This window comes from Abrus precatorius, unplaced genomic scaffold (assembly GCF_003935025.1).
Source record: "Abrus precatorius isolate BTA unplaced genomic scaffold, Abrus_2018 Scaffold9, whole genome shotgun sequence".
Classification (NCBI taxonomy): Eukaryota; Viridiplantae; Streptophyta; class Magnoliopsida; order Fabales; family Fabaceae; genus Abrus; species Abrus precatorius.
The window spans coordinates 27,598,301-27,652,695 of NW_020874439.1; the positions used below are offsets into that span (position 1 = coordinate 27,598,301).

The window sequence follows — 54,395 nt, forward strand, 5'->3', positions numbered from 1 at the left end:
TTTTAAAAATTTAATTTAGATAGTTCAAAATAAAATATTAAATCTAATACAATTCAAAGCGATTACTTACATTTTGAATTGGATAAATTCAAATTTTTAATTTATTAACTTTAAGGTTAGCAAATATTAAATGAAATATCAAATATACAATATAGATAATAAAAATTATTCAAAATATTAAATATCTCATCACAATTCACATGTTCTAAATTATAAACAGATACATCATTTTAATAAATTAATAAAAAATATAATATTATTATGATAGTAAGATATATTTAATTTTAATAAATGTTTATTTATATAAATATAAATTATCCTATAATTTTGTAAACAAATTTTTAATTCACTAGTGCAAAAATGGCATTCTACGACAAGAATCTACATCAGTTAACAAAAAACTGATGCAAAAAAAAAGGCGGTGGTATTTTTAAAATTTTAACGAACATTTCTACATCAGTTTGGTCGAAACCGATGTTAAATATTTTTACTACATCGATTACAATTTACAACTAATGTTAAATGCTTTTACTACATCATTTTAAATTTACAACTGATGTTATATGTTTTTTACATCGGTTGTTACATATAACCGATGTAGAAGAGTGTTTTAAACTTCACTTTGCTGCTAATGAACAATCATTTTTTACGTGTCCAATACACACAACACATCAGTTTTTATTTTTTTTCCTCTCGCACAAGGTACAGAAGTTTGTTTTACAACTCAAACTTCCTTCTGCGTCATTCAAGGTACGTAAATCGCTTTCAAATTTGATTTTATATGTTTCAACCTCATGTACGCATTTTTCTCACACAAGTTTCATGTTTGGGGTTTATTATTTTTCTCTCGTACAACCTCAATCTCATTTTTGTGAAAATTCTACATTTGAAGTAAGTGTTTTTACCATTAATTTTTTTAGGAAGATTACTTCGAACGTTGTCATTCATTAATTTCTTTGCCAAAAAAGAACAATTCCAAACATGAACAAAAAGAATGATGGTTAAGGTTAAAATGGCCTCGAAAAGAGGCTATCAAAACTAGGTAAGGGAAGAATATTAAAGTGACGGCAAGGAACTTGTGTGTATGGATCCTCTTTCTTTTTTTTTACTTTTTCTATGCAGTGTCCACACATGCACGCTACATATCTCGTATTAATATATTATTAACAATTATAGTGTAAGTATTTAGAATGTGTCTGCTGTCAAGTTGAAAAAGTTCACAAGCTTTTACTCTAAAAAAGATTAATGTATTATGAGAATAATACGCACATCCAATCAAAACATAACATAAGACATCGCTTTATAATAGTTGCGTCAGACAAAAATAACATCTGAATTCACTTTAAAGGACACCTCTTAATGTGTCTTTGTTTCTTTGGGGTTCATAACTTGATTTGTTCCTTTGTTTAACCACTCTTCAATTGTTAATTCTTTATGTAGCTATGGATCGCAGTTGGATAAATTGTAGACGTACAAATGAGGAGTATGAGAATGGGGTTGAACAATTTTTACAATTTGTGCAAAGAAATGTGCCTAATAATACCGGAAGATTTTATTGTCCTTGTGTGAAGTGTTTAAATTTAAGGCAATTGAGTGTTAAAGATATAAGAAAACATGTGCTCTGTGATGGATTTTGCAAGATTTATACAACATGTATATGGCACGGTGAATTAAGAAATATGCCAAACTTGTCCCAAACAATTGAGGTTGATGTAGAAACAAACGATCGATTGGAAGATATGATACGTGATATTGGGGAAGAGTCTTTTCAGAGACAACATGTTTCTGAGAATATATGTGAAGATAATAATAAGCCTTTGTATCTAGGGTGTCCCAATTTCACATGATTGTCAGGAGTGTTAAAATTAATTAACTTGAAAGCAAGACATGGGTGGACTAACAAAATTTTTACTGAATTGCTTGAATTATTGAAAGAGATGCTTCCAGAAGGTAATACCCTTCCACATCGTTATTATGATACAAAGAAGATATTGTGTCCAATGGGTATGGAGTATAAGAAGATACACGTCTGTCTGAATGATTGCATTTTGTATAGAAAAGAGTATGTAGGGTTGCATAAGTGCCCTTTATGTGGGATTTTACGCTACAAAGCAAAGGACTTTGATGAAAATTGTGATGTGAGAACAAAAGGACCACCTGCCAAGGTTTTATGGTACCTTCCAATAATTCCTAGGTTGAAGCAATTATATGGTACCTTCCAATAATTCCTAGGTTGAAGCGATTATTTGCTAGTCCGAAGGATGCAAAGAACATTATATGGCATTCAAATGAAAGAGTACGTGATGAAAAGTTGCGTCATCTAACTGATTCTTTGCAATGGAAGAAAATTGATCAATTGTTTCCAAAGTTTGGTAATGAGCCAAGAAACCTTAGGTCTGGACTTGCTAAAGATGGAATGAATCCTTATGATAACTTAAGTAGTATACATAGTTCATGGCCCGTTTTATTGGTAATTTACAATTTTTCTCCTCGATTGTGCATGAAACGCAAACATATTATGTTGTCTATGATGATTTCTGGACCAAAACAGCCAGGAAATGACATTGACATCTATCTGAAGCCCTTGATTAAAGACTTGAAAATATTGTGGGAAGGTGTTGAGGTATTTGATGCTTACAGCCAATAATACTTTAATTTGCATGCTATGGTCTTTTATACCATTAATGACTTTCCAACATATGGAAATTTAAGTGGATATTGTGTTAAAGGCCACACAGCATGCCTAATTTGTATGGAAGACACTTATTATCAATAACTGAAACATGTAAAGAAAATAGTGTACAAGGGACATCGGAGATTTCTGAATCCAAATCACCCATATTAGAGACTAAAAAAGGTTTTTAATGGATGTCAGGAGACTAAAAAAGGCTTTTAATGGACATTGTTGTTGTGTTTGGAAAGAACCAAAAGTAAAGCTCAAATAAAGGAGTTTGGAAGAAAAAATCTATATTATTTAATCTTCCATATTGGTGATCCTTGATGTAAGATACAATATCAATGTTATGCATGTTGAAAAAAATGTGTGTGATAGCCTAATCGGAACACTCCTTAATATAAAAGGAAAGATGAAAGACAATTTGAACTTTCGCTTAAATTTACTTGAGATGGGTATACGAGAGAAATTAACACCATGGTCGGTTGGTAAGAGGACATATTTACCACCAGCTTGTCATACTCTGTCCAAAAAAGAAAAAAAAAAGCCTATATCATTGTTTACAAGCAATAAAAGTGCCACAAGGTTTTTCTTCAAATATCAAAAGATTTATGTCAATGAAAGAGCTCAAGTTAGTTGGGTTGAAGTCTCACGATTTTCATGTGTTGATGCAATATTTTTTACCAGTTGCCATTAGTGATATATTGCCCAAAAAGGTGAGAGACACCATAACACAATTGTATTTATTGTTTCATAAAATATGTACTAAAGTCATTGAAGTTGAAAAGTTAGATGAACTAGAATCTGAAGCTGATTTGATACTGTGTAAATTGGAGATGTATTTTCCTCCATTATTTTTTGACATCATGGTGCATTTAATTGTTCATCTTGTGAGAGAGATTAGGTTATGTGGCCCTATTTATTTAAGGTGGATGTATCCAATTGAACGATACATGAAAATAGTAAAAGGATACGTAAAGAATCTCTGACTTCCAGAAGCATCAATATTTGAAAGATACATTTCAGAAGAAGCCATTGAGTTTTGTATAAAGTATTTGTCAGAAATAAGACTTATAGGGCTTCCTCATTATTGACATAATTCACAGTCAACAGGAAAGAGTACACGAGGTTTAAATGTGAAAAGCATTTGTGCAGCAAAAGTGTTGCAAGCACATTTATATATTTTGAATAACATTGATGAAGCTCTACCTTATTTATCTTCCTACAAGAAAATATTGAAGGAAAATAACCCTCGGATGAACGAAATATCGTTGTTGAATGAGTACAATAATACTTTCTTGAAATGGTTTGAAAGTGTTATTTTTAAGGATGATGCCGCATCTGAAACTTTAAAGTGGCTTGCGCATGCTCTAAATTTTGATGTGATATGTTGGAGTGGATATGATATTAATAATTTTTGCTTTTATACTAAGTGTCAAGATAGCAAAAGTGTAGTACAAAATATTGGTGTTATGATAGATGCTGAGTCACTTCACTTCTCCAGTTCAAAAGATAAATCTCCTGTTGTGGCTTCCCTTTCTTATTTTGGGGGTGATTGAAGATATTTGAGAGATTGATTACAATAAATTTCGAGTATCTGTTTTCAAATGTAATTGGGTTGATAATAATAGTGATGTTATGATTGATGAGCTTGGATTTACAATAGTGAACCTAAACTTATTGGCTTATAAGGATGAACCTTTTATCATGGCAAGTCAAGCTAGGCAAGATTTTTACGTTACTGATCCTGCTAAAAGCAATTGGTCAATAGTGCTTAAAAGCAAACCTATTTCTGAGAAAGATAAGCTTTAACTTTCTGATGATAAACCATTTGATGATTTATCTTTCTCCTTAAATTGTCCTACTTCAATTGAAGACAATGAAGTAGATGACGTATATGCCACAAGACATGATCATGAAGAAGGGATATGGAAAAATAACTAAAAAAGATAATATAGAAGTTAGTTGAATAACTTTTACATTCATATTTGTACTTATATTTTAATGTGTTTTTCTAACTATTTTACTCTTACGTAAGTGAGATATGTATGATTCAGGTGCACCAAAGAAGGGTAGACGTGCAACACGACTAAGAGATTTAATTCTTAGTCGTACTGGAGAGCAAAAGATACCTATTGAGTTTGACAAATAGAACAAAGTTCAAGAGCTATGTTGCACTACTTGCACGTAGTAAAATGAGCATTTTGATGAAAGATTAGGATCAAGTGGAGATGCGTGTGAAGGACCAAATATGGCAAAGCATAATGATAAAAGTCATGGTTATTGCAATCATTTTTAACTGATTCATTTTGTGTATTTATTGTGAACTGATACATTGTGATGCTTCCACTATAGCTAACTTATGATGTTCCTAACACTGAATATCTTAAGATGAAGTGATTGTCGTTTGCGGGAGAATGTTAGAGGGCATTCAAAACACACTTGACTTCTAAGTTTGTGTTTGGAAGCCATAAAGATGTGTCTCCTTGTCAAGAATATTCTTTCATTGAGGATGACACATGGAAGAAGTTTGTGAAAACCCAACTCGAATATGGTTTTCAGGTTAGTGTAATACGTGAAATATTTTTTTTCTGATGCTTACTTCATTGACCAATATGCTTAAATGTGTTTTTGTCCTATATTTATAGGAGGAAAGGAAGAAAGCTCAGGCAATTCAAGCAAAGAATTGCCACCCGTATAGGTTGTCATGTGGGAGTTATGAGTTACTTCAGAAGAAGATAATGGAAGAGAAAGTCAAAAATACCCAAGCTTCTCAAACAGACCCCTCTGTGGTTGTCTCTCCTTCATCACCACCTTCACGTTACGAAAAATGGAAGAGAGCACGACAAATGGTATTAGGACAGTATATTTCTGATCAAAGTCGTATAGTGGCTGAAAAAATTATGAGTATTAAATCCTTTACCTTTTACACTTAATCTCATTTTGTTCAAAAAAGTCTATCCTTAATTAATAAATCAATATTTTTTCTTTCGTAGGATTCTTTAGTAGAGCATAGTTCACAGGGCACCTTCACATTTGTTTGACGTGAAGACATATTGTTTGTTGCTATTGGTTCATCAGAACACCCCAGTCGTGTTCGTACTGTTGGATGGGTTGTGGGCATTCGTCAGTACTTTGGCGCAAACAATACCAAAAAGAAAGGAGTACTCATAGGTGACGAAATGGAGGCAATCAGGGAGGAGATCAGACAGCAAGTGAGAGTTAAGATTAGGCAAGAACTTGCCTCTTTAGGTATTTCTCAAGATAAGACAAATCCCTACACCTTTTCTTAAGTCTCTCGTCTTGAGGACTGTGTTAGCATAAAGGGTAGTTGTGCCCCAGTGGACCTCAATGACGATGATGCCCCGGTCGATCAATGCAAATTATTTGTGGAAGGTTCTCTGTGACTAGTGGCATATGGAACAGTGCACAACCTAGGTCCAACCATACACAATCATAAAATAGATGATGGTACGCTAAGAGTAGTGGTTGAACGGGTTGAAGTTGCTAATACACCTATCCCATTGCCAACTGAGGAGGTTAGGACAGTGGGGGAAGCCCCTAATCATTTCATTCTATAGCCTAGACACCTCATGCAATTTTCTTCTGATGAGGTATACTTCATTTCATTTATTCTCTACATAATTATTATTTGAAAATTTGCCTATGTACCTAATTATTAGCAACATTGGTAATTGTATAAGATATTGTTGAAAATGCAAAGGCCCCTATTCCTGAAAAAAAAAAAAAATAGGAGCACGAACTTGACGTGCTTCAACGTTTATGCCTAATGGCAATGAAGCTAGGGAAAGAACCTTTGTAGTTGGACTTTGATGCTGCAATAGGGAGAAATGGTTCTTCAATACCGTTGTACCTCACACAAAAGGACATCATAGAGGTTGCAATGAATGAGGAGATGCTTTGCATTTCAGTTATTCAAGCATGGTTAATGTAAGTTCATTCTTGTTACTTTTTTAGGATTTGTTAATGTGTACTATATTCAATGACTAGTATTTATTTTTACTGTATCATATTGTAGTTATCTACATGAACATGCACTTACAAAGGGTGTGGATCATTTATTTGGGTTCCTTGACCCTCTTCAAATTCAGAGCTTGGGAAACAAGCCTGAATCTATTCAGTCATATATTCAAAAGAGGTTGTGTGAAGGAAAGAAACATTGCTACCTTGCACCCTTCCATTATGGGTATGTAATTGCAAATTAGTCTTGTTATATAATTAGCTTTATAGTTGCTAATGTGGTGAATTTGGTTTATAGGCAACATTGGCAATTGTTTATACTCTGTCCAAAAAGTAACAAAGTCATTTTCCTATGTTCATTATGGAATAAGCCCAAAAAAGAAATGAAGGCCATAATTGATTTGTAAGTCATCTTCACATGTATTCAATTTGTTTAACTTATTTACATTAGCATAAACATTTACCTAACTCACTCCTTTATGGTAATGTTCATTATCATTAGATCTATGGAAGCATGTAACCTGTTGGAGAGCATGTGAATAAAAGAAGCCTATATGAATATGTCCACGTGTATGTTCACTTTACAATTTTTTTTTTTATTTTCTTCATTTCTTTTTCTTATTTGATATTAAATATTTTTTATTCTTCTAGTCACACAAACAAAAATGGAGTTGGGAGTGTGAGTATTATGTCATGAGGCATATGCTAACTATCATCACAGCCAGCATTACAGAATCTTGAACTTTGATAAGTATGATATAATTGAATATAAGACCATCGAATATTTGTTTGTTTATAATTACAAAGTTAATGCTTATTTGTTATTTGATTTTGTAGATTCTGATCCAATACCTGAAGAAGAAATTAAAGATATCAAAACACGTTGGGCACATTTCATTCTAGATATTAGTTCTATTTCTTTGTAACCTTTCAATGATTGATTAAGACAATATGTATTGATTTATATATATACGTATTCATTTTTTATATATTGAATTGTGGATGTTCTCAAACGAAAATAATGTGATATTTTTATGTATTTCAGGTTGGGTAGAGATGCATTAATTAAAATGTATATTTCAAAATAAATGAATATTTTTTACATCGATTGTGACTCTAACTGATGTAGAAAGTTATTTCCACATCGGTCGTGACCATAACCTACGCAATAAATACACTTTCTGCATCGGTTATGGTTACAACCGACGTAGTAAATACACTTTCTACGTCGATTATGATCACAACCGATATAAACATAAAACATATTCTACATCGGTTATTCTGAAAAGGTGATGTAGAAGGTGTATTTACTGCATCGATTTTATGTATAACCAATGTAAAATATATATTTTTTACATCGGTTGTTAACCGATGTAAAATATCATCACTTACTACATCGACTATATCTACGTCGGCGTAATAACTAATGTAAAAAATTCTTTTTAACTGATGTTAAAAGCTATTTCTGTACTACTGATTATAAAATATAATTAAGAAAATAAATTTATATAAATGAATTAATAAAATAATTTCATAAACATTTATTTATGAATTTTTAATAAATAATTTAATTTTTAAATTATATTTTATTATTATAATCTTACTATATTTTAAAAATTATATATATTTATTAAGTAAATATTTTTAAATTAATGCATTTATTATTTTTATTTGAATATAGATACATTATTGATGTATTTTTTCTGTTGGCATTCATTAATTATAGATCTATTTTTTAAATAAATCAATAATTCATTATAAAGTTTTTAGTTAAAGTATTTTAACATTTCTAAAAAGTACAAACACACGATCATGTATAAGTTCAATGAAACGTGTAGTAATATAAAATTTCAATTGAATAAATTGTTACACTCTTCAGCGAAGCATTTTTAAATACAATGAATTCCTTAATAGATAAATTAAATGTTAAAATTAGTGTACTCTTAATATATTTTTGTTTAAAGTTATTTTCTATAATTTAAACTTTTACACATAACAAGTCAATAAACTTGATGTATTTCCCTTAAATAATTTACTTCCACAATTTTCAGCTCAAATTTGAAAGTTTAATTATTTATTAAATATATATAATTAAATATTCATTATTTATAAAATTATATTGATTTTTTCTTTAATTTCATTTTATTAAAAATTAACAATGTTTGTTATACTATACGAAAGATTAATTACTACCAGAATGAAGGATAATCAAATGCATTATTTCATATAATTAAGAGGACTCACACATAAATCTTAATTAGATTGATCAACTCTGTGAGATTGAGCAGAGACCAAGAATGGACTTAATTTATTGTTATATCCATTAAAAGATAAAAACAAAGTCAGCATTTTTTAAAGATGGTATGATACTGTTAAACAACCATAAGAGCCATACATATAATCGAATGCCAAAGGAACTGTCAATTGACTAATTGAAGGGTCTCATTATTAAAAAAGGAACTTATTATGCTATAGATATTTAAATAAACTTTCATATCAAATCAAGCTATATTGAACTGACCAGTTTTAACCTTAAAAAGCAAGTCAAATTCATTTAAAAAGAGATAAAACTTAACCTAATTCATTTAAGAAAAAATAAACACAAAATATTTTGTTAGGAAGCTTCTTGAAGTTCAAAATCGGTATAATCTAGCACGATCATTCAGCTTGCTTCTTGATGTTCAACTGGTAATCTTTGTTTTGGTCTAACCATTGACAAATGAAAAGCAACTAAAGGAGAGGCCATATTCCATTAAGATAGCACCTCTTGCACGACCAAGTCGTTCACTTCACATTACAACGTTTGGCCTGATGCATCTTTGATCAGTTTAAAATATCAATTCTCACATTTTTAAATAATTTTGATGAATATTTCAATTGAATATTTTATTTATAATGTTTTAAAATAGTTATATCAAAATTAATTACATTTCTCTTCTAGTTAAAAAGAAAAAAAAAGGCTTTACCCATTATTGTAGCAATAACTTCTCTGTTATTCCTACAATATTAGTATACTGTATTATATATATATATATGTGTATGTCTGTTTTGACAATGACAAACCATATTATCAAATTAAATAATTTTGAATTAAATTTTACACAATAAAAATAAAATTAATAGGATATAAATATGAATTAAAATAAGAAGAAAATTAATAAAAAGTGAAAATAAAATAAAAATAAAAAATGATGACACAATCGCAAAATTGATAAGCTAAAGAATAATTATCACAAAAGTCTTGACCTCTTGATAAAATCAAAGAAAATCGGCTCACTTTATAACTTAGAGTCACACACTTTCACAAGAGTGTTCAATCTCAAATTGTATTCAAAACTGATTAGAAGTGTATCTACAAGAGCTTATATATGCATAATACTTTTAAATAAATACTAACGCAAACCCTAATGGTCTTCTTGTACTAACAAATTTAAATTTAAATAAAATAACAAGATTTTATCCTAAATAAAAACTCAAAATAAGTAATGACTAATATTAAAATAAATAAATTAAACATAACATTTAAATTTTAATAAAACTTATTAGAGTCCAAATTCTCTAAACATATGTAATTGACCATCTTAAACTTTTCTAACTCTAAATTGAGCTCTTTTTTAAATAAGACAACAACAATATTTTTTAAGTCTCTGTTTATTCTCTTTGTCATTATCTTTGTCATTAGTTCTTGAAGTCCTTCCAATAATTTCAAGTCTTTGTCTTCAATAGACCTTCCTTAACTCTCATCAATATGGATGATAATATTTTATTTTTGTTATACAAAAGTTATATCATCAAAACTTAAACCTAATCACTATTTTTTTTTTCAACAGCCACCAAATTAATTATTAATATATCGCTGTGGCAGCATTTTTTTTTTGTGAGAATGCTACGCAACATCTCCATGTTGTCGCCAAAGCGCAAATAAGTGTTCAATGTTAAAATGATTGGGCTGAAGCCTAATATCGCCACTCATCACAAGCTACTGAAGATGCCCCAAGTCCCAGACATTTAACCCAATGAAGGTAGCTTCTTCTTTATTATTGGTCATGAGGTAGCTTCTTTACTTGATCGAGTAATCCCACATTTTTGGACCAGAAAAGTTAAAACAATCCCACATTAGGTTAGAATTTGAAAACTTGAAGCACACCATATATGGGCCGCTAGTCTTGACCATGGACCGGTAGTGCCACTGCTTTTGGACCTTCTCAGGGGTTCAACCACTAATTCTTCAATCACTAATTGTTTATAAACTTACAAAAGTACGTATCTATTTACTGTTAATTTTTTTTATATTGATTATGTTTACAGAATACTTTAATTTACACAAATGATGGATAGATTGATTTTCTTACTTTGACATATTTCTTCACTTTACAGAAATTAAATAAAAGAATATATCTAAATTAAAACCGAAATAAAAGGTACTAACGAAAACTAAATTGACGAAAGAATTTAGAATGGCAATAAATATAACTATTGGAAACATAGTTTGACATCGAAGAAAAGGAATAAAATCTTGACCAAAAGTGGGTAGAGATAAAATAGCTAACAGATCAGAAACTTAATTGCATGACAACAAAGTTAAATTGAAAATAAGATTAAACGGAATAGAATGGTGATGACAAGATAGTTTGATTGGAGTCGAGTGTTTCACTTTGGATTAGAAGAATTAATAAATAATAAAATAATATAAATGAAGGTAAACAACAAAACACGTACTGAAATATTTACACTAATATTTGATTTTTTTGTTAAAAAAAATCTATTCTAACAAAGCCAAATACAATAAAATAAATTGTTAAAAAAAAGACACTATTTTTATCCTCAGTTGACAAATTTGTCCCTCCACAATCTACGGACGTTGTTGGCTTCTTTTCACTTAAGGGTCTTATTGGCTAATTTATCAACTTGTACTTACATTAATTAATTATATATTGTAATAATAATAATAAAACTACTTCTAAAGCCACCTCTTTATCTTTATTCATTCCCCCATCAGCAACAATTCTTTTCATAGCCCCTGCATGTCAGCAACACTTTTACAAAACTTCTTTGTATAATACTGCAATTTGGCCATTTATTTTAAAAGAATTATAACAATATACTTTTTATTATTTAACAAATTTTATATATGTGTATCAGTCAATAAAGAAAATTTTCAAATTATTTAATAATGTATATCAACATCATTTTATAAATAATAAAAAATATTTTAAAAAATATATTAAAAAATTCCTAACATTTATCATACTAATGATAAGATCTATATTAATGAATGTGTGTAGACATTGAAGTCGAAGACAACCAAATTTTTTGTCAATTGAAAAATCCACCTCCCCTGACTTTTACCTGTAGTTCAAGTTGTTTTGTAAATATTTGAACGCTGTTAACATTTATTTAATATAAGGTATTATTATTATTATTTATCATATTACATTTAATGAGAATATGTAACGCTTACCAATTCAAGTGTCAAAAATAGTTTAAGAGTGGAAGAAAATGCTGAGTCGTTCCTAATTTATAACGAAAATGATTATTTGAAATCATCCAAATGGGTTTTTAACAAGTAGAGAAAAGAGAGACTGAAAAAAAAAGGTGAAAAATGTAATGTATGATGTAATAAATAAATAATATATTAAGAAAAATATGCATAAAAATATAATAGAATTATTTATGTTACATGTGTGTTTGAGTGAATATTTATAAATTTAAATTTAAATAAACTTGATTTGACATAATTAATTTGTTTAAAAATAATTTTAAAGTGATATAATTTATATGTTTAAAAACTTGAGTTTTTAAAATAATTTTATAATAAAACATTGCATCATTTTTTAATTTAGCACAAAAGTTATAATTGTCTATATTATTTTAAACGTAAATTTAAGATTAAAATTAAATACGTTATAAAATCACTAAACATGTTATGAAATTTAGGTCCCAATTAGATTTTTAAATTTAAATTGAAGAGATAAATGCAAAAGCAGTGAATAGATATGTGAACATTGATTTTGTGGATGATTTACTAATACTAAGACTTGCGAAATCTGGAGTACACGTGGATACAATCGAATGACGTATTAATTAGGGAAGAGGAAATAAAAAGATGTGACATTAAGGTCTTGATGAAGTTAATTACTACCTTTGCTAAATGCGGCTATGCAGTGTGTCATGCGTATCACGATCATCTACACGAACTACTTTATATGTACCACAGAAATTTACATTTCCAATTAGGGAGTTGTCATATTGTCGTTGTCATTCTCTATAACTAAATACTTTTTGTTTTCCATTGGCTTATTCTCTAAAACGTCAACAAATGGAACCCAACCAAGCGCCACCATTTTCTAGTACGAACCAAATCACACTACTCAGTTATCCCGCGAGATCCCCACGGTTTCACTTTTATGACACACTCTCTTGCTCTTGTTAATACCTCTTTCCCCTTAAACCATAATAGTCCCCACCTTTCTTCATCTATATATATATACAAACAAGAATAGAAACAATTAATCTCATCTTAAATCCACTATTCTTACACCAAACAATTTCATTATGTCTTATACATGGATATAGTACTATAAATATAGTTGACCCTTTTACTCCCACAATTACCAACAAGTAAACAAGTAAAACTAGAAGAAGAAGTAGTAGTAGTAGTAGTAGACGACCCACCTAACCCCGCCTCTTTTGCCTACCACATCCTATTCCTTTCACATTAGCCCACGTGCCAAAAGCCTTGTTCTTCTCACAAATAGCACCACCAGCATGGCCTCATCATCTTCAAATTCAAAGAGGCACCTTGTGTACCATGGAATTCGATGCCGTGGAGGAAAATGGGTAACTGAAATCCGTGAGCCACGTAAGACAAGCCGCATATGGCTTGGCACATTTCTCACGCCGGAGATGGCCGCTGCCGCCTACGACGTGGCGGCGTTGGCCTTGAAAGGCGAGGAAGCTGTTCCCAACTTCCCTGAATCGGTTAGTAGGTATCCAATACCCGCATCCAAATCCCCTGCGGACATCCGCACTGCAGCTATTGCTGCAGCGGAGCTCATGAAGCCTGAAGCCAACCACAACTACAACGCGTCAACAACTAATAATGCAGTAGTTCAGCATGACAACAGTGGTTGTGTTGATGATAACGTTGGTCCTTTGTCTGAAACTGAGTTTCTGGATGAAGAAGCCTTATTCTCGATGCCAAGTTTGTTGGTGGACATGGCTGAGGGAATGTTGCTATCCCCTCCCAGAATGAGCCCTCCACCGTCGCAAAACTCGCCGGAATGTTCTGCTGGAGAAACTTTGTGGAACTTTTGATTTTGATCCATCTATATATAAATTGCTATACTGGGATAGGAAAATGTGGCTCACATCAAGTTTCGTAATGAGGGCAAGCTTTGAAAGTTTATGGTATATCATAATGTAAATTAAATTGAGAATGACGTTTAAAACTAAGATAGGATTAGCTAGCTACTTCAATCTGAGTTTGAGACCATTTAGTGTATCCAATGTTTTAAACTGCGGTCCACAAAATCCACGATATTAAGGTTTTTGTTATCGCATAATAACCATAATTGTGGCTATATTAGTTGCATTTTTCCGCAATTATCTGTAGAATTAAGGTCATGGAAGTCTCAGAAATTGCGATAGCAATTTAGAACCTCGATAATATGTTTCTATTCTACTACATACGTGTATTTGGAATTTTGGATGCTTTTTTCAGTTCGTCTCCTACTGCACTGGTTGCATTCGTGTCAGATTTTTTTATGTATATTTTTCTGTTCTTTTTTCTGATCAGTCTCTTTTTCTTTCTTTTGTTTTGCCTTTTTTTTATTGAGATCGTTTGTGTCAAAATTTCCGTTTTCCTTTTTGCCTCTTCTTTTAGTAGAACACGCATGATTTTTGTGCTGTTCAAGAGTACCAAAACTAGCAGAAAGAGGGAGACAAAAAGTGGCAGCTTGAGATTTGTTAATTAAACACTAGATGATACCAATGGTCATGCATAAATAATTAACAAGACTCTATCGCCACGCAAAAGTTAGAAAGCGCGTAGTTTGTGTGCTTCAATGGAATGATTTCTGTCACAAGTGCAATGTGTATCAGGAAATGCCGACTCTGTACCAAACATAAAATTTATTTTATTAGCACACTACTATTTGCGCTCCATTTTTATACTAATGATCAGCATGCAAAATGAATGATTATCGTGTATTCTATGCAGAAATCTTATTCAGTACGAAGAGATTCGTATGAAAATTGGGGAAAGTGTTGCAAGTCAGAAGCTGATTAGCCAATCTGCATTCTTTGTTTCGTTATGTGATAATTTGATTGGCCAAGTTTGAATTGGTCAAATTTCATGAGGAATGCTTCATATAGGATTTCTCGATCTTAATTATACTATGGTTGAAAATATTAATCTATTATCAATTAGATATATATCCATTGATCGTTAATATTCCTGATCACAAGATAATACATTTAATTACTGGTAAGTATTTGCTTCCTTATCAACAGCAAAATATATCAGCAGATAAAATTATTTCTTAGGTTTAATATTTTAAATAAACTATAAGGGGAACTCCCATTTATATCATTAATTTCACAATGTAATTTGTTGAGATAGACAAAAACAGTTTATTTTGATAAATTATCCTAATAAATTTATTAAAATAAGTTGAAAATAACTTATCAGAATAATAAAATATTTAAAAATTCTTTTAAAACCAGACCCTATATTCTACTTAATCTAGCTGACTAGCTATAAGCATTGTTTGACCCAGTTAAATAAGACTAACACGCCGGCCAGTCAAAAATTTGAAGGTAACTCTAATCAACTACCGGACGTTTATGAAGTCCATCAAATCAACTGCAACATAGGAACATTTCCATATCACAGGACAAATTTCAGTGTATACAGATCACGCCCGTAATTTTACTTGTCTCCTTTAATTTTCCTTTATAAGAGGACGCTTCTTTTAAATTTCTTTTTATTTTTTCAAGGAAATTAAAGGTTAAGTAAGTGGAGAAGTATTAAATAGCTATGTTATTTACACATTGGTTTTATTATGCTTTTTCAGAGATAGTAAAATAATATATATTAATTAATATGTTTTTCCTATTTTTTTATTCTTACCTACATTGGTATTACATAAGGGTGTAAAACGGCGTATTTCATTTTTCTGATCTATTTTTGCATTTCCTGCTGTTTTCGTTTCAGTAAACGCAATTGATTTGCTGGGAAAAAAACAAGAGAGAGATCGGATAGAACGGCATTTTAAACAATAATAATTTATGTACTAGACAAGTAAAAATTGTGTCCATAGCTCATAAAAGAATAAAAGACTAATAACCCTTGTAATTTTTTTTCCCAACAACTCTGAGTGGGGTGAAAGTTAACAGAAAAAATGCATAGTTGTTGCACTTTATTTTATTTTACAATACGTTGTATTTGTACAAGATATATATATATATATATATATAAAGAAATCAATATTATTGAGAAAAATAAAAGATTAATGTTATAAAAGTTATATAAATTTATTGTATAAATAATGTAACTTCACTTTTTGGTTAAAAATAAGAAAAACAAATACTAATACTTTTTTTTCCTCTTACACGCATGCAAAAGGGAATGAGGGCAGGGGCTTGTCATCTTCCGACAGAATATCTCTCAAAATTCCCAGACGGACTTTGAAGCTTAAGATTAGCACATTGGGCCTACATGACATTATTTCATTTATTATTACCTGAATATTCTTCATTGGAGAGGAAAAAAAGATAGTGTGTAAAGATATATATTTTTTGAATTTGTCTAAATTATCTTACAGAGATAAATAATACTATTTATAATCGACTAATAAAGATAAAATATTGTATTAAAGATTACATAATTTTTAATAGATAATACTTTATTAATTTGTCTGAGACAAAATTATTTATTTCATAAAATAACTTAACCAAACTATATTTTTTTTAATTATTATCATCCTGTAAAATAGGAGGGGTATTAAAAAAAAACAGCAGGCAAATAACATTGATGATAAAAATATGTGCTATCATGTTTTGCTTCTAGCAATTAAGTAGGCCAATGATAGATTACTGTATAAATTTAATGTCTTTTATTTAGGCACACACTAGTTAAGTATATATATATATATATACAAGTATGACACTTTGATACACTAGTAAATATAACGTTTAATATTTAAAAATAAGGTGTTAATATATTATCAACTTAATTAGTAAACTTTCACTGCCATCCATCACTTAATACACTAGTAAATATAAAGTTCACCAAACAGGCCCTTAACATAATACAGCTGAGTCCCGAAGTGCAATGACATAGGAGTTAATTAGGACCGGCATCAGCTGAATGTGCAGAAGTTTCGATGCCATTTTATAGGGCAAAAAAGCTGATAAACAAAACAAAATTAAAGTACTCAGCAGTTCAACAATGAATGACATGAATTTTGAGTATGCTAGTGTGGAAGGTTAGGGGCCTTTACTTACTCATTTGGCACCTTCATGTAGGTGAGAATGAAAATAGCAAGAACGTAACGAATCAACAACCTTTATAGTTTAAAGCTTGGACATGATGCTGCAGCCTACTGATACTAATACCTTCTTTTTTCTCTCAATCTTTTATCAAATTATCTTAAGAAATTAATTGATTTTTTTGAACAAAGTAAAAATTATAAATAGCGATAATTGTTTGTTTTAAAGTTGAGAAATCAATTTTCACACTTTATAAGAAAAATAAATAATTTAAATTAATTTATACATTTATCTTAACTTCATTTCAATAACTCAATCAATTTTATTAGAATCAATTATGTTCAACTCTAAACCACTTGCCGCTGAATTATTGCCTCTAAGAGTATTTAAGGTAGAGGACCAACAATCACGTGGAAGCTCCTGTGACAGGTTTACCATAGTAGGGAATGCCAAGCGTTTCACCACTGCGCTAACTTTTTTTGCTTTACAAAACTATAACATTTATTTAATATTAAAATTGTTTTACATTTTATACACACTTGTTTTTTCTTTTGACATTATCTTCCTGCTTCTCTTTTGTTTTTTAATTGTGCATAACATGAAGTACAAATATAATATTTTCACGCTTCTTTTAGAGCATAAAAAAAATCAAAATATATTATTGAAACAAGATATGCTATTTTTCCAAAAATTTGAAATAATTATTATATCTTTTTTTCATGTTTCACAGTCAGTTCATAATTTATTCTGCACTTCTCTTTTTCTTTTTTTTTTAAATTTCTAGACCATATATATATATATATATATATATATATATATTTCTGGATGAAATTTTATTCGAATTAAATATAATTATATTAACATAACTAGATTTATGTAATTCAAACTGAAAACTGAAACATTTTTTATCGTTGATTCACGAGCTATTGTGTTAATTAAATAATTAAAATTAGAATTTTTCAAAAAAATATTATCAATATAAGTCGCTTATAATTTTTAAATATATTTTAATTGATAAAAAAAAAAAAAAAGCTTTGCTTTCAATTTTTTTAACAAGACCCTTTCTCTCTGGTGCAACTACTTCCAAGCCTATAATCTCAATGATTTAATTTAATAAGAACAAAAATGTAAGTTCAACTAGAGTTTCCTTTAACATCAATTAATCCAATGTTGATTGGATTAACAGTGATGAGATGGAAGAGGAAGAAGGAAAAGATTGAAAGCAGTAGGAGAAAGTGGGCGATGAAAGAAAAGGTGCGGTATGTGGAGTAACTTTATTCATCGAAAAAAGGGGGGGAATGGGACCACGTAGACATAACACATGCACATACGCTGGTTGGATTTTTGTCTGTGTAATGAAATCAATATAGAGATTGTGGTGCGACATGCAAACTTTGAAAGAAGAAACCAAACATTTTGACTACAGTGGCGACACAAATGGCCGACATCTTTCCTACGGACCCCATTCTCCTCCTTCTTCCTCGCTCCTCTCTCACCGGTTGGTCACCTCTCTCTTTCTCTCTTTGCTTTTTCTCCTGCAATCATCTTTTCAATTCCAACTATGGACTATGCATATCTTGCTAATTATGTATCAAACTATCCATATTTCGGCTAAACCACCGTTTTCCTTTCCCTTTTTTAAAAATCTAAGGTACGAACCGATTTGAAATCACCTAATTAAATTATTAATTTTTTAGCACTATTTTTTGACACATTTAAAAAATTACCTACCAAACAAGACCGAATCTAGCTCGTTCGTTGTGAACTAAATTAATGTATGTCAGAAAGTGTAGATTTGAACGTTGAAACACGATCCATACACGACCGTACCGACTGCTCCCTCTCTCTCTCTCTTTTCATGCTCATTATATATATAATTGACATTATAGTGTATGTGCTATTTATATAGTTATGTAAAAAAAATTAACAATCCACTTTTACTCTCCAACAACAACAATCAATGCCAACCACAAGCACCGCTGCATGGTTATTTGGATTAGGATTATTTCAGTAACAACAAACACTCGCATTTTACAACATGGTTATAAGTTAATTTTCCAAAATTTACTACATTATAAAAGACATATAATTAGTTCTTGTTAAATTATAGTTGTGTTATTTAGTACATTACTGTGTCAAAACTCTATTGCCGTAGTATACTGAAATTTGATGCACTATAAGTTTATATTCCTAGCATCATAACTATGCGTAACTTATTATTCATAAATCTCTGTTTAAAGTTGTATTTTTATATTGAAACATTGTTTTTGTTTATAATGTATCAGTAGAATTTTCATGTACGCTACATGCCCCTGTAAAAACATGATTAATAATGAGTTTATTAGAACTAAACAATAAGCAAAATCAAATAGAATAACGAACTAGGGTGGTTGGTTTGCTGCATGTAAGTGGAATGTATAGTTCCTAAAAATATTTTGAAAAGGGAAGGGAATAAGGGCGCATAGGGTGAGACAGAATCATATGTCTCTTTTAGAGCAGATTTAAAAGATAAGCTATGTACCCACTTCACTCTCTCGCAATAGGCTGAAAGGACCACGAACTTCAAAATGTGCAATAAGTGGCCCTCCACTCATCAAGTTTTACCCTTTTCAGTTTTTTCCCCCCTCTTTTTTTAACTATATTTTTTTTTGTCATTTTTTATATTTTAAAATATTGTCAACCAGTGCTATATTAAAAATTATTGAAAGAGGTACATTAATGTTATTTCTTAATAAAATATTTTTATTACTTCATAAAACAAGTATCATATTAAAAAGTACATATAGTTCTTATCTTAAAACTAGAAGAATTTTATTTTATTTTTATGTTTAGTAATTAAAAGAATTTGTATGAATAAAATGTGAGAAGTTTTATGATCGATTATTTTTAAAAAGTGTGGCTTTTGACTAGGTTATTTTTAAATATTTGTTATTTTAAAATATTACAAAAATATTAATTTGTAATAGCATATTTATTTATTGACATCTCTCTTAGTATTTAAATAAATTTATAATTGTATATTATTCTTTCGATAATGATGCCTTTTTAAAAAACGTTACTTTATCATCGTAATTTGTGTAATTAAGAATATTTCAAGAAGTGTGTACACATTAAAAGATCAATAAAATGAGATAAAGAGAGTGTTTGATTGTAATTAGGTTATAATCATCTTTAATCACTAGGTTTGTGTTGACTCTAGCTATCAATAATAAGTAGTTACAAGATAGTAATAGTGTTTACCGAAAAATTCACTATTTTTATATAAAAAATTATTTTTATTTTAATATACGAAAAAGTAAAGGTAGGTAGAAGGACCTTTCAACGTAAGCACAAATAACGATTTAACCAGTGCGAGTTTAACACTGGATACTTGTCAGTTGTGGGCTAACCCCGCATACCAATCCTTTTTACTTTGCAAACTTTTAGACTCTTTAAAAAAATTTATAAAAACAATTATCAAATTTAAAATAAAAATTTAATGATAGTTTTGTTTTGTAATTTAATTTAAAGTAAAAATTATTTTAGAAAAAATAGTTATGTTAAACACGTGAAAGAAAAGTTTTATTGCGGTTCAAATATAATTATTCATATGAAGGATAACTGTGATTTAAATAAATAGAAAAAAGATCTCAAACTTTTAACATATCACATGTTTAATGGAAGTAAATGTTCACTCATTACGTAGCTAAAAAATTTGCAACTAAGCAATCAGTACATGCAAAAAGAAAGTATTAACTTAACGTAGATGACTAGGGTAGTTTGACATTTTACATCTTTAGTTAACACTTAACAGCTATTAATGAAATGAAATGAATAATAATAAAAAAAAACCTAAGAGTTACCCTGCAAATCCGCAGGTTAAGCCCATTCATACTGCAAATTATATAGCTTTTCTTTTTCATGAAGTCAATTATAATTTTTTCGGTCGATAAGTAAATTATGGTTTTTTGTTTCAATAATAAGTAAATTATATGTTTTTTCTTTTTGGTCGAAAGAAAATTATATGTTAAATCTATGTAAACGCACCTTTAAATGATTATCGATTTTCAAGTCCAAACCTTCAATGAACGTGGGCTTTGCTTGTTAGCCCGCTAGCTTAAGTTCTTCACAAAGTCTTGAGTAAGAGAATTACTCTGTGGACCAATAAAAATAAAATAAAAGAGAATTACTCTGACAAAAAAACGAAAGAGTAAGAGAATTACTCTTGACCAAAAAGAAAAAAAAAAAGTAAGAGAATTACTTTCTTGATAAATTCTTCAATAAAGAACGTTTAAATCATAAATATTAAGAATAATGATTAAGATAAAAGTTGCAAATAAAAACAATTAAACATTGCAAAAAACTTTCCAGTTAAAAAAGACAAAAGAATTTTAAGGTGTGAAAAAGAAAAAGAAAACATGTAAGATGATAATAATTGGGTGCGAGTAAATTCCAAAGTGTAAATAAAAGCAAGTAAACGAAAATAAATAAATAAATAGTTGCTTAAACTGTTATGAATGGAATTTGATGAAGGGAATTTGACTGGATTGAAGTTGTTTAAAGCTTTATAAATGTATGCGCATATATTGTCAGAAATTATATTTTCAAATATATTTTATAAGGGATACATTTCATTAATTCAATCATGAATGAATATAATATTTTAAATTTTATTAAATAATATGCTATTAAAGTATGTCAAATTTTTAATAATTTAAATATCTATAAATATGTAATTTAATAATAATTAAATATATTTTAATTGATATAGTATATGATGAAACAATGATTGTGTATGTCAATTTTGAGTTTTGGTTATTTTTTGCTAGGTATTGTGGGCAGTGGGAGCGAGTGTTGAACATTGTGAAATTCCCTCGTTTTGTATTTGGTGATGCTTCAATGATTTTTAGAGACTAAAACAATTATAGGTAAAAGACAAAAGCTCATTAATATATAACCTTTAGTCTCATGTATGCTTTTATAGTATTGTTTTCACATTTAACTTAAGCTGGTGATTTTCTTTGCACCCGCTTGAGCCTGAAAATAAAAGTTAATTCTTTCAAATTTAGGATCAAATTAAGTAAAAAAACAAAAGTGACAAATTAAAGTGTTAATTCTTTCAATAGTTAAACTTTTTATTATATTATGATTTAAAACATGTAAAATATACAATAAATCAGATACCACAATTTTTTTTTACCTTTTCTCTCTACTTCCTATAATCCAAACACAAAATCTACTTCTTTACTCTCTCAACCAAACATATTATTAAAGAATCCTGACAATTCTTTTCATGTTTAATGTTTACAAATTTTTATACTTTATTCAGATTATAGATGAAACAGACAAAAAATAAAATAAAAATTATTTAGATGAATGAAAACAAAAAGGAAATAAATATATTTTTTGTTTAGATAATGAAAAAGAAGATAAAAGAATAAGTAAATTTTATAAAATGATATTTTATACTAATACTAATATATAATTTTAATTTTTATATATTTTAAAAAATACATAATTTTTATTCTATAAAAATTAATCATGAATTTTTCTTTGAATTAAAACATTTTTAAAAGAAATTTCTTTCCCTCTTTACCTCACATTTATTTTTTCCATTTTATCTCATGCTTCCTTTTTGAAATCATACTATTATTATTATTATTTTCTTCGTTCAAATATATATTTTATCTTTTTTTTATCCGTCTCTTCTTTCTTTCATTCGAGTTTTTAGGAAAAAATGATAATATCTAACTATTGAGTGTAGCCTAAAAACTTAATATTAGTAATTTTTGAAGGTTGATAAAAGTTATAATAGTCTCTCACGTTACTTTAATAAGCTCAACAGAAAAATATTCTTAAAGAAAATACTCTAATGCCTAAGTTAAAAAAATTTGATTAGAGTAAAAATTTAGTATATAAAAATAGTGTACTTGTGTAAAAATAAATAAATAAATCCTTTATTAGGCCTCGATGACCAGGTAGGTAAGTTTATCTATTTTTACGCTTAGTGTTGTAACTATCAAATAGAGAATGTGTTTAGTGATAATGTAATATATATGATAACGCGTTCAATAAAATTAATATTCGTTAAAAATGTCATTTAATAAACATATATGTGCATAATGGTTAAACAATTTGTCTTACAGTCAAATTTGAGATGGACCTGAGTTTACCTACAGTGAATAAGAGCTTAGTAGCAAAAGTGATGACGATATTGAATGTATAAGTCTTTGATGGGTTCGAGGGAACTTTTCTTTTGTAATGAATCTTAAGGTTTGATTGGGATTGAGTATTTAACGGTGAGTAAATAATAATAAAAAAATTAATAATTACGTGATGGTTCATGATAAGATAAATAATAAAGAATAATTATATAAAAAGATGTAAAATATAAAAATCAAAATTTGACATGAAACACGAGAGGCTTGGGGAGTTGGTGATTGGCTAAAAGTGAGACCAAAATGAATGAATGATCGTGAGTCCTATCCACTATACTTTTTCACTAATCACAAAGACGCAGCCAGTGACCCTGACTCTTACTTACATGTCATATTCTCTAGTGAACACGTCGATATCGGCGTTGCAAAATTTCCCAAAACACGCTTTAGACTCTGCTTCCCGAAACCGGTTAGTTGCGAATTAAGACTTGAGAGCAATCTACGTCACGTGCAACTGTAGCAGGAACAGCCGGGTCAAAGTGTTAATGTTCGTACGTGACATGCAGACAACGTAGGAATGGGAACTTCGGACCGAATCTTAATTCTAACCCTTTCCTTTGAGGTAGCAAAAGCAAGTGTTAACCGTGGGCCGCCAGGTTCACACTTTGGCTGGCCCCCACAGGCCCCTACATTTAACGCCACCTATACCCTATACCCGTGTCCGTGTCTACATCGTAGCAACGTGCGTTAAATTGCAAAGCTCAAAAAGCCAGACATATATACTCCTCGTTCACTCACTTCTCACTACTCCTCAAACTAACAACAACACATCTTATATCTGAGATCTCATCGAACATCCCCAACAAATGAACATTATCGGACATTTATTCGACGAATCGAACAGCGGACACAAGTCGGAGTGCTACTCATGTTCATCACCCGAAACCAGCTTCTCTAACCTTCCAAACACTGCTAACTCTGACGAGGAAGCGCTTACATTAGCGTCGGCTCGACCCAAGAAACGCGCGGGGCGTCGAATATTCAAGGAGACGAGGCACCCCGTGTACCGAGGAGTGCGGCGGAGGAACAACAACAGATGGGTCTGCGAGGTGCGTGTTCCCAACGACAAGTCTACCAGGATTTGGCTGGGAACATACCCAACGCCTGAAATGGCCGCACGTGCGCACGACGTGGCGGCGCTTACGCTTCGGGGAAAGTCGGCTTGCCTCAACTTCGCCGATTCGGCGTGGCGGCTTCCTTTGCCGGCGTCGACCAATGCGAAGGAGATAAGGAGAGTGGCGGCGGAGGCTGCGATGGTATTTGCCGGTGAGCATGAGAGTGTGAATAACGGCGTTGCTGATTGTGAAGTTAACAGCAGTGGCGTCAGCGTAAGTGAAGATGGCAATACTGGAGCCTTGCAGGGATTGTCACTGCATAATGTGGATGAAGTGCCACGTGTAACGAAATTTGAGGACCTGCATGATTGGCTTCGGTGTATGGCTGATGAGCCTTTAAGGTCTCCTCCTCCTTCTGTAAGATACAGTAGGGACTGGGACGTTGTGGAAGATGATGCTGAGGTGTCCTTGTGGACCTTCACCGTCTGATCATCTCCACATATGTATGCAATTTAGGCTTCACCTGTATATGTAACTTGTTCAGTTTGATTTCACTTTTTGGTTCAGTTTAGCTGTTACTTATAATTTTTGCTTTATAATTTATATTTCTAAAATTTTAACGGGTTTTTAAATATATTTTAATAATTTTTTGTCAGTCTTCCTCTTCGATTTTGGTTTTGTACATAATTAGGAACGAATTACAACCAAGGAATTCACATACCAAGAGTACCAAGACAGAGACGAGGGGGAGGAGTAATAAAAGTTCAAAAATTAGCTTTTCCCGTTATACGGTGTTTGTAGTTTCATATTAATTTTTAATTGATAAACGAATACTTTTTTTATTTTTTATTTTTTAACCTAAACATATCTTAAAAAACATGTTTTAAAAAAATAAAAATAAAAGAGACACCTTTCAAAATGTACAAACATAGCTTCTTTTATCAATTACCGAAAGGAGCTAACACGATCGTCCAGCGATAAACAATAGCTTTGTTATGTACAAGGATGAGTGCATGATTCACATGCAGCACGAAACAAAGCTTTCATCACACGCATGAAACGAGTTTATCAAAGAAATTTAAGGCATTAGATAAGTAACAACGGAAATTCAACCACCTCTGCTACTGTTCAATTCCTGGATATTACTTGTCCTGAACACAAAATCTTGTAGGCGCAGCTCGTAACGTTTAAATTAGAAAAGGTTTGAACATAGAAGTTATGTCCTTAGGCATTGGTTTTCTTCAAGTCTTAGACTCTCATCATTGCATTTACAATAGTCATTAAATTAAATCCTTTTATATGATTTTTGTAAATATGATAGTATATATGAGCGAAAATATATGAAAAAAAATGAATAATAAATAAAGATGATGAAAAATAACTACACTACTTTGTACCAATTATAAGATTTTTTTTAGTTAATGGAAAAGGATTATGCCTCTCGATATTGTAACCTACATGCAAGAGGGAGTATTAGTTGGTGTACTAACTCATCTAATATTGTAGGCACGTAATATATATATTAGTAACAGCTATCACCATTTAAAAAAAAAAAGCTCATATAATAAACTTTTTAATTTCATGTCAAACCTGTTACAATGGTTACACAACACAAAATTATTAGCGATATTGTTGCTTTGACTTCTAGAAAATTTTAAATCGTAGTTGAGGTAAAAGTTTGTCTACTATAACTTTTATGTAGACCACAGTTTGAGTCTTGTAAACTAAATTAAACACTATTAAGTGAAACAATGTTAAATAAAGAGTGCGTTATTAATATTTTAAATTTTTTATACAAAATGGACAGTTTATAAATATTTAAATTTAAATTATATATAATTTTTTAATATTTTATTACTACGTTAAAAATGAGTTTTTGTAACATTAACTTAGATAGCAGTTAATAGAAACCTTTCTTTAATCTATAATTCTGAGGGCAATTAATGAAAAATTATTTCATATTTCTCTTTATTCTTATTTTTTTTCTTTTTATCTATTAACAGTGAATAATTTTATTAAATTTTTTTTCACTTATTAGTGTTTGGTTTATGCAGATGTATACTGTTGATTAATATAATTTAGAAATAATAATTAATTATTTTTAAAATAACAAATAAATAAAAATATTTTTTTTAAAAAAGTGACAACAAAGGAAAACGTGTAAAATTTTGTTAAGACTCACCTAATCATAAATGTAACTTTTTAAATTTTAACTACCTTTTTAATAAAGGATGTATTATTTTAACTCTGAAACAATTAATTTATTATTTTAAAGAAACAAAAAAATAAAAAACTAATATATAATATGATAATATTTGTGAGTTAACAAATTTAAATTTATCAATATAATGGTTTTTTTCTTAAAAAGTGTCTTATATCCCGGTTCATATGTGTTGGTGAATATTTAAAATGTGTGAAATGTTTTAAAACTGAAACATGGATTAGGAAATAAATAGGAAAAAATAAGATTGTTGTTGGAACTTGGAAGTCAACTAGAGTAGATCATCACAAACATGTGGGCACGTGCCTGTGCGCGTGGAGAGAAACTCCAAAAGGGTCAAGAACAGGTCTATTTGCAGTCCAAAGCAGGTAGTATCACATTTGTTTACTCAACTTAATACACAACAAGGTTCAAATTGAACTAATAATAATAAATAAATCTCTTCTCCTGAGATTAAAATTTTATCAAGCATGCACTTTGAATAATGAATTAAGAAAAGAAGCATCCCGGTTTCTTCTTTCTTGCTTCTCACAACATTTTGATTCATTTTAGCCTCTCTCACTTCAATCTCCTAATTTGTCTGTTTCCCACTAATTTTAATTAATATAATTATCTCACAGACTATTGAGATTTGAGATCTTCACTGCCGAAACTTCTTAACACTTTCCCCGCTGTGTTGCCCTTAACAATATATAAATCACAATCTGTAATTATCAACCTCAATGTGGGTGGCTCTAATTACATCTGCAATTTGTTGCTTTCATCTTTTTGTGTCTCTCTGATAACTATATGCTACGAGCTTGTTCCCATTCCTTTGTCCCTACCTTAAATTTGTTCAAATAAAACATACAATTTTTTCTTTAAGACCGTTGTTCGAAACCAAACGTATATGGCTTCAAGTTGCGGCAAACATGCGTCATCCCTTCTGCTGAAGGACTACCTAAGGGACGACCTAAGCTCGTGTTCATCGAGCGGTTTCAAATCGTTCCCTCGGCGACAATGCTGCACCACCGTGGGATTCCTCAAGGAGAAAGATCTCCAACTTCAACGCAAAAAGAGGAACACGCGTCCTCGACGACGACATGATTCCTCTTCTTTTTCCACCGTTTCGGCTCTGCAGAGAGCTTCGGAAGCTGTAATGAACGCCATCAAGGCACTGCCATTATCCGCAAAAGCCAAAAAAGGTCTTCTTTCTAGAAGCCTCTCGAGGAAGCTGTTGAGCAGAAGGTTCTGGAGAAAAACAGCGAAGGAAGAGGAAAGCGAGGGCGTGCGAAGGAGAAGAACATCTTTCCGCGACCTCATTATGGAAGAAAAGGAGCGTGATAAAACGTCGTCGTTTAAGGAGGATACCGTATTCGCTGCTCCAAGCTTCACCGCATCTTCAGGTTGTGACAGTAACAGCTGGGGAGAAAGCGAGTTCACTTTTGCGTCTACTGTTACTTCTTCTGGGATCTCCAACGACAGTGAAGCAGTTCAACTTCAAGGCACAAAAGAGGGTTCGCTACATCACAAGATCGACGGAGTCACCACCATAGTAAGTAATTTCCAAATTCAATTCTTCTACTTTTTTAAGATACATACGATTAATGTACAATTGAAGAAGGAAAATTTTTTCAAACTAACTTCTGAAAGTAAATTATGCTCGTCAAAGTCCTGGACTAAAAAATGTTACGTAAAGAGATGGTGGATTTTGGCATTGTTGATAGATTTGCATTTGCACGTGCCGAGTGTGTACTTTGGGGAATACTATAATACTCTGCACCACGCAATTAATTAGGATGAGTCCTCCAAAGGCTCTGTTGACCTTAAGCGCCTTGCACGGCGCTGAAACTCACTTCAACTACTGACTCTGTAAATATTGTATAAAAATATTAAAAAAATTATCGTAAACAGTTATATAATATTTATATTTCTAAGTTATGCTATTTTTTAATAAATAAATAATAATACCAGTTTCATATTTTGAACTATTCCTTTAAATATTTTTTTATTTTCATTGTTATTTTAGAAATCAAGAGAATATTAATTATTTTTCACAAAAAGAAATATAAATACAGTAAATAAATAAAAAAATTAAGGATATATCTAAAAATTTAAAAGTAATTCTAATATATTAGTTATATATTTTTTAATTTGATTATAAAAACGTTAAATAAAAAATACATTATAATATGAAATATTATTTATTTGTATAAAAATTACCCTATTTAACTCAACCATTGTTTGGCATAAAAATAGGAAAGCTGCTTTAAACCTAATGTTTTTCGGCGTGGCGGCAGAGGATACCCTGCTTTTTACCTTCCTAATACACTTATTTCAGTGCGTGGCTGCTTTGAATTTTGAACGTGTATGGTCGGGTTTACCCTGACTCGAAAGTACAACATTTAATATATTTTATTATTAAACATTTTTAAGTTTTTAAATATCAAATTAATGTTAAACTTTCATATAATAACTATTTTTCAAGTAAGTCACAGATCATTAAATCGAAGGATTCACTGTCATTACTTTTCAACTTTGTAAGTTCTAAAACTTAATCATTTTAAGCGCATGTAGATAATAATTAATTAAGTATTTATTTAATAAATATTTATCTTATAAATTTTTTATTTTAATAAATTGTTTTAAAAATTAGTTGAATAAATTTAAAAATTGTAAGAATCAAAATTTATTTTTATCATTTTTTTAAGAAACTCTTCTAAATACATTCAATACTCTTTAATCCAATCATTTGCTTATGAAATGATTAAATATAACTTATCTTAGACTGGCCGATTTTCTTAATTATCGTTACCCACAGGCCACATGTCTTTTATTTATTTTATGAGTAATTTCTTCTCCATTTTGCTAAATCTATGCTATGGTCATATGGAGGGAATATTTCGGAACTAAAATAAGTATTTTGTTATTTGAAAAAGAAATTACAGAAAGGCCTCTTTAGAACAAACCTAACCTTAATTTCAACGCAATCAATGTCTTTTAAATAGTAAAATGATCATAACCGACACTCAAATATAAGCTAAAATAATTTTCAGTCAACTATCCTTAAAATAAAGTGTTTATGTTTATTATAAAAAAAAGTGTTTATGTTTATAAACATTATATATTATATTTAACGGATAAAGTTATCAATATAAAATTCTCACATTACCCAAAAATAAAAATATTATTATTCAAAGGGTGCTTATAACAATTAAGTCATGTATATATTTTAATGATTTGATAGTATATAATTTAGTAATAGCATATTAATATTTAAAAATTAACTAATACCTTAAAAAGACTATTAATAAATTAACTAATACATTTTTATCATAATTTAAATAAAAATTAATTATTAATTTCTCAACAAACATTCGTTAAGAGAACACTTAAACTTTAAAATGAATCTTATTGAAAAGCTTTAGTACAGCGTTAGTTGAAGTTAGTTTTGAATAGTAAAGGTTGTTCGTATATATCACTCAAAAAAGAAAGGCTTGTAAGTTGTATCTGTAAAAAGCTTTCATCTCCTTTTCTCAAATGAAATGTGATTTGTGAATTGAAATAGGATTGGCCGAATGAGAAGGAACAGTTTAGTCCTGTATCGATACTAGACTGGCCATTTGATGAAGAAGAGTGCCACAAGTCTCATTTCAATTCCACTTCCACTACTTGTTCCTTGTTGGAAGGTAACGCCTTGATAATCCTCTCAACAACAAAATGTCATCAAAATTCAATTCCATTTTATAATACATGTTGCTCATCTGACAAATGAAAGTATTTATATATGATATAATTACAGGAGCCAAACACAAACATATGCAGAAAAGACGACATTTTAAAAATTTGGCTTCACTGGAACCGGTGGCTTTAGAGAAAAGGTTTGCATGGTCTGAGTTGGAGGATGAATCGCACAACCATTCTACAAAACAATGTTCAGTATCAGTGCCAATTATGCGCACCCAAAATGGGAACAACAACGTGCGACATCACAACATAGAGGAGAATGCGCGTGATCTTCTCAGCCTCGTTAAATGGTCAAATTCGTCCAATAGTTTAATAGTTGAGTTAGAGAACCTGTTGTTTGATTACTTCAAGCAGAGCATTGAGGAAAACAAAGATATTGATCATTCAAAGAAGCTTCACCTTTGCAAGGTAGCGGAGGATTGGATACATGGGGAAGCCCAAGAACTGTATTTGGGTTGGGAAGTGCAAGGAGGAAGGTGCGTCTACATTAGGGAGATGGACAAGTGTAAGGAGTGGAAAAACTATGGTCAAGATATACAACACTTGGTTCTGGAACTAGAAAATGAGGTCTTTGCTGATTTGGTTAACGAGCTTCTACTTGATTGACCTCATGACACGTGCTAGCAAGTAGCAAGATGAGATGCTTCAAGTAGCTTTTTTTTTTTTTTTTTAATTTCTCTGCTTTATGTATTAGTTGTGTTTGTCCCTTGTCCCTATCTTGGGGATATGGGAGGCTAAATTTTGGAACGATTAGAGGGAAATTTTGGTATTAGTTATGGTGTTTTTCTTCTCCATATCCTACATGATTTTCTTTGACAGCTGGAGTGCTATTAGGACTTGGCAGAAACCAAATGGAATGCATCTTTTCCAACAGCAAGCCAGGGAGCATCCTGTAACGTTAGACGTGTTGATGATAAATATTTGAGGGATGAGTTCAAATTCGAATAAGAATATTAATCAGAAACTTGATATATTTTAACACAATCGTTATGAAACTTTTATCATAAAATTAATAGTCCTAAGCTAATGTGTTTGTAAGTAATGACAGATATGGGGTACTGGTGAGCAAGTGGCCAGAGAATAAAGGAAAATATTAGGAAAGAGAATTGAGATCAAAGCAAGCAGTGCTCATTAGTCACTACAGATATATACAAAATACACAGCAATAATGGTTATAGCTGAGTGTGACGAATATATTTTAACACATTCTTATTTATTAGTTGAAATTTATTAAAAATTAAAAAGTACGAGTGACATCAGAAAAATCATATTGGTCCTTATATGGCTCATTTTCTAGTTTCTGGGTGATTTTAAGTTGTTCTGTATATTTTTAAAAGTCATGTCCAAAAGACTCACAAGACATGCTGTGTAAGTGAAAATTCTCCTAGGTTCTACTTGAAAACTATCCATGCATGGTTGTAACAAGGCCATAACCATCTTATTTATTCTACATAAGCGGAATCTGTTTGCTGCCAGTAAAGACAAATATCAGTTTTAGGACATCCTATATTATGAACTTTCACCTTTTCCCTTATCTGTGAATCTTTGGTGGGTAATAACTGTGGCTATATTGGCTTAGTTTTGTTTGACAGTGTCTTACTCCTTGAATGCATTGCTATATATTATTATTTGCCTGCTTCGGCTGCTTCTTTTGCTGGGAGGAAATTATTGCCTGAGGCAAGATAATAAAAGTAGAATCTTTGGAGAAAAAGATTGGTTTACTCCTGTTAATACTACCACATAGTTAGCAAGTGCGTGGAGCCCTAAAGTATTCTCAAACAATCAAACCTAGTATTTGCCCTTTATATGCTAGTGTCGGGTATTATTGTGAACAACATGATGGCATCTGTCAGTTTCTTTGGTTTTTCAGAATGCTACTGCAATAAGTCAATTAGAAGAATCCCGACTTCTATTTATCGGATTTGACTAGCTTAACTTTGACTTTGCCAAGGGGAAATGGAGGATTTTTGTCCCCATTTAAAAAATATTGAAGAAATTGGTAATTTTGAATAAAGATAAAACCCTTCCTGCTTTTGGGAATACCAAGATGAATAAATAACGCCTCTAAATTTTTAATTCACTTTCAAACTACACTGAATACTTTTTATTTTATTTGTTGCATATACCATGTTGATTGTTAATGTTGTAAGTTGTAATTTCAATTGTGACTTTATACAACGACTCTATAATCAATATCACTTGAACATGAGTTGATTGGATTTTCCAATGATACTCTTGTTTTCCATGCTTATAAAATTTCCTTCTTCTTTTTTTTTTTTGTAGAATCTTACATTAGAAAGATTTTCTTTATGGCATCTATAAACTTTAAGAATCTTCATTTGGTCATAGAAAAGTATTTGGAATGGCCTAGCAGTCTGTCAATGAAAAGGAGAAGGGTACGGTAATTGTGCATGAAGTGAAGTGCAAGCTTTATGTGAATATGTTTTTATTCTTAATATAATGCAACGTCTCAATGTAAATTTTATATTGATACATAGCAGTTTTGGGACAGCATTTGTTTAAATTCAACTTGGTCTTGTAAATTTTACCCGTGGTCCAGTCAAGTGATACAACAGAAACATAAGTGTGGAAAGAAAAAGGTGGAACCAATCCATTGAATGCAAAGAGGGTATAAGCAAGGCTATCAATATGTCAAACCCTGTGATCATTGTTATAAATGAGGTATCTTCTTTTGAAGAATTTTCTTTGTGGTATGTGCTAGCTAGCATCATTTTAGGGAATATGCCTAAATGTAATTCCTAGTAGTTTGAAATGTAAAATTCACTTGTTTTTCGGTTTTTGTTGCCTTCAATAATGGCAGGTAGAGAAAATTCTTCTGAATGCCTTTCTATATTCAGGCACCTAGAGAAAATTCCGTTGTTGCAGTATTTCCATGCTTTTGTAATTCGCATAGGACACCTAACAGGCAATACCTCTTTGAATCATTACTATTTATGCATCAAGTTATGTCATCTTGTATTTTCTTACACGAGTCTCTTAGAAATTGTCACATGAGCAGAAATATGGCTGGGGAATTCCATCAACCATAGTTGAAGTTTTGGTACCATTTTTTGGTATGTGCGACACTTGAAATTTGTCTTATGATTATAACAGTCCTCCGAGCAAGGGATACACTTCAGAAAATAAAATAGTGTTTACAACAGTTAATAAAAAAATTAACAGTTGAAGGCGATTATGATAAAATTAGCTATATTTATAACAAACTCTAAAGTTTTTAGTTACAATTACAAAATCAACGATTAGTAGTGTATTTTATTCTGAAAATAAATTTGTCTTATTTTATACGAACTAAGTGCATGTTTTATTCTATGTTTAGATGTTACTATATTCACATTTATCCTTAACACAGCAAAGAGCAGTGATAGATTGAACATGCGTACGACAAGTTAGAACGCGTAAGTAAACACGTGCTAAATCAATTCCTACGATTCCATGCACATTGTAAGTTTTCTACACTTGATTTAACTCTTTTGACCGTCAAATGAAAGTTAAAAGATAATCTTTCCCTTATTAATTTCTTTAAAGGAAGTCTGCTGAACGGTCAGTTATATTCTCAGTACTTAAAATTTTTTTGGTCAATTCTCAGTACTTTATCTATATTAGACCTCTCTTGTAACTGTGGATTATTGTTTGACGGCTAATTTCGTTTGCAATCGGAATCTGTATTTAGTGCGAATTGAAAGGCTACTAAATTAGATGTTTGTTTTCGCTTTGATTTTGAACTTTTGAATTTCTAACATTTATTTAGTATTCAATATTTCAAAGGCTATAAAAACTGAAGTTGAAAGCTTACCAAAAACTGAATGACCTAGAAACTTTGAATTTTTTATTCAATTTACACATTAATTTTAATTTCTTTTGCTTTCAGGTTCTATTCCTTTCTCCAACATGCCTGAGTCTATTTAAGTATATATGAAGTTAGACAAAGATCCATCATCGAGGAACTGGTAAAACCGTACAGTTTGTTCGTACCCTTCACAAATTTAAATGAAATATATGAATGCTACACTTTAATTTCCCGGAAAGAAAAATATGCTGCCAATTCTTACTTCATAGACTTCATAGAAAATGAATGTGTAACAGATTTGTATTTTTACATTTATAGTTATATTCGTGCAGAATATTTTATGTACAATCCATTCAAAAGCTATGTATATATTTGACAAAAGGACCTCTACAGCACCATTTCGTTGTTAGAAGAACTGGTGAATAGTTGTGCAGTAGACCCTACCGATCATATCTAAAGGGTATGTATAATGTCACAAATAACGGAGTTGACTCAAGTCCAAAAGAAGGGTTCATGATCGACTCTGTTTATAAAAGAATTAAGTGAGACTGTTATCAACTACATACAGTTAAGAAAACAAAAGTAAAATAAAATTAATAAAAATGAATTATTTAATTATAAGTTAATTGTATCCTTAATTCTTTTAATTTGAATTATAGGTAATTTTGTTGATCTCTTTAATATTAATTTTTATTTAATTAAACCGTATATTTTTATAATTAAATAAATTTGATTTTTCTATTGAAAGCACTCAAATTTGTATTTCTTTACTTGATTTTGTTTATAAATCAAATCGTTTTAAACATTATTTTGGTCAATTAAGTAACTAAAACATCAAATTTTAGTAAAACTAAAATAAATAAAAAATTTATTTCTTCAAACCTAAAGCTCATGCTTTATAAGTTCTTCACATTTCAATATTTTTTTCTAAGTACTTTAAACTATTTTTTATCATAAATATATCACAAACCGTCGAATTATTTAGACAAAAAATTATAATTTAAGAATTTTTAAGTAAAAAAATCAATAAAGTAAGTAAATTAGCTTAGTTTTAACCCTAATAGAATTAAAATTACATAGTTTACATTAAAAAGAGTAAAAATATAATAATTCTTAGTTATATTAAAAACACAAATCATTAAACAATTTTTTAAAATGATTGAGAGTACGTCATGTAAAATATTAAATTTTCTATAACCAATGTTCAGATACATAAGACATTGTAAAGCCATTCAATATATCACTACGAAAAATGACATAGTAGTAATCTTAATATTTTGTTGCCATCAAGTTTTTAAGTACTTAAATTTTATAATTTTACACTCTTTTTTGTCAATAAATTATGATGCATTTTATTTATTTAAAGAAAGAAGTTTATTATATTATTTTAAAATAGAAGAAAGTATAATGCGCGTGTAATTTATTCTAAAATAATTGATAAAAGTAAACTGTTTTTAACATTATAAAATCAATTTTAAAGGTCAACGTGTCATTTTTCTAATACAATTAATGTTGTTATTAATTAAATTCGCTATCCATTAACTAACTACCCCAACCATCTTAGATTGTGTCTCTTAAGTTTTATTTGGGCGTTGGATAGAGAAGAAGAAAAGGGAGAGAGGCTCATCGGTTTTGATTTCTTCGATGCTAATTTTTCAATAATACATATAATAAAAACAAATATTAAAGGAGTGAAAAACAAATTCTTTATTAAAAATATTATAGTGAAAAATATAAAAATTTTGGGTTAAATTAAATTATATAAATTTTTGTATATTTTTCTCCTCAATTTTATTAAAGGAAATAGTGTTTCTTTCTCTCCTTTCTCCTGCTGTTTAAAAATTTAGTAAAATTTCTTTATTTAAAAAGGTATAAATGGAATGTGGTGAAAAGTGAGCTGGGGGAGATAACATGTCCCTACAGCAACAATACAGGGAAGATGAATGAAGGTACCTCAATTTTGGTAGGCTTTATTTGAGTTCAGTTTAGCTACCCATAACTGAGGGCGTTGGATCCCATTATGGATCTTTCCTCTCAGACACTTCAATTATTACGGATTCAACGTTCAAATTTCAAGGCTTTAATGAGCCTCCAAAATTAGAGCGTCAATTTAATTTCTCATAATTTCCACTATTTTCTCTTTCCATTTTGGTTGTTACTTAAATTTTCCATCAAGGGTATCCATAAAAAATAATAATGAATAAATATTTTTATTAAAAATTATACTCAAAATATATTATAAGTATGTAATACTTTTATTTTTAAACTAATATTCTAGGAGTATGGATTAACAAATAGTACCTTCTATCTTTTATTATATTTCCTAATATCTTTTTTACATCTTCTATATTATTCCCTTCCATTTTTTTTATAAAAAATAAAAGACTAAATCAATAAAATTAAGAAAAATAATTAAATTTATTATTTTTTTATAAATATAAATTTTATTTCAATAAATATAATTATTTTAAATAATAAAAATATAACTTTATCATTATAATAATCATAAAATTTTTATTTTTAGTTAATTTTTATTCACTTATATGTGTGTGTATATATATATATATATTATTTAAAATAATATTACTTAAGTTAAATAGGATCGCGTAGACAATAAACTTATTACTAATTAAGTTACAGTAATATAGTCGTTGGTATGGTGTGTTTCTATTTAATTTTTTATAATTATTTTTTAATTTTTAAAGCTGAACTTTAACTACATGTATTTTGATATTTCATTTATATTTACAAGTATTAATACATAAAACATTAGCTCTTTACATGCATTTTCTCAATCATATCTGAAAATTAAGGGAAAGTTACAGTTTGCCCACAATTTGCAATTAAAAAATTGAGAAGAATCAAGTTATTTATGTATGTTTACGAGTTATCTTTTCGTGTGTTCCTCCAATATAAACATAAAAGAAAAACTAATTGAAAGATTATAATATTTGATAATAAAGCAAGTTGTCCGTGAACCAAGGCCACAGGCAGTTATTAGGTGCAATTAAAAAACCCAACTGTCTGCCAAAATATGCGTTCTATAATGTTTAATTGATGTTATATATGTGCGAGGCAAAGGACTTACACATCAAAATCTGTGCATTTTCTTTACTCTTTATACGCGCGGGTCCCACGTCCCCACAACAGCAACCACACTAGTATGGCCGTCATGATCGTTGGGATTTCAATTTTATATAATTAGGAAAGAGGGTTCTTTCACTTACTCTCTCACTTCTAAGTACAATGGCTGTTTGGTGCTGGACGCTGCTTTTTCCTGCTCTTGCTGTTATTCTCTTCTCTCCTCTGCGTTGTGCTTCCCAAAAAGGTACTTCTTCTTCTTCATCCTCCTCTGCTCTCTTTTCGTCATTAAACGATTTCAACTACACACTGCACATTGCAGGTTCAAACAAGTACCATATGCTGTCTCATTATATTTGCTCAGTAATTAGTAAATATTTTGATTTTATTTAAATTATGTGTTTTAAAACTATTTCAAGATATTTTTTATGTTGGTTTTATTCTTATCTCTTGTAATTTTACTACATAGAATGAAAAAAGATTGACTTCAAAGATAATTTTCTAATTTGCAATAAGGATATCCACCCGCAGAGACTGCCTCTCCTAACGAAGCTTATACAATGCAGACACAGCTAAGAATCAAGTTTTGTTTAATATACTTAAGATTTCCTGGTACAGTGAAAAACAATTTAATCAAATATAATTATATTTTTTAAAATATAATTCTTATTAAAAGCATTGATATATTTTATGACTTATAAAAAAATGATGATGGTGAGTTATAGTGATGCTATGAATTTTTCAGTGTGGATGGACTCTTTGCCTTAGCGTAAGAGCCAATGTTATTTTAGTAAAACATATTTCATGACAGAAGAGAAGAGAAACAAGTATATGATAAAAAATAAAATAAAATGTTTAGTTAAATTTTGAAGAAAAAAAAGGAGAAAGATAAAGTTTTATTTTTAATTAATATTTTAATTTCATAATTTTTTTAAAATAATATATTAATATAAATTGCATATCCTAATTTTTATTTAATTTTATAAATATTATATAATTGTCTAAATTTAAAAATAAAATATTTATCTTTATTTTGTCTTGTCGGAAACTCAACTCCTAAATATATCCGAATAATGGTGAAAGAAATTTTTGTTGTGGCAGCCATGAGTATGTTTCTATCAAGTAAAGTTTACACGTGTTACACGTGAGAACAGTATTTGAAGTTAGTATAGTCAGAATACAATTTCAACTAATTAACTGTTGTGTCCTTGCTAACAAGAAAAGTTCTTCAAGTGTTATAATTGAAGCAATGAGAAACTCAATGAACATAAATACGCTCAACTAACTAGCACGCGGCCATTGTTTAGCAGAGTATATAATCTGAAGATAATGATGGACGCAGCATAAGTTTATCTATTATACTAGGACTTCTTAAAAAATGATGGTAAAAAAAATACAAACTAAAGAAATATTTATCATATGAAAAAATTATTATTACTTTTTAAAATAATTAAAAGTATTTAATAGAATAAGTAAAATATTCTTTCACCAATTGACAAATTGTTAAATCTCTCAAATATAATAATTAATAATTAATGCTCTCTTGGTTGTGTGTGAAAAAAAATAGTATTAAGAAAAATATTACTTTAATATTTATGCATCTTGAAGGAATTCAGTTTCTACCGTAAACTAAAACATATATTTAGTTTATACATATGCATATACAGCATTGTTCATAAAATATTCACTATCAAGGCTCAAAACTTTATTGATATGTTAATTTAAGAGTATATTAAAATCACAAACAAATGAAAAGGTGTACGGATTCTTTGATATTGAATTTTAATATGATAAAAATATGTTCTTATTAAATAAGTGGGGTTTTAAGAAAGAAAGTGATAAAAGAGATGGGGCTTATTATAATTGTATGTTTTTTTTAAATTAATTGAAAGTTTACAATTTATAGTTAATAAGTTAATTAAAAGCTTATAGTTGATAATAATTAGTCTATCAAATTAAAACTGTTTAGTAAAATTAACTATACAATTAACTAAAAAATATGTAATATTATATAAATATAATATTAAAATTAATAATTTATTTATTTATGATGAATCATTAACTTAGATAATTAAATATTTTATTTAGTTACAATTAATTCATTAATTCTTATCTTGTATTTAATATCAATTACTTATTTGAATGAAAAATAAAAAATGAGAGTGTGAACCGAGAAGATGTTTCTATGTGAGAGATAGAATGAATTAAGATTATTTTGTATGCACATAAGTTATTTAAATAATTAAGAATAAAAATGAGAAAAAAATTAATAGTTAACTTTCAATAACTTGAATACTACTTAAAATAGTTTTTCATAGACTAATTCTTAAAAGCTACAAATTTTCTTTATTTTCTTGTTCATCAAACAATTTTAAATAAGTTGTAAGCTGTAAAATAAATTACAATTTATAAGTTTGTATTAATTAAACACATCCAAATTAGTAGAAACATAAACTAACTAAATAAATAAAACCTATTTTCAACCTAAAGTTAAAGTCTCAATTTTTTGAAAAAATATATCCTAGATAATTTTTTTTGTCAAGATATCCTAAATAAATGGGACGGTTGAAGAATGCTCTCGTGTTGTTGGGTGTGTACTGAGCAGCTGGGTTTGAATCTTGATTTTGACATGCCCCAATATTTGTCTGTTTTTTTTTTTTTTTTTTACTTTTTAACCAAAGATGTAAAAACAGGGAAAACATTTGCTTTATCATAGCTCAGTGAAAACGAGAAAGACGAAAAGGAAAACTTCAGTTTATCTGTGAGGGTCATTTTTTTTATATTGAATAAATAAATAATCCAAATATAGTGTTTTAGAAAAATTACAAAAAAAAACATATCTTTATCATTTCACCACCGTAACAATTTTTCTCCATTATTGACTACTGCATCTACAAAAAAAAAAAAAAAAAAAAAAAAAAAAAAAAAAAGCAACCTAGCAACACCTCACTACATACAATGATTGTATTGATCACTAACTCAAAACAGTGACCACCGCTTATCACTAGTTTTGATTTAAAATGTGGGTCACTGCAGATAGATTTAGATATGGGTTCGAACTTCTAAGAATAGATTTTGACACGAATTGATCACAACTTGCTAGAATTGAATCATTTAGCTTGTCTAATGGCCATTGTACAAAATTTAAAGGACCAGTAACCCTTCAACTCATGAAAACAGAGGTATTGACAAAACTCATTTTTTCTAGCTAATTAGATAAAAAAATATTGTCAAGAGGGTAACCAAGAGCAACCACAAATATGATACGATACGAGAGAGATAGAGAGCGAGCGAGCGAGCGAGAGCGAGAGAGCGAGAGAGAGAGAGGAGTATAGGCAAAGTTCAGTTCAAGAAGTCAAAAAACGAAACAACGTACTCTAAAATTTCAATTAATTATATTTTCAGATAATTCGATATAAGGTACAAAATGAATAAATATTGATGGATGATATCACAGTGGAGATGGGTTGCTAGACAATCGGAGATGAAAAATAAGAAATTGTTTGATGTAGTTCTATTGAATGTTGCGGAGGCAGAAAACAACAGATATGGATGATTGAGAGAAAAGAGTAGGGTTGTTTAACAAGGCAACAGTAGGGTGCAAACAATTGAGTTCATGAGATATTAAATTCCTTTAAGTTCATTTTTTTACTATCATTTTACATTAAAAAGAATTAAAATAAATGTGATTTTGCCCGGTTAGAGACTGTTATGAGATTTTAATATTTCAAAGTTTAAAATGAGCAATCCTCAAATCCTTTGAGATTATTTTTGAATACTAACAGTGGTTTCTGAGATTGTCCTGTACTGGATTTTACAGTTCCAAACTACAGATTTATGCACAATGCAACGACAGCAGCAAACATTTCACACTATGACTACATCGTAATAGGAGGAGGCACAGCAGGTTGCCCTTTAGCTGCGACTCTGTCCCAAAATTACAGCGTGTTGGTGTTGGAACGCGGTGGGTCACCCTATGGCAACCCCAACATCACAAACTTAGGAGCCTTTGGTGCTGCCCTCTCTGACACATCCCCTACCTCTCCCGCTCAGCGTTTCATCTCTCAAGACGGTGTCATCAACTCAAGAGCTCGAGTCCTTGGTGGCGGTAGTTGTTTGAACGCTGGCTTTTACACTCGTGCTAGCCCTCAATATGTCAGGTACGCTACTATCGTTTCCATTCTAATAATCTTTCTTTAATAATCAATTTATTTTGTTAAGGTAAACTAGTAAACATTCAATAATATCATGCATCGTAATACTAATTACTAATATGTTCTTTCAATTTTTATGGAATACTCTATTATTATTTATTACTTTTATTTTCAAAAAATTATGAACTAAGAAGAAGAAATAGATATGGTAATGTGTCACTTGGACTGATGATTGTACCGCACAAATAAGTGACTTTATCTTATATTTCACATTAAATTTTCATGTAAATGCGTCTTTATTCCAACTGCTACCAAAGCCCCCACCGAAGAAAGACTGATTTCACTTGTAATTCTATAATCAAGCACTATCATACTATGCATGTACTAGTTTCGTAACATCCAATAAAGGTGAGGTCGAATAATTGGAATTATATTTTATCTATTTTAATGAACTTAATAGGATGAAAATGTATTCATGTTTTACTCGTTGACTCAATTTATGATATTATCAAAGCGAAAGTAGATCTAGAGAAGATCAGAGATAAAGTGGTAAGGAGATATAAAAATAGGATCTAAATTATGTGGGCGTACACATGGCTAATTATATAGATGTGCATTGTCAGGGAAGCGGGTTGGGATGAAAGGACAGTGAAAGAATCATACGAATGGGTGGAGAAGAAGGTGGCGTTTGAGCCACAGGTGCAGCAGTGGCAATCAGCTGTGCGGGATGGATTGTTGGAGGTGGGAGTGGTACCCAACAATGGCTTCACTTATGATCATATTGATGGGACTAAGGTAGGGGGCACCATCTTTGACGAGCATGGTAACAGGCACACCGCTGCTGATCTTTTGGAATATGCCAACCCCACTGGAATCACTGTGCTTTTACATGCCACCGTGCATAGGATCTTGTTTAGAATGAAAGGTGCGTTCATGAAATTCAGAGAATTGAACCCATGTCCCGAAAATCAATATATGGGCTTTTATTTTAATTGTGAAATTCAACAGGTACTTCAAGGCCCATGGCCCATGGAGTGGTGTTCAGGGATGCATTGGGGCGTAGACACAAGGCGTACCTGAAGCCCGGGCCGAAGAACGAGATAATTGTTTCGGCGGGTGCACTTGGAAGCCCCCAACTTCTAATGTTGAGTGGAATTGGGGCAGCAGAGCAGCTTAAGAGGCATAACATAAGAATAACATTGGAGCAACCATTGGTAGGACAGGGAATGTCAGATAACCCAATGAACGCCATATTTGTGCCTTCTCCTGTACCCGTAGAGGTGTCGCTAATTGAGATTGTTGGCATCACCAATTTTGGGAGCTACATTGAAGCTGCCAGTGGTGAAAACTTTGCCGGTGGTTCCCCAAGAGACTACGGAATGTTCTCCCCCAAGGTACACTGCAATTCTTACTGCTCCTGCTTACATCGTACTTATTAATTACTATATAAAGATTAATTGCTTGTATGTAATGTGGGTTTAGGACTATGATCCAATCAGGTTTAGAAGAAAATTAAATTAAACTTAATTAAAATAACTTCATTTGAGTTCACTCCACTTTAGCAATAACTAAATTACAAACTAGCAATCCCGATTAAATTAAACCTATAAAATAACCAAACTTACTTAAATCTCTCCAATGCCTAGTTCTAATTATGGATTAGACAACTTCTCATTGTAATTATTTCATTTATAATTATAACTAAACAAATGTTAGCAAATACTTAAAGAAATGGTTAAGGAATTAAAAAAAAAGGAATTTTGTTTACAAATATTATCAATTCACATATCATAATTTAACATATCTCTAATATAATTTTTTATTTATTAATTCTTTAATTATTTCATTTAAGAAGATAATGGTCAGTAACACTTCTATATTGTTACATGAAATAAATACAGGAAAGAAAAAGAAAAAGAAAAAAAAAAAAAGAGGAAAAAAGTGCTACAAACATAATGTAAGAGAATATTACTCCATTTATTTGTAATTTGGGTGGCAATAACATGTAAAAATGAATGGCAATGCAGATTGGTCAACTGTCCACGGTGCCCCCAAAGCAAAGGACAGCAGAAGCCCTGGCAAAGGCAACAGAAATGATGGAGAGTCTTGACGAAGCAGCCTTCAGAGGTGGATTCATCCTGGAGAAAATCATGGGTCCAATATCAACGGGTCATTTGGAGCTCCGAACCCGTGATCCAAATGATAACCCGTTGGTGACCTTCAACTACTTCCAAGATCCACGAGACTTAGAGAGATGCGTCAAAGGCCTTAGCACCGTGGAAAAGATAATAGAATCCAAGGCATTCTCTCCATTCAGATACCAGAACATGCCACTGTCCATGCTTTTGAACTTGACCGCAAGTTCCCCTGTTAACTTGTTGCCCAAACACATCAATTCCTCATTGTCTCTCCAGCAGTTCTGCAAAGACACTGTCATGACCATTTGGCATTACCATGGTGGCTGCCAAGTTGGCAAAGTCGTTGATAGAGACTATAAAGTTCTTGGTGTCGACGCTTTGCGTGTTATTGATGGTTCCACCTTTAACTACTCTCCCGGAACTAATCCTCAGGCCACTGTGATGATGCTTGGCAGGTACTATAATATTATCAATCATTTCCATAATATCACTTAATTTAACCAGACCCCTCAAATTTATGTGTTATATTACACATTTTGTATTTTTTTTTTCATGTCTTTTAAATGCTTAAGATAAATCTTGTTTATGTGTGTGTTGCTTTTACATGTTAAAAGTGATTAACATTTTTAATTTGCCGCAGGTATATGGGAGTCAAAATATTGAGTGAGAGACTTGGTGCAGCTGCTGATGAAACAGAAGCAGCTGTGTAGTGTTTCTCTGTTAGAGGTTTTCATCAAAAGGTGTCATCATGTCACCGAGGAAAAACCAATTCTTGCGAGAATCTAATTTATGAAGAAACGTTACAGTGAGAACAATAAGAAATCAAACAATATTCATGTAATTGATGAATTTAAACCAACAGTGGTAAAAGAAATATTCTTTTCTTGTTTCAATTAAACTCTAAATAATACTTCTTGTATTGGGGGGGGGGGGGTTGGTTTGTAAGGATGATTAAATAATAACTAGGATATATATCTTATTGGAAGGAACTACTAAGTTAATTTTTAGAAACATGTCATTAATAATTTAACTAATAAAGAATTTTGTAAGAATAAATGATCATATATATGCTCGAACAATCGAAAGTTTAAAGACTGCATATTCTTTGGTGTATAACCCTATGGAATGAGCTTTAAAGGAAACAGGATTTTAATCATTGGCCAATTTTAAAGGTGAAAATGAGGGCACAACTTTTTCTTTTTTATACTAAGGAAAAGCATAAGCAATCCGTGAAATGTGATTTAGTGATTCCGTTTCTAGAATAATCAGTGTCTCCTCCATATCCCATTGGGCGTTCAACTAGTTCAAATTGAACCAGTTAAAACTATTGCCAGAAGTAAAATCTTTTCTCTAAATTTCTCAAGGACTTGTTATAAGGTTTGTTTTTTATGATTTTGTTTCATTAGTTTAAATAAAACTAATAATTAAATAGTATTTAAACGGATCATGAGGTATCTATTTTGTAATAAGTAAATATTCGATATATAGTATACGTAAAATATACTTAAATAATATAACTTATAATTATACTCAATCTATGATGAGTACTATTACAACTTCTTGTAAAAGAGCATAATTTGAACTATTGCAACTCTATTTGAAAGATTAGGTCTTATTAATTTTTACCTTTTCGATAAAAACATGGTTGTGAATCAATTTTCTTAACAGTAGCAATATATCCCACTTAAATTTGAGAAAGAAAGAGGAAAGTATCCTATTTCTATAATGTATATTTGTGCATTTTTATTAGAGACTGTTATATGCTTGTAAGAAATATCAAGACACTCGTGTCTTCGCATGAATCTTACCGTCCAGAAAGTAATTTAGTTACAAATGAAAAATTTTACATAGTAAACATCACTTCAAGTATGTTTGAATAAATTATATAATTTTATATTTATTTAATAATTTTTTATCACATAAAAACTTGTATAAGTTTTTATTTTTATGATAATTTCAAACTATTTTTTGATATCATATTTTTTTATATATTTTATATAACAAATAAATTTATTTTAAAATAGTGTAAAAGAAATGATAGAATAATAATTATTTTTTAATTTTTTATATATTCAATTTAATTTTTATGATTTGTATTATAATAAAAAAATTAAAGAAGATAGAAGGAAGCAAATAGATTTTTATTATTTTTTGTTTTATAAATTTAAGCACTCAATTTTTAAATTCATAAATTTTGATAAATACAATCTCCGACGGTGGCACTAAAAATTTGTTGTGGCCAAAAATTTGTTATAGATTTTAATTCAAAATATTTTAACAAATGAGCAAATGTACTTGTCAATTTATAAAAGAAAATATTTGATACTCTCTTAGTATTATTTCCACAAAGATTATATAGCAAACACCTGTTATGATTATTTTGTTAAGTAAATTAAAATAATTACAAATGTTTGGATTAAAATAAAGTTTTAGAATTAAAAAAATGATAAATTTATTTTTACATGAATAAAAGCTTGAGACTTAAGTTTCATCTTATGATTATCTATGTGTTCTCTAATTCAATTATATTAAATTAATTACTGATTATCTAATTGACTATTATTACTATATAATGATTGTGCAATAATGACAAACTTCTTATAATATGTCACCCAGATAATTATAGATAGCAACAAATAAATAAGAATACTAAAATATATTAAATTTATTAAATTCAATTAATTAATTAAAAGTTTAAATGATAGATTGATCGTCATAACTTTTAAACTCAAATTAACTTTTAATTCTATTAATCTATTAATACAATTGTTTATCAATTGGTTAATTAGAATTTATCATTGAGTGAACAATTCAAAAATATCAAAGAAACAATTATAATTGATAAATAACATAAATATCATAAAATGAAACTAGAATTTAATAAGAGTTACATTACTATAATTCACCTTGATTTGATAACAAGAAGTATTTAGTTACACAATGTCATCAAGATTAAAGTAAAAGTAACTAACATAAAATATTGATAATCACATATGATGAGGAAAAAAAAGTATGTGACTAATTTGTTCCGATAAAAACATAATTTTGTGATTAACAAAGAAAGGAGTTTAGAATACAAATTTTAGGGCTGTAATACGAAGAGAGAATAATAAATCAAGTATATTTATTATAGAGGGAGAGAGAGATTTTCTATATAAAATGTAGAATTAAAAAATAATAATAATTTGGCTTAAAAAATCCTTTTTTTTTTTTACCTGATACAAGTCTCACGTACAGAGCATGCTCCTCCTAAACACACCTTAGAGAGGGAGTATCTTTTTTGTGAGCATAAAGCATGCTCTCTTGAAAATTGCTCGACCTTGTCACTTCAATTTCAACAGAAGTCATGCTTATTTGAACAAAAGTTGTATTTATCTTGATAAATTATACTCGTTTTCTTAGTACTTCTTTCATGCTTCTTATCAATTTTATCTAGTTTTTTTTTTCAACAAATATTCTTTATAATTTTACTGTTATCACTCTTTACAATAAAATTAAGTAAAATTTAGTCAATTCAAAAAATAAAATATCAATCCTAATTATAAATTAATTAAAATATCATAAATAAATTAATAAAATGATAGTTTATCAATATCATCCCTTGATTAGTTACACTTATCTTTTTTACTTTGTTACACTTGTTAAGTCAATATTTTTAAGTCAAAATAGTTTCTATTTATAGAGTTGATTTTCAAGATTTTTTAAAACTCAAAAATTCTAAAAGCAAGTGTCTTATATTGTAGTTAGATTTTATTACAAAATGAACCCTTTATTAATTAATTTATTTTCCTCTTAAATATTTTTTAACTAATCTTTTTCTGTATTTTAAAATGTCCGCATAAAATGCACTATATAGGCATCCACACTAGTCTATCTACATAACTTTCAAACAGCTATAGTTTGAATTTTCAGTCACTAGAAATTTGAAGCATTAAAAAACATAAGAGTAAAAGGTCGAAAGGAATATAACACGGGAATATGGGATATACCATAAGGACATGATATTGTTGCCAATTTTTTATAGGAGGAAGAAAGCATATGTCTCTCCCCTTTGACAGCCCTTTTCCAGTGTTCAATCCATCACCAAAACATGCATCGTTGGAATGATATAGAAAGCCAGCCAAGAAGAATCTACAACATTGGAGTAAAAATTGGAGGTCCCTTTTAAGAGAAAAGATCAATTAACTATCTTTGCATGGAATGACACTACAAATTGAAAGCATATGCTGCAAGCTGAAGAGCATATGCTACTTCTTCAGCTCATTAAATGCCTCTAGGAGCTGTCTCGCTTAGTATCAAGAAATTAACCACACCACCACCTCTCACTAAGCGAATCAGCTGCGGGGCTTCTCTTCTTTGGCAGAAGCTCGAGTCACCAAACAATACATAAATCAGTTTTCTTAATTGGTTTGTGTGGTTTCAGTGTCATGAGTTCTCGATTCAACCGCCAAAGGAGAGTTGCCCTGCTTCTGATTCTTGCTTAATTAATGTAACTGAATCGTAGGCACAATCTTCTTGGTGTGATCAAAGGTATTATTCATCTCAAACCATAGTTGATTATTTGTGTTAATTTTTAATTATGTGTAAATGCATGTCATTGCAATTCCCTGGTAATGTATTATGTTACTAGTAATTTAATTAGAAATCTTGAATTCCCTGGTGCTGAAACAAACTCTATAACTTGTGTTCCTCATAATTTCTTGGAAGCAAGTAACTTAGAAACAAATGATTAATCCTTCTGTTAAGCTGTAAAGCAGGTGTGTTCTGATCCATTTTATCAAGGAATAATTGTCTTCCGTTGACAAATTAAGGTGTAGACATTACTGAAGATCCTGCAAGTTTTTCCTTTGATCCTTGAGCTCTAAAAATTTAAGTATTTGGAAATCATTTGCTTACTTATTCATATTCACAGTACTCAATGAGTCCTTTCCAACGATATTAATGATAATATAAGCTACAAAGACATGCTTGAATAAGTACTACTACTTCTGTGTTCTGTGGAAAATCAATTTTAAGCTTTCAGCGAGACAGGAGTAATCCCACATACATGGAAGATCAATGTCTGGAGATGTTCTTGTAATTATATAAATTGACCAGGTAGACACTAGCTTAACATTTCAAGATTCTTCATACCAGTGCTTTACTTTCTCTGAGCAAATAATCGTTCTTTTCTTAAAGAGTCCCAAGAGTTATATTATAAATTGCATTTTTCAACAAACAGGCCAGTGTGTTCTTGCAAGTTTCTCTTGTAAGTGTTTACTTGCAAATCAGATTTAATTCTGGCCTATTTTTATTACTAGCTTAATTTAAAGACAAATCAAAATAATTAAGATTGCTGTCTCATTTTGCAGGAGGCGATATCACGTATTAGAGTTATGAACATTTCAATACTAAGTTGGTCGCCAGTGGCATAATCTAGGCAGATATATTAGAATCGGAAATGTTGTTCACAGTTTTAGATGACAATTTTAGTTGTCTTCTTTTCTCTTTTGGAGTGTAGTTATTGGATGATGAGTGTATTGAAAAAAAAAAGATAAGTAAAAGATAAAAAAAACTATATAATATTAAATTTAATCATTTAAAAAATAAATCTATTTACATAATAAAAGTAAATTATTTGCATGTTGAACTAATAGAGTTGGTCCAAGGGTTTGATTTATATAGTCTAGAATCCATTTTGTTGGAAGTAAAATATCATCGTTTAACCTACTAATTCGATTTCTATGTATATAAAATCATGACTGTTTATTAACGAGTTAGAATCGATTAATAACATAGGCCTTAGGCATCCTAGTAAGGTTTGGAACCCAAAGAGTGTGGTTTAGGAGAGAAAATTCATATATTTGTTTTAAAAAATTTAAACATGTTTTTAATTGTAATATTTTTAGAAAATTTTAATTTTTTTTATTTTATTTTAACTATAGTTTTTTTTTAATTTAACACATATGTTCTTAGTAATGTTATGACTAATTAAGAGATTACTACATGTTAATTTTTTATTGTAGTATGTCATCACTAGAGACTAAAACTATTAAATTTAAAAAATAAATAAAGACTAAAATAAAACAAATTTAAAACATAAAATCTTAAAATTATAAGAATTAAAAATATATTTATTTTTTATTATATTATAAATTTGAGTTATATCCATAAGTTAGTTTAGGAACGAAATCACCTATCCTTCTAAATGTGATAGAAGAACGAGAAATCCAACAAAATTTATTGTTTTTTTTAAACTACATGTTATTTAAATTTGAAGGATAACAAAGGAGACAAGTTATTTCAATCTGAGTTCAAATCTCACTTCTTATTTAGTTTCATTGGGATTATTTTTCCATTTATTTGACATATTTTTTATTAATAATTATAAAAAATGTTTTATTTTTACATTTGGTTGATATATTATTATTAATAGTAATAAAAATATCGTATTAAATTTTTTAATTCTAAAAATTGTGTACAAGAAATTATAAAATAATTATTAATAAGAAATAAAATTTGTTATTTTATAAAGATAATATTACCTTATTAGGTGTGAAGAAAGTGAAATTGTTAATCATATTTTTTATGTAGTAGTATTTTACATTTATTGAAATGACGTGTTAGCTGCGGGCTCTAGCTGTCCAATTATTATATTAATTCAATTTATTTGAGCGCTATGACAAACATGTTGTCATGTGCTGCTCCTTGTACCGTCAGATCATGTGCATGATTCGCAACAATCCGAATGCATTATATGAATGACTTATTGGTAATTGGTTATACCGTTGACTCGAACTCGGTACTTTGACTGGACTGAGTTTAATAACAATTTTTAAACGGGCTATACTAGTTGTAGGGTAATGTAAATTATATTTAGGGAAAAAACTAAATATAATGTTATGAATATTATTAGGGTTATTTTTAATTAAAATCATTAATTTTAATAATAATTAAATTTCAATTTTAATATGTCGTTAATGTAATTTTTTTATATTGTCAATCAATAATAAAAAATTATAAATATAATTTTAAATTAATTATTATTCCTTATGAAGTGATCATTCATAATATTTAGATAACTGTGTAAAAATTGTATACATTATTATGGCATTCTAATTATTATTAATTTTAATTACAGCTTACCGAAATGAAACGCCTATTTTAAGTGAAAGAGGATTATAAACAATAGCCATAGTTTTACCAATGTATTGTCCTTATATTTCTAACCTACAAAGCCTTAACGCTATCTCCAAAATCAATTATCACCAAATCACAGGACTGCATAATGAACGACTGGGTCAAATGATGAGTATCTACAGTTAAATCTTCTTCTGCATGAGTATCATAATATTAGGACAAAGGATTCGAGCCCCACACACAAGAAATTGAGGCCAAATGCATGATAATGCTAGTCAAAGTGTCCAGTCCAACCGCAAAAATGGAAAACTTAGAGCTAAGAAAAGAAAAGATTCATAAAAAGACCGCGTCAATGTTGATCATATATATGCTTCGTATTAATTCTATATGTTGATTTGATAATAAGAAAAATTAATCCACCGTCAGGTGGTAGTGGAAAGATTCCATGACTGTTAGAACCTCATAACAAGGGACAACAATATGTACCACAAGTTCATAAGTAGACAATAAAACGGGATTAGGTAAACGCAGAGAGAAAGGAACAAGAACTCGGGTCTACATGACAGTGCTGACGAAAAACACAGCCCATGCCCTTTTCCATTTTTTTCCTGATATTGACGATTGCAACTCCAAAGTTTCAAGCTTCCAATACCCCTTTTGTCCCATTAAGAAAACACCACAACCACTTCTCATCTTCACCAACATGGGCTCTAATGGTAAGATGAAATTGCCACGTATGATAACATGGACCTGCACCCGCCAAACTTAGCTGTCTAGACAGCTGACATTCATCTTCAACGGTAATCTCTAACCCAATTAATGTAAGGGAATTATTTCGAACTCTTGAAATATTGTCTAAAAAATTTAAAATAACTTTTTTATTAAAAATTATGTTAAATTGTATTAAAAATATATTTTTATAAAGTAATATATTTGTAATTTTTTAACGACCATTCTAAAAACATGGGATGATATTTGTCCAAAAATAAGAAAGAACATAATTCAACGTGTTGACTAATAAATATGTCACGAATCTCCCAACTTTGTTGGTTATGGAATGAAGTGTAACCGTGACAGCAAGCCACTGTCAACTTAACTCCACACTGTACAAAAAGGTACTATCGCTAGGTGAAGCAAGAACCATTAACGTTTGTGGTGAAACGCCCCCCACACGAAGTGAGCATGAATTAGGCATTAACAACAAAAATTTAAAGTCGATGTTTTGAAACGTAGAGGAGACGACCAAGTCCAAAGAACCAAAATGCACCCATCTCGCGCTGAAGAAGCATCACAACCCTGCTTTAATGGCTGTTTCCCATCTCCACTTCTTGTCTCTGAGAAGTCCCATAATACTTCCAAGTCTAGAGTCAATAATAATAAGGTAACTGCATCAAGAAACGATGACTTCGCCGCAGCCACATCTTCAACTCTTCACCCCCACACACACTTCACAAACCATGAGTCCCTACCATCTTTGCACGACTCTTACATTAGCTTCACTAAAGCATTCCCTCAATTTTCCTCTACTGCCCAAGTTGATCAAATTCGAGCCCAAGAATACCATCATTTGAACCACTCCAACATCAGTTTCGATTACACTGGATATGGCCTTTTCTCCTATGCTCAAAAACAAAGATCTCGCTCCACAACTTCACTTGCTTCTTCTTCTTCATCATTGCCCTATTTGACATCAGAACCTTCCTTCTTTGATATATCCTATAAGTCAGTGAACTTGCAGTCACAGATTCTTTACGGTGGGCACGAGTCAGAAATAGAATCCGGAATTAGAAAAAAAATCATGGCATTTATGAATGTCTCCGAAGCTGATTACACCCTTGTTTTCTTTGCTAATGAGGTATCTGCGTTTAAAATTGTAGCTGATTCTTTCCAATTTCAACCCAACGGAGAGCTCCTCACAGTGTATGATCATAGCAGCGAGGCATTGGATACGATGATTGAGAGTTGCAAGAAGCAAGGGGTGCATATTTTGTCAGCGCAGTTTTCCTGGCCCAAGCTTGGAATCGAGTGGAGAAAATTAAAGAAGATGATAATGAAAAGAAGGGAAAAGAGAAAAGGAGGCCTATTTGTTTTCCCGCTTCATTCCAGGGTTACAGGAGCACCATATTCCTATGCTTGGATGTCCATGGCACAAGAAAATGGGTGGCGTGTATTGCTTGATATGTGCGCATTGAAACCTAAGGAAATGGGCACCTTGGGTATGTCTCTTTTTAAGCCTGATTTTATGGTTTGCTCATTTTACAAAGTCTTCGGTGAAAACCCATCAGGTTTTGGTTGCTTATTTGTCAAAAAATCTAGTATTTCTGTTTTAAAAGATCCAGGAAATGCTACAAGCGTGGGAATTGTAAGCCTTGTCCCAGCATTTAGGCAACCTCAACTCCCTCAAGAATCAATCACTGTAATTGAAGAGACTGAAATTTCTGATCAGCATGAGATTGAGGAAGTTTTTGTAAAAGAAATTGAGGAGTTAAGCACATCCTTTGACACGTCTAAAAATGAAAGGTTGGAGATTGATTGCAGAGGATTAGACCATGCAAACTCGGTGGGGTTATTGTTGATTAGTAGCAGGGCCAGGTATTTGATAAATTGGTTGGTTAATGCATTAATGAGTCTCAAACATCCACATCATGAAAATAGGCCTTCACTAATTAGGATCTATGGGCCAAAGATAAGTTCTCTACGGGGGCCAGCTGTGGCATTTAATATATTTGACTGGAAAGGTGAAAAAATTGATCCGACACTTGTGCAGAAGCTAGCTGATCGTAACAATATCTCGTTAAGTAGCTCATTTCTGAAAAATATAAGGTTCTTGAACAAGAATAAAGAGAACCAATGGGCCCACGAAACTAGAGCATGTGAGGGGGGAGGGTTGGGCCAGTCCAAGAAAACTCGAAAAGAGTGTGGGATATTTGTGGTGACTGCTGCAATGACTTTCTTGACAAACTTTGAAGACACTTACAGGTTATGGGCTTTTCTTTCTAGGTTCTTGGATGCAGACTTTGTGGAGAAGGAGAGGTGGAGATACATGGCTCTAAATCAAAACACTATTGAAGTATGAATGCTTTGCTTCCTTCTTTTTTTTTCCCTCCGTTATTTTTCTCAGCTAATTAACATTTTTACTGTTACATTGTTTTAGAATCATGTCAAGGATCTTAAAATTTGTACCAAACTTTTGTATGATAAATTTATCTCTGTATTTTAAATTCTTGAATACAGAATTTTTAGAATCAACTCTCATTTTCAGTATGCTATGTGGTTTCTTCTTAATCAAGTATCTTATATTTTTATTCTTCTTAAATATTATTATTTAAATTTAATCAATCAATCTCAAATTAAAGTTTAATTTTAATTTATATATTTTTTATACACTATCAAATTAATAGACATAAAATGATATGGGTTAATTTAAATGATTTATTTTGTAGTTTTTCCTGGAATTTCAAAAAAGTGTCTTTAATTTTTTATTTAAAAATAAAATTATCATTGTTGACAATGAATCATTTCCTATGATATTTTAGTCCTTATTATATTAGTCCATCATTATTTAATAGTAATCATATTTATATATATTATATTGTTTATTTTTATACTTTATTTACACTTAAAATACTTATATAATGTATAAATAATAGATAAAATTAATTCAGTTTTATAAGTTTATTTTTTATTTTCTTTTAATTTTTTAACTTTTAAATATGATTAAAATAAGTAATTTTAATTTAGCTTTGT

The 54,395-nt window shown here is 30.1% G+C and overlaps 5 protein-coding genes across 6 annotated transcripts; all 5 read left to right on the forward strand.

The window, feature by feature from the left end:
• Positions 1–13,423: 13,423 nt before the first annotated feature.
• Positions 13,424–13,972, forward strand: LOC113851566 (ethylene-responsive transcription factor ERF027-like). Its single transcript, XM_027482084.1, has one exon. The coding sequence runs from the start codon at positions 13,424–13,426 to the stop codon at positions 13,970–13,972; it is 549 nt and encodes a 182-aa protein (XP_027337885.1).
• Positions 13,973–24,098: 10,126 nt separating this feature from the next.
• LOC113850594 (dehydration-responsive element-binding protein 1E-like) lies at positions 24,099–25,176 on the forward strand. The gene has a single exon (XM_027481179.1). The coding sequence runs from the start codon at positions 24,153–24,155 to the stop codon at positions 24,888–24,890; it is 738 nt and encodes a 245-aa protein (XP_027336980.1). The 5' UTR covers positions 24,099–24,152; the 3' UTR covers positions 24,891–25,176.
• Positions 25,177–27,511: 2,335 nt separating this feature from the next.
• Positions 27,512–30,954, forward strand: LOC113851142. Its single transcript, XM_027481621.1, has 3 exons — positions 27,512–28,156; positions 30,170–30,290; positions 30,404–30,954. The coding sequence occupies exons 1-3, from the start codon at positions 27,512–27,514 to the stop codon at positions 30,952–30,954; spliced, it is 1,317 nt and encodes a 438-aa protein (XP_027337422.1).
• A 6,433-nt stretch (positions 30,955–37,387) lies between these two features.
• On the forward strand, positions 37,388–44,418 carry LOC113849792 (protein HOTHEAD-like). Of its 2 annotated transcripts, none has more exons than XM_027479967.1 (6): positions 37,388–37,484; positions 41,058–41,397; positions 42,015–42,316; positions 42,400–42,785; positions 43,419–43,984; positions 44,170–44,418. In XM_027479967.1, the coding sequence occupies exons 1-6, from the start codon at positions 37,403–37,405 to the stop codon at positions 44,237–44,239; spliced, it is 1,746 nt and encodes a 581-aa protein (XP_027335768.1). In that variant the 5' UTR covers positions 37,388–37,402; the 3' UTR covers positions 44,240–44,418. The 2 variants fall into 2 exon arrangements, with proteins under 2 accessions (XP_027335768.1, XP_027335769.1); XM_027479968.1 differs by having other exon boundaries at positions 37,389–37,484; positions 43,476–43,984; positions 44,170–44,375.
• Positions 44,419–51,909: 7,491 nt separating this feature from the next.
• Positions 51,910–53,883, forward strand: LOC113851143 (molybdenum cofactor sulfurase-like). The gene has a single exon (XM_027481622.1). It carries the CDS (start codon positions 51,910–51,912, stop codon positions 53,722–53,724), a length of 1,815 nt encoding a protein of 604 aa, XP_027337423.1. The 3' UTR covers positions 53,725–53,883.
• Positions 53,884–54,395: the final 512 nt, after the last annotated feature.

Bases quoted from the DNA above. Each gene is read 5' to 3' on its own strand.
- LOC113851566 (XM_027482084.1), top strand. From the start codon at position 13,424: ATGGCCTCATCATCTTCAAATTCAAAGAGGCACCTTGTGTACCATGGA.
- LOC113849792 (XM_027479967.1), top strand. From the start codon at position 37,403: ATGGCTGTTTGGTGCTGGACGCTGCTTTTTCCTGCTCTTGCTGTTATT. The intron at 42,317-42,399 runs GTGCGTTCATGA...GAAATTCAACAG, and splicing joins GATCTTGTTTAGAATGAAAG to GTACTTCAAGGCCCATGGCC. The intron at 43,985-44,169 runs GTACTATAATAT...AATTTGCCGCAG, and splicing joins ACTGTGATGATGCTTGGCAG to GTATATGGGAGTCAAAATAT.
- LOC113851142 (XM_027481621.1), top strand. From the start codon at position 27,512: ATGGCTTCAAGTTGCGGCAAACATGCGTCATCCCTTCTGCTGAAGGAC. The intron at 28,157-30,169 runs GTAAGTAATTTC...GAATTGAAATAG, and splicing joins TCGACGGAGTCACCACCATA to GATTGGCCGAATGAGAAGGA. The intron at 30,291-30,403 runs GTAACGCCTTGA...ATATAATTACAG, and splicing joins TACTTGTTCCTTGTTGGAAG to GAGCCAAACACAAACATATG.
- LOC113850594 (XM_027481179.1), top strand. From the start codon at position 24,153: ATGAACATTATCGGACATTTATTCGACGAATCGAACAGCGGACACAAG.
- LOC113851143 (XM_027481622.1), top strand. From the start codon at position 51,910: ATGCACCCATCTCGCGCTGAAGAAGCATCACAACCCTGCTTTAATGGC.